The following is a 72,089-nucleotide window of genomic DNA, read 5'->3' as shown; positions in this document are numbered from 1 at the left end:
TTAGCACTGCTTTGGCTGGCTATCCCTGGGATTTTTATGTCTAGTGACTCATTTGCTTACATCAAAAAACATTTTTCATATTGCCTTCCACTTTAAATTTTCTCACCATTATTAAAATACTTTTATAGATAACTAGTTATTGGTGAAATTATTAAGGCCACTCCACTTAGTTAAAAGGGAGGTTTATTTTGTGGGGTAGCTTACAAATGAAGGGATAGGTAACAGGGTCTGGGGAAGGGATGGCGCAGTCCGGCAGTGTTCTCTGGAGCGTCCAGAGTCCTGAAACCAAGAGAAGCTTCTCCTCTTGATCCTGGGTCTTCAGCTTCCTCCCTCAGCCCCGCCTTGTGGGCATGACCATTACCGAAGCCTCAATGGGGGTTGGAACTTCCAGTCCAAGGCTACCCACTACAATTAGTGAAATGATTTAAATCAAAATAATTTGTGAAATGTTTCAGGATTTAAAATTCATTTTTAAGAATTTCACATATGTCTATAATGTATTTGGATCAAATCCAACCAGCAATCCATTCTGCTCTAATCCCCCATATTTTCCTGTCACTTTTCCTTGCTAACTTCCTATGCTTTGTTTTTAATCCCAATGAATCTACTTAGTGCACCTATATGGACACAAGGGTAGGGCCATTTACTGGAGTTTGTGTATCTTTTCTGGCATCACTTCCTTGAAGAACATATATTCTCATTCTGCCAACAGTCAGTTGCTAATAGCTCCCCAGCTACAGATTAAACTTCATGAGCTCTTCTTCCCTTCATGTTGGGGCTTGATTTGATCTTGTGAAATGCTTGAGTATATATTCACATCTGCTCTGGGTTCATGTATGCAACATTTTCACACTCTTTGCAACAAAGACAGTTTCACTTCAGATATCTACTATCTCTGTTCTGGCAATCTTTCTACTCCCTTTCCGTAATGATCCTTGAAACTGGGGGATGGGGTTTTTGATAAAGCTGTCTCATTTAGAGCTGTGCACTCCACAGTCTCTGATTCTCTGCATGTTAACCACTTATGTTACTGTCACCTACTAGAAAATAAGCTTTCCCTGATAAGAGCTGAAAGATGACCTAATCAGTGAGTATAACAGTAAGAACTTAGAAAGTAGTTTATTACTGTATCTATTTAGCAAAATAATACTAGTGTGTTCTCCCTTCTATGATTTGTACAGCCATGCATTGGGGGCATAGTTGGCAGTACAAGGCATGAGTTTTATCTTTTAGAGTAGGCTTTAATTCCAATCAAAAAGTGTTTGGTTATTCCCATAAAACTCGTGTCATAATTGCACAGATGGGCAGGGCATATCTGACCAAGCCAATCATTATTGTTGCTCACAGTGTTCTCAACAGGATAAGACTGTTGTTGATTTTTATTCCCTGATATCACACTGAGCACCTTTCAGCATTATGAAAGATAACAAGTCGGGATGAAGTTTCAGATCAGAGCTAGCTTGTCTTTCTCATGTCCTGAGACTCCACAGTGTTCTATTTTCAACAATGTCTTCCCTTCAATCTCTACCAGGTACCTAACAGTGTTGGCAATAGTTTGAAGTGTTTGGGGAGGTCTATGAGAAACAACAACTTACAATGATGTATCCTTACAACTTACAATGACATTGAGATTTTAGTTTTTTGGTTTTTTTTTTTTTTCAATTTTGTGTATTTTGGCCACTTGTATGTTGTGGACCATGTACATGGCTTGTGCCTAAGGAGTTAAGAATAGGACATTAAATCTCTTAGAACTGGACTTTCAGATGATTGTGAGCCAGCCTGTGCATTCTGTGGCCTGAACTTGGGTCATCGTTAAGAGCAGCAAGTGCTGATAACTGCAGAGCCATCTCCCCAACCTCTGGCATGGGGCTCTTTCAATTGTCAGCCCTGGTATTTTGGAAATGTATTGTCCCTCTGTTGTAGGCAACTCTGTTTCAACTCCTTTTATACAGGTACAACTCCTTTTATATAGGTATATAGGGAGTTTCTGCAGTAGTAGGTTTCCAGTGTCCTTAGTGTCAGTTATCTCTCCCAAAGGTGCTCTTCTACTAGCTTCCCACCCATGCCCCATTTAACCCATCATGTTTAACTACAACACACATTATAGAAAGCTTACCAACTCAGGAAAATAGAATAATGCTCAGTAGAATCACCACTGAGTCAAGGAAGAAATAAAGAAAGAAATTAAAGACTTCCTAGAATTCAATTAAAATGAATATATGACATACTCAAATTTATGGGACACAAAGAAAGCAGTGTCAAGAGGAAAATTCATAGCACTAAATGCCTACATAAAGGAGTTGGAGAAATTTCACACTAGTGACTTAAAAGCACTCCTGCAAGCTCTAGAACAAAAAGAAGCAAATTCATCAGGAGCATCCCAGAAAGTAATCAAATTGAGGGCTGAAGTCAATAAAATAGAAACCAAGAGAGCAATACAAAGAATCAATTAAACAAAGAGTTGTTTCTTTGAGAAAATCAAAAAGATAGATAAATCCTTATCCAAACTAACAAAAAGGGAGAGAGAAAGAGCATCCAAATTAACAAAATCATAAATGAAAAGGGGGATATAACAACTGACAATGAGGAAATACATAGAATTATTAGATCATACTTCAAAAACCTGTACTCCTCAAAATTCAAAAATCTAAGTATCATATATCAAAGTTAAAGCAAGATCAGATAAGTCATTTAAATAGGCCAATAACCCTTAAGGAAATAGAAACAGTCATTAAAAGTTTCCCAAACCTGAATAAAAGGCCAGGATGGTTATAGCACAGAATTCTACCAGAATTTGAAAGAACAGATAATACCAATACTCTTCAAATTGTTCCACACAATAGAAACAGAAGGAACTTTGATAAACTCTTTCTTTCAGGCTACAATTACCCTGATACCCAAACCACACAAAGGAGTAACAAAGAAAGAATTACAGACCAGTATCCCTCTTGAACATTGATGCAAAAATACTCAGGAAAATTCTGGCAAACAGAATCCAAGAACACATCAAAAAAATCATCCACCATGATCAAATAGGCTTCATCCCAGAGATTCAGGGATGGTTCAACATACAAAAGTCTGTCAGTTTCATACACCATATAAACAAATTGAAAGGAAAAAAAAATCACATGATTATCTCATTAAATGCTGAAAAAACCTCTGACAAAATCCAATGTCCCTTATGATAAATGTCTTGGAGAGATCAAGAATACAAGGAACACACCTTACATGACAAAGGCAATTTACAGCAAGCAGACAGACAACATCAAATTAAATGAAGAGAAACTTAATATGATTCCACTAAAATCAGGAAAAAGTCAAGGCTTCCCACTCTTCCCATATCAATTCAATGTAATACTTGAAGTTCTGGGCAGAGCAATAAGACATGAAAAGGAGATCAAGGGGATAGAAATTAGAAAGGAAGAGGTAAAACTTTGCTATTTGCAGATGGTGTTATAGTATACATAAGTGACCCCAAAAAGTCTACCAGGGAACTCCTACAGCTGAGAAACACCTTCAGTAAGGTAGCAGGAAACAAGATTAACACAAAAAAAATTAGTAGCTCTTCTATATACAAATGATAAACAGGCTGAGATAGAAATCATAGAAACATTACCATTTACAATAACCACAAACAATATAAAATACTTTGGGGTATCTCTAACTAGGCAAGTTAAAGACTGGTATGATAAGAACTTTAAGTCTTTGAAGAAAGAAAACAAAGAAGATATGAGAAAATGGAAATTTTTTCCATGTTCATGGATAGGTAGAACCGACATAATAAAACTGGCAATCTTACCAAAAGCAATCTACAGATTCAATGCGATCTCAATCAAAACCCCAGTTTTCTTTCTATTAGCATTATAAATACAATGACTAAAAGGAAAATTGCGGAGAAAGGGGTTTATTTCACCTTACAATTTACAACCCATCATAAACAGAACTAGATACAGGAATCTGGAAACAGGAATTGAAACAAATGACATGAAGGAATGACCATTACTGGCTTACTATCTAGGAATTGGTCCCTTCTGCCCCTTTACCAATATTACCTTGTCACAGGAACCACTGCTTTTGGTGGCTTGTGCCCTCCATGCTTTTGAGAGCCCGTCCCTCATATTGGATCGCCTTACCAAGTCTTAAAATGAGGGAGGAGCGTAGCCCTACCTCAACTTGATATACCATGCTTTTTTGACATCCATGTGAGGCCTGACCCTTCCTGAAGAAAGACAGATGAGAAGTAAATTACAGGGGCAGAGGTGAGGTGTGTGGAGGAAGTGAAAGAGAAAAGGGAAGAGAAACTGTGGTAAGGATGTAAAACAAATGAATAAATTCAACTAATAAAAAAATAAAACATTGGACTGAATGTTGAATACTGGAAATAACTGAATTAATAGTGGATTCTTAGAGTATATTAAACAGAAACCATGACTATAATATGGAACTCTTAAGTGTTATGAATAAATCATATATCCCACAAAATATTTTGACTTTAAAATAAGTAATAAAAACTTGGAATAAAATATACTGTCACATATTTAATACATGTTCAACGTATGCTTTAGAAAATGAATAATTGGATGAAGTATGGCACTCACTTAAATATATAGAGATTGTAAGACAGAGAGAGAGACAGAGACAGAGACAGAGAGAGACAGAGAGAGAGAGACAGACAGACAGACAGACAGACAGACCAGGAATTGAGTGATGTCAGAAATGAAGTTTCTCAAGTTCAGGATTTCACTGTTATAAACTAAAGAAATATAACATGTATTGTATGTATCACTCCTTTTCTTAGCTAATTTCTGAGCCTCATCAGAATGAAAAAACCTCCCTCTGTTCATGTTCACTGTTGTTATTGTTCATTCCAATTGTCCTCAGGAAGCCTAGTTGGGTTTTTTTAAGGGCTTGTGCCGGAGAATTAAAGATGATGGATGGGATGTGTGAATAGGAGTGGCGTGTTTTAAAGTTTCTTTTGTCTAAAGATTTGAATTCTCAGATGTCCTCATTAAATAAATTGTGGAGTTTAATTCCATACTCTACAGAATTCATCTCCCTTGGGGCATGAAGAACATAAAAGAGTGGGAATGTTTGTATTTATTTTGTGAAATGTACACAGTGCCTAGAAGAGGAAGTACTTCTTCTAGAGAAATACTCTTTTATTTTATTTTGAAGTTTTATTATGAAATTTAAAGAAGAGTTAGTTTCTACAAGCAAAAAATAAATATTAAGAATCATCATATTTAGAATAATTCCAATGAGTACTCTTTGAAGATATTGGAAATCATTATAGAAATGCAGTGCTATAAAGAGAAAGAAATTCTACTTTGTATTCCCTAAGACATTTTTAAGAAGAAAAAGGAATGGAAGGATATCTTGACAATTATATAATAAAAATAAATATATAAGTACAGCCTAAGCATATGAGTACATCCTGCTCAGTCTATATAATGTTACTTGAATATATATGATTCCAGGTCAGGACTGACCATTTGGCATTGGATAACGAATCTGGGTTCTCTTTCCTAGTGGAAATTATTACTCTCATGCTTGACATTCCATATTTGACTACTGTTCTTTGTCTAGGGTTGAGGCTCCATGAGATTTCTCCCTTTTATGTCAGCATATATATTGGTGTCATCTTTGTTCATGTCTTGTTTAGGTAGCCATGCTGATGAGACTTTATGGGTGCAGCTTCTCTGACATTTCTAGGAGATGAACTCTCACAGAAATTTTCTGGCTTTTATAATGTTTTCCCTTCCACAGTGTTCCTCGAGCCTTAGGAGCTAGAATTGTGTTATAAATATATCAGTTGGAACTAGGCGCCAAAAAGTCACCTGTCATTTTCTGTAATGATAATCATTCCTTGCAAATAGTCACTTTTTTGAAGAGTGTAAGACCTACACTTATCTGTGGATATAAGGAAAAATATTTAGAATGCAATTAGGAATTGTGCTGTCTTAGTAAAGTGGCTTTTGGCTTTTCTTCAATATTTATAACCTCACTAGTCCTTGGTACTTGACCAAGTTTCTAGTACCAGGCATGGTTTTCTTCTTGCAAACAATGCTTTAAGTGCAATAACTGGGACTCTAGGTAGAAGGAAAAGAACAATGAACAGAAATGGTATAATATATTAAAAACTGTCCAAGCATGGTGGAGCATACATTTAGAAGGCAGGTGAGTAACTTTGAGTTCAAGCATAGCCTCGTCTACATCGTTAGAACTTGTGTCAAAACAAACAAATAAACAAACAAAACCCCAATTAAACAGGGCTTTAAATGGAAAGAAACACATTCAAAACCTGGACTTTTATTAGATTTGGGGTGCTGGAGGGAAGTGTCATATCATGCTTTTTTTGTTGTTGTTTAAAATAATGTATGTGACAAAAAGCATGGATGAATCAATTAATTGTTAATACCATATATTAGGAGCTGTTCTTGAGCCAGAGCAATGCTAGTATACAAATTTTTTTCATGAAGTATATTTTAAGCAAATTATTTCCCCTCCCTCACCTCCTTCCAGATACACACACACACACACACACACACACACACACACACACACACCTTCATGTTCTTCCCCTATATTTTCTAAACTCTATTTCACAAAGGCATGGCATGATTTCTTCAGGCTTTAGAATCATTTTAGGAGACTCACACAGGTTCTTCTACTCCCCTACATAAAAATGCCTAACCCTATTATGAAAAGCTATAGGGGGTCAGGACAGTTTGGCTCTTCAGACTCCGTAGAAGGAGTCAATTGGATACAAGATTTAGGACAACGACCCTTTAAGACAATCACCCTAGATGGCAAGCGCTTCCAAGGACTCTTGGACACAGGTGCTGACAGAACCTGCATAGCGGGAAAGGATTGGCCGTCCTCTTGGCCAACACACAAAACAGGATCCTCCCTTATGGGATTAGGAATGGCTTCCAGAGTAATACAGAGTTCAAAGCTCTTAAAATGGCAAACAGGCAGTAAAGAAGGGTTTATACAACCTTATGTGCTACCCTCTCTACCATTTACCCTATGGGGAAGAGACTTAATGGAGTCACTTGATGTGCATTCAGTAACAGGAAGTTCTGAGCTTCAGCAGCATTTTACATAGGGGCCACTGCAAAGGATCTCTATGCAGACTCTATACAGTGGAAGTCTGATCAGCCTGTATGGGTTAGTCAATGGCCCCTGACACAAGAAAAAATGCAGGCATTAAAACAGCTGGTATCAAAACAATTTAAAAAAGGACATATAAAAGAATCTAATAGCCCAGGGACTACTTGTAGTTAGAGTTTTCCTGCCTGGCCCACAGTCAGGACAAATCTCTTTTACCCGCCAGTCCCACAGTCGCTCAGACCCAACCAAGATAGCACACAGAAACTTATATTGCTTACAAACTGTATGGCCGTGGCAGGCTGCTTGTTATCTACCTTTTCTATCTTAAATTAACCCATTTCTGCTTATCTATACTTTGCCACATGGCTTGTGGCTTACCAGTGTCTTTACATGTTGCTTCTCATGGCAGCGGCTGGCGGTGTCCCTCCCCAGCCTTCTACTTCCCAGAATTCTCTTCTCTCTTGTCCCACCTATACTTCCTGCCTGGCCACTGGCCAATCAGCATTTTATTTGTACAGAGCTATATCCACAGCACTTCCCCTTTTCTTTTTTGTTAAAAAAGGAAGGTTAACTTTCACATAGTAAAATTACAGATAACAATTATCAAGCAAGAATTACAGTTACAATATTAAAGAAGATATCCTATCTATCTTATATTTATGAGTCTAAGGTTTTATATCTAACTTATCTTGTATCATAACTGAGGAAATTATAACTATCTAGTCTTCAACCACATCAAAGACCTCAGAAGGAAATAATATTACCTGAAAACCGGGAGAAGGATGTAAGCATTTTTCAGGAGTCTTGCAAGAGTAGACAGAGACAGCTGGCAGCCTGGACAGTCACCTAATGTTCCTTTGTAAAGTTGGGGCATTTGTCTTCAGCCCACAGGGCTAGAGTCTCTCGGTCACTTTTCTCAGTGTCCTGTAGAATGTCTGGCAGTTTCCTCTGCGAAGCAGGAACCTGAAGGACCATTTTGTCAAACAAAGTTTAGTGGTCACCTTTCTATGGGTCCTGCATGTCCAGTTGATCAAGCAGTCCAGGCAAGAACAGTTTCTTGCCCAAATGGCTATTTTTGCCAAGGTGAAGATAAATTCCATATGAAGTGTCTTCAATGCCCATCCTTCTCTCTGAAGTAAATCGGTGCTGCCAGGAGCAGACATGTCTCACTGTCCAGAAAGTCTAAATTTTAAAAGTATTTTAAATGCCATATTCTGTAGGTCTTTGAAGTATTTGAAGATTACCTATCTATCTGAAATATGTCTATGTATACCTAGAAGACTTAACTAACATGGCTACGAGTATGATTATCATAGATGACTAATTATCAATCTATTTTTAATTATCCATTACAATTTTAAATGAGCTATATAAACATAATACCTTAAACAAGAGTAGAAATATATACACAATATAACAAAATTAACTAAGTTTGTATCAATAGACTAAAATCTAAACCAATGTAAAACATTTTAAACAAGTTGTTGCTCTTTAGAAGTAAGTTCCTTAATCTATCCTTTCATCCTATTATATCTGTATCAACTACTCCTATATTTGTCATAAAAAAAAATCTAAAAAATGGAGACTACTACAAGATTTAAGAGCAATAAATGGTACAATGGAGGATATGGGGGCCCTACAACCAGGACTCCCATCCCCTGTGGCCATACTGAAGGACTGGCACTTTATAGTCATTGATCTACAAGATTGCTTTTTTACAATAAGATTACAGCCTCAGGATTGCCCTAGATTTGCCTTTATCATACGCTCAGTTAATTTTAAGAGACCCTATAGACAATTTCATTGGAAAATATTACCCCAGGGAATAAAGAACAATCCTTCATTATGTAAAAAATTTGTGGATATGGCCCTTTTACCAATAAGAAAAACTTTTTCCTCTACATATATCATTCATTATATGGATGATATATTATTGGCTCATAAAAATAAAGATACAACAAAAAAAAATTCTCAAAGAAACAATCAATAGTTTAACAGCTTATGGCCTTGTTCATACCTCCAAAAAAATTCAAAAAAATAGGCCACTTAATTATCTGGGACAATGGATAGGGGATAATTATATAACAACCCAAAAGGCATCTATCAAAATAGATAAATTAAAGACCCTCAATGATTTTCAAAAATTGTTAAAAAATATAAATTAGATAAGAAAATATTTAGACATCACAACAGGACAATTAAGCCCCCTGTATCAAATATTACATGGAAAAGCTCACCCAAGGTCAATAAGACACTTAACTCCTAAAGCCTTACAGGCTTTAAAACATATAAAACAGGCTTTAGAAAGAGCTAAAATACATCAAATAGACTATTTGGCTCCATGGTATTTAATTATTTTTGCCACAGATTATACTCCAACAGCTTGCCTATGGCAAGAAGATGTATTGGAATGACTACACCTACCACACACACATAAGAAGGTACTTACATCTTATCCCTCTCTTTATGCACAACTTATATATAAGGGCAAAATTAGGTCTAAAAAATTGTTTGACAAGGAACTGGCCTTTATAATCATACCATATAATAAAAAAACAATTAAAACTCTTATTACAAAAATCAAAAGATTGATGTCTCTCCTTAATGGGATACCTAGGACAAATCACCTTTCATTACCCCAAAGACCCTCTTATTGAATTCATAAAAAAGTTCCTCTTATATTTCCAAAGATATATGTTTCTCAACTCCTAACAGAGAGGGTATTATGGTTTTTACAGATGGGTCAACAAATGAAAGGTCTATGGTATACTCAGAAGGGAAAGAACCTTTAATAAAAATTGTACCACAGACAACAGCTCAACAAATGAAAATACATACAGTTCTGCTTACACTTAGACATTTTCCCCAGACCCTTAACCTTTATACAGACTCAAAATATATGGTTAATTTATTCCCTGCCATAGAAACAACAAATTTAACAGGTTCTTCTACTATTAAGCCTCTGCTTAAGAAACTACAAGCTTTGTTATGACAAAGGACTAAGAAACTTTTCATAAGACATATTCGGGGTCATACAGGGTTACCAGGACCCCTGAGCCATGATAATCGCATGGCTATAGTGATATTTTATTTGTATTGAAATGTGATTTTATTTGTATGTCAATAAAGTTGCCTTGAGGTCAGAGCAAGCCAGAGCAGAAGCCGAGCAGTAGTGGGGCACGCCCTTAATCCCAGCACTTGGGAGGCAGAGCTAGGCGGATCTCTGTGTGTTCAAGGACATAGCCAGCATAGCAGACACACGCCTTTAATTTCAATACCAACCATAGAAGACCTGGAGGTCTGTACAAACAGGCAGTGACGAGGAGGTCATGTGGCTGGGTTTACAACCAATGAGGGAGGAGAACAGAAAGTTTTTAAATAGACAGGACGCAGAGAAGTAGGTCTCTTGCGGAGAGGAGGAACCGCAGAAGCAGTGAAGGGTAAGGTTTTCCGCTTTGGCTCTGACCTCGTAGTTTTCAACTCTGCAACTGGCTCTGTGTTTCTTATTTAACAAGCAGGATACATCTACACATGGCTGACTTATTAACTAAAATTAATCTCCTTACAATACAAGAGACTCAAGAAAGTCGTGCTCTACATCATCAGAATGCTAATGCATTAAAACAAGCTTTTCAGATAACTAAAAACCAAGCTAGACATATAGTTAAGGAATGCGCTCATTGCCCTCCACAAAATCAGAGTCTAAAAATGGGTGTTAATCCTAGGGGATTAAAGCCTCTTACACTCTGACAGATGGACATAACCCATATTCCTTCCTTTGGGAAGATGAAATATGTTCATGTAACAATGAATACGTTTTCTCATTTTGTCCACGTGTCTGCCAGATCAGGAGAAGCAATAAAAGATGTGATTCAACATCTGATACAATGTTTCATGATCATGGGAAAACCCATACATATCAAAACTGACAACGGACCTGCCTACACCTCAAAACCTTTTGAGGTATTTTTAACACAATGGGGAATTAGTCACACAACAGGAATTCCCTATAACCCACAGGGACAGGCCATCATTAAAAAAAAACTCATCAGACATTAAAATTACAAATAAAAAGATTACAAAATGCTAACTCATATATGTCCCCCCATCATGTTTTAAGTCATTCTCTATTTGTATTAAATCATTTAAACATGGACTCAAATAATAACTTTTGCCATTGCTACCACCGCCCTGGTTCAAGAGATTCATACAACTCAATTTATAAATGATTTAAATAAAAATATTTCCTTTACATTATCTAAACAAATAATTATTAACAAAAAATTAGAAACAAAGATTAATATATTTAAAAAATACTGTTAGCCTTAAGACAAGATATGGCCAATATTAAAAAACTTATAAAAACTAGATGTCATCAAAAATACAAGGCTATTTATATGACTCCACTTCCTTACAATTCCTCTAAAAATTAGGATAAAATTAAACATCATTTGTTAGGGGTATAAAAAAATTCTTCCATTACTCATGATTTAAAAGCCATTCAAAAAGATATATCGGCCATGAGCCAAGCTCGTATATAAGCTGGCTCATTAAATGTCTTAACACAAAAAATTACAAAAAGACCTTAAGGCCATGAATCCCTTAGATTGGATTCAATATTTTATTTTCATAGACATTTTTGCCTTAATTGTAATTTATGTTATCGTAATTTTCCCTTGTCTTCTCAGGACAATAACCAGATCTCTAGGCAATGTACATGAGGACCTGTACGCCTTCCGCCTTAAAAACAAACAAACAAACAAAAAACTGACACGCCTATGACGATGTCGCCCGCATGACAAATGCCTTAGATGAGATAATTCTATGCCCCCGGCGACCCCTCATCAATCTGCCCGAGTCAAGGTGCCAGGCTACATGGAACCACACAGATCTGCTTACAGAGACTGGCTGGCACTCTGCCTTCTTCTCTTGGCAACTATGACTATTGCTATTTCCTTATATATTAATTCCAGAAAGTTAACTCTTAATGTTCCTGATATGCCCCATAAAGAAAATAATGATTCCTCAAAAATGGCTTCAATACCCCCACCTATGATTCAAGCTCTTAGACAAACAGTTCAAAAGGGTTCCAAAAAAATTGAGAAAATTCATAAATAATTTAAAACAAAAAAACTTATGATTCAAAAAAACAAAGATTCTAACAAAAAATAAATAAAAATAAAGATACAGACACTCATAAACAATTCACACGCACAGCTGACAGCAGCAGCGAAAAAACAATTACAAAAATTAATCATTCCTACAAAAATTATCCAAAGACAAATAGAATTTCTCATCAAGGGTCGATGGTGGGAACCCCCTAACTTTTAATCCTAGATATAATAATTATTTAAAGTCATTACCTTTTACGGGAGCTTATAACGTACATGAAAACCGATAGATAAATCATAATAATATAAAAACAAAATGACATAAGTTACAATTCATAAAAAGATTAACTAGGTACCGACCCCACTGGTGCCTTCTCACCCACAGGCAAAGGTTAAGATATTTTCACACAAATGAAACCATGATTAAAACAATGATAAAAAGGGTTTAATTTTGATACAAAACAAAAATATAAAAAAAAAAAAACTACAACTAGCGCTGTAATGTTCTCTGTCCAAATAAAAAAACCACAAAAAAATAAAAATAAAAACTATACTCATGAGATCTGTTAATCTTTCTGAGAAAATTATGTGACTACATTGTTAATTCTATGTCTATCACCCTACTGACTGATTGCCATATTTCCTCAAATAACTGTATAAAATTCACTACTTGGTCTAAATAAAATTACAACAGCTTCACAACATACTCTCATGTCTATGGCTGTCTGTCACTTGCCGAATCCTACTTATCCTGAGTACCTTCACCCCGTTCTCCCTTGGTCTGATGGTCCAGCTGAGAGCCAGTCCATGACACCTACTTATATAGTTATATTTACTTTATACATGGAACTATTTGGCGTTGGTATATGTAAATGTATAACCATTACATGTTCTTAAGTAATTGTTCCCTTGATGAATATAGAGTTATATTTTATGTTTCTTCATGTTATTGATGTCTTCAAATTTTTTGTTGTATGTATGGACAACAACTCTCATTTGTATTCAGATGCCACCAATTTGGTTATAATTTGTATAATTTAGTATTACGGTATCTGTAGAAATAGTGGAACAGAGTTTATCAGAGGCTATTGCATTTAAGAAGCTGTGTTGGGAACATGTTTGTAAAAATATACAGAAATCCATTTAGATAGAAGTTAAATGCTCATCAGAGTTATTTTAATATGGTAATAACTATTATTGGTGAGTATTGAATTCCAAATAAAATAAAATGAGGTGATGTGAAAGGAGACAATAAATGTGGTATTTTTGTTTAAAAGTTATATATCCTATAGTATGCAACATGTATGCATAACTTTACATTCCCATTTTAATAAACACTCAAATAAATTTTAAAAGTTAATACAAAGATTATTCAAAGTATTTAAATTATCAATAAAACTTGGACCCAAAATAATTTATATGATCCCCAGAGTTTGTTAAGATATCAAAGAGATGTTTGGTAGAATTGGAGTTTAATACGCATGCTATACTTCCTCTAGAGAACAACTTCTAACATTTAAAGCAATTAATAGAGTCTGTCCTTGGAGGAAATTAAAATATCTACCCTTGCCTCCTTTGGTATAAACATGTACTTGACTAAACATTTCTGCTCTGTTACCTACTTTATACCCTAAGGTCCTGGAACTATTTAGATAATGAAAGAAAATATAACATTTATTTTAATTAGGAGCTTTGACAATTAAAACTTAGAGAGTGATGACACTTACTTGTAATTTTCTCATCTCAATCTTTGTGAAATGCATAAGTTTAAGTTTCGTCATATAGATCATGAAGAAGAGAATGTATTATTGACAACAGTACAAAAGTTGACATTTCTCAATTAGTGCAGTTAGAGTAAGAGAAGAAGATGATGTATGTACTCAGCTTCACCTTTACAAAATAGAGAACAGCAGAATCCTGTATAGCTTAACACCAGGAAGGTGCAGCCTTTTATGTTACAAGAACTATAGTTTCCATAAACTCTGTCTAGCCAACTGTTATAGTGATATTTTATTTGTATTGAAATGTGATTTTTTTTGTATGTTAATAAAGTTGCCTTGAGGTCAGAGCAAGCCAGAGCAGAAGCTAAGTGGTAGTGGTGCACGCCTTTAATCCCAGCAATTGGGAGGCAGAGCTAGGTAGATCTCTGTGTGTTCAAGGACACAGCCAGCATGGCAGACACACGCCTTTAATCTCAACCATAGAAGACCTGGAGGTCTGTACAAACAGGCAGTGATGAGGAGGTCATGTGGCTGGATTTATAACCAATGAGAAAACAGAACAGAAAATCTATAAAAAAGATAGGACACACAGAGGTAGTTCTCTTGCAGAGAGGAAGAACAGCAGAAGCAGTGAAGGGTAAGGTTTTCCGCTCTTGCTCTGACCTCGTGGTTTTTAACTCTGCAATTGGTTCTGTGTTTCTTCTTTGACAAGCCAGTTACATCTACAAACTGTCACTGTTGCATTTTATAAAATCTAGAGTATATTTCCAATAACTATTTTCTGGGAAATCTCCACCTCTCCTCTCCTGATCTTCAATAAAATGTAAGATCTTTTAAAATTATGTTATAAAAATTACATATTTGTTAACTACTCAATAAGTATATCTTATGAAATAGAGTATATATTTTTCAGACACTTTCAGGCTATTATCTCATATTTGTATAACTATACTTAGTGACTAATAATTCTCATTAATGTTCTAATGATGAGATCACTTTAATATCTTTATCTACCATTGACATAATTCTTAATAATGTTAGTCTGCCTCAATTCAAGAGCAATATGCTTCAGTGATTATCTTGCAGAGTAGGCATTGCATATCACAGGAATTATAGTGGAAAATTATTTCATATCCTATTATTTTGCTCTTCAGTCCTAGTATGTATGCATTCTTAATATTTCTGCTGTACAAGACAGGTAATTGTAGTACAGAATATATAAATAATTTCCTCAAGGTCATAAAAATCATTTATTTTTATATGTCAAGTCATAGAAAATAATACTCAAGGGACCCAAATCTAAGCTCTACATTGTACATGGAAAGATATATATCACAAAGCAGAAATTTCTAATGAACTTTCAGAAAAAGTATGGCAGCATTCTTTACTGATAATCCTCTTTTTGCACAGTCATTTTTAGGGAGTACTAGAAATGTTATCAATAATTACATGCTAATTTTACTAGTGCATATAAATTGTAGGGAAGATGGGATTTCACTGTAACATTTGTGTGTATATTTTGGACTTTTTGTAATTAATACTGTCTTTTGTTTTCCTCTCATTCCCTTCACTCTTTCCCATTTCATTTTTTATGTCACACTTCATTAAAAATATTGATTTTATATATAAAAGGAAGAATTCAACACATGTAGAAGAAAAATAAAAGCAAAGACTCAGAGAGACAACAATAGCTGTAATATAATACAATACAATATAATATAATATAGTTATGCATCAAGTAGCAACACACATTTCAGTTTAAAAAGTATATGTCCCTATGATAGCAATATAAAATAAAGACATATATAATATATAAAAGAAAATATATGAATAGCTTCCATAACTTTGGATGAGTTATGTAAAAGCAAGCAAGCAAACAAACAAACCTCTTGTCTTTAGATATATAAAGAAGAATTAAAGCTAAAAAGTTGATAATAAAAGGGAGATTTCTGATAGTTTAATAGATGACTGAAGAATTAAGCATTTTAGGAGAACTGGTTGATCCTTAACTCAGAAAGTCATATTACTCTGTGTAAATCCACACAAAGAATAATGATTCCATCCCAGGGACAAAGTTGATAGAATTTGCAGCTGGACATTTACTGAACATTATTTTACTTCCTCCTTTTTTTTTCAGAAGATAGACAAGCTACATGGAAGCAAAGAACTATACATCCATGCAACAGTTCTTCCTTACTGGCCTTTCAGAAGATCCTGAAATGCAATTTGTTCTCTTTGGACTGTTCATGTCCATGTTTCTGGTTACCGTACTCGGAAACCTTCTCATTATGTTGGTCACCAGCTGTGACTCCCACTGTCACACCCCCATGTACTTTTTCCTCTGCAACCTGTCCTTTGTTGACATTTGTTTAACTTCCACTACCATCACAAAAATGCTAGTGAACATTTACATGCACACTATGGAAATCTCCTACACAGAATGCCTTACTCAAGTGTATTTTTTAAATAATTTTCTTGGAATGGATAATTTTCTCCTGACCATTATGGCCTATGATTACTTTGTGGCCATCTGCCACCCACTTAACTACACAATCATCATGAACCCTCGAATTTGTGGCCTCCTGGTTCTTTTGTCTTGGATCACAATGTTTTGGGTTTCCCTGATTCATATGCTACTGATGAAGCAACCAAAATTCTCTATTAGCACTGAAATCCCACATTTCTTTTGTGAGCTCACTGAGCTTCTCAGGGTGGCCTACTCTGATACCCACATAAATAACATTTTTCTGTATTTGGTTACTGCTCTGCTGGGTGTTTTTCCTGTCATTGGGATAGCTTTCTCTTATTTTCATATTGTCTCTGCCTTATTGAAAATGTCCTCCATTGGGAACAAGTACAAAGCCTTTTCCACTTGTGGATCTCACCTCTGTGTAGTCTCCTTGTTCTATGGCACAGGATTTATGGTTCACCTTAGTTCTGCTGTAGCCCATTCATCCAAGAGAAATGCGATCACCTCAATAATGTACACTGTTGTCACCCCAATGCTGAACCCAATCCAATGCCAATTGGTCAGTCCTGACCTGGAATCATATATATTCAAGTAACATTATATAGACTGAGCAGGATGTACTCATATGCTTAGGCTGTACTTATATATTTATTTTTATTTTATAATTGTCAAGATATCCTTCCATTCCTTTTTCTTCTTAAAAATGTCTTAGGGAATACAAAGTAGAATTTCTTTCTCTTTATAGCACTGCATTTCTGTAATGATTTCTAATATCTTCAAAGAGTACTCATTGGAATTATTCTAAATATGATGATTCTTAATATTTATTTTTTGCTTATAGAAACTAACTCTTCTTTAAATTTCATAATAAAACTTCAAAATAAAATAAAAGAGTATTTCTCTAGAAGAAGTACTTCTTCTTCTAGGCACTGTGTACATTTCACAAAATAAATACAAACATTCCCACTCTTTTATGTTCTTCATGCCCCAAGGGAGATGAATTCTGTAGAGTATGGAATTAAACTCCACAATTTATTTAATGAGGACATCTGAGAATTCAAATCTTTAGACAAAGGAAACTTTAAAACATGCCACTCCTATTCACACATCCCATCCATCATCTTTAATTCTCTGGCACAAGCCCTTAAAAAAACCCAACTAGGCTTCCTGAGGACAATTGGAATGAACAATAACAACAGTGAACATGAACAGAGGGAGGTTTTTTCATTCTGATGAGGCTCAGAAATTAGCTAAGAAAAGGAGTGATACATACAATACATGCTATATTTCTTTAGTTTATAACAGTGAAATCCTGAACTTGAGAAACTTCATTTCTGACATCACTCAATTCCTGGTCTGTCTGTCTGTCTGTCTGTCTCTGTCTCTCTGTCTCTCTCTGTCTCTGTCTCTGTCTCTCTTTCTCTCTTTCTCTCTCTCTCTCTCTCTCTCTCTCTCTCTGTCTTACATTCTCTATATATTTAAGTGAGTGCCATACTTCATCCAATTATTCATTGTCTAAAGCATACGTTGAACATGTATTAAATATGTGACAGTATATTTTATTCCAAGTTTTTATTACTTATTTTAAAGTCAAAATATTTTGTGGGATATATGATTTATTCATAACACTTAAGAGTTCCATATTATAGTCATGGTTTCAATTTGATATACTCCAAGAATCCACTATTAATTCAGTTATTTCCAGTATTCAACATTCAGTCCAATGTTTTATTTTTTTATTAGTTGAATTTATTCATTTGTTTTACATCCTTACCACAGTTTCTCTTCCCTTTTCTCCTTCACTTCCTCCACACACCTCACCTCTGCCCCTGTAATTTACTTCTCATCTGTCTTTCTTCAGGAAGGGTCAGGCCTCACATGGATGTCAAAAAAGCATGGTATATCAAGTTGAGGTAGGGCTAAGCTCCTCCCTCATTTTAAGACTTGGTAAGGCAACCCAATATGAGGGACGGGCTCTCAAAAGCATGGAGGGCACAAGCCACCAAAAGCAGTGGTTCCTGTGACAAGGTAATATTGGTAAAGGGGCAGAAGGGACCAATTCCTAGATAGTAAGCCAGTAATGGTCATTCCTTCATGTCATTTGTTTCAATTCCTGTTTCCAGATTCCTGTATCTAGTTCTGTTTATGATGGGTTGTAAATTGTAAGGTGAAATAAACCCCTTTCTCCACAATTTTCCTTTTAGTCATTGTATTTATAATGCTAATAGAAAGAAAACTGGGGTTTTGATTGAGATCGCATTGAATCTGTAGATTGCTTTTGGTAAGATTGCCAATTTTATTATGTCGGTTCTACCTATCCATGAACATGGAAAAAAATTCCATTTTCTCGTATCTTCCTTGTTTTCTTTCTTCAAAGACTTAAAGTTCTTATCATACAGGTCTTTAACTTGCCTAGTTAGAGATACCCCAACGTATTTTATATTGTTTGTGGTTATTGTAAATGGTAATGTTTCTATGATTTCTATCTCAGCCTGTTTATCATTTGTATATAGAAGAGCTACTAATTTTTTTTTGTGTTAATCTTGCTTCCTGCTACCTTACTGAAGGTGTTTATCAGCTGTAGGTGCTCCCTGGTAGACTTTTTGGGGTCACTTATGTATACGATAACATCATCTGCAAATAGCAAAGTTTTACCTCTTCCTTTCTAATTTCTGTGCCCTTGATCTCCTTTTCATGTCTTATTGCTCTGCCCAGAACTTCAAGTATTACATTGAATTGATATGGAAAGAGTGGGAAGCCTTGACTTTTTCCTGATTTTAGTGGAATCATATTGAGTTTCTCTTCATTTAATTTGATGTTGTCTGTCTGCTTGCTGTAAATTGCCTTTGTTATGTAAGGTGTGTTCCTTGTATTCTTGATCTCTCCAAGACATTTATCATAAGGGACGTTGGATTTTGTCAAAGGTTTTTTTAGCATTTAATGAGATGTTCATGTGATTTTTTTTCCTTTCAATTTGTTTATATGGTGTATGAAACTGACAGACTTTTGTATGTTGAACCATCCCTGAATCTCTGGGATGAAGCCTATTTGATCATGGTGGATGATTTTTTTGATGTGTTCTTGGATTCTGTTTGCCAGAATTTTCCTGAGTATTTTTGCATCAATGTTCAAGAGGGATACTGGTCTGTAATTCTTTCTTTGTTACTCCTTTGTGTGGTTTGGGTATCAGGGTAATTGTAGCCTGAAAGAAAGAGTTTATCAAAGTTCCTTCTGTTTCTATTGTGTGGAACAATTTGAAGAGTATTGGTATTATCTGTTCTTTCAAATTCTGGTAAAATTCTGTGCTATAACCATCCTGGCTTTTTTTTCAGGTTTGGGAGACTTTTAATGACTGTTTCTATTTCCGTAAGGGTTATTGGCCTATTTAAACGATTTATCTGATCTTGCTTTAACTTTGATATATGATACTTAGATTTTTGAATTTTGAGGAGTACAGGTTTTTGAAGTATGATCTAATAATTCTATGTATTTCCTCATTGTCAGTTGTTATATCCCCGTTTTCATTTATGATTTTGTTAATTTGGATGCTCTCTCTCTCTCTCCCTTTTTGTTAGTTTGGATAAGGATTTATCTATCTTTTTGATTTTCTCAAAGAAACAACTCTTTGTTTAATTGATTCTTTGTATTCTTGGTTTCTATTTTATTGACTTCAGCCCTCAATTTGATTACTTTCTGGGATGCTCCTGATGAATTTGCTTCTTTTTGTTCTAGAGCTTGCAGGAGTGCTTTTAAGTCACTAGTGTGAAATTTCTCCAACTCCTTTACGTAGGCATTTAGTGCTATGAATTTTCCTCTTGACACTGCTTTCTTTGTGTCCCATACATTTGAGTATGTCATATATTCATTTTAATTGAATTCTAGGAAGTCTTTAATTTCTTTCTTTATTTCTTCCTTGACTCAGTGGTGATTCTACTGAGCATTATCCTATTTTCCTGAGTTGCTAAGCTTTCTATAATGTGTGTTGTAGCTGAACATGATGGGTTAAATGGGGCATGGGTGGGAAGCTAGTAGAAGAGCACCTTTAGGAGAGATAACTGACACTAAGGACATTGGAAATCTACTACTGCAGAAACTCCCTATATACCTATATAAAAGGAGTTGTACCTGTATAAAAGGAGTTGAAACAGAGTTGCCTACAACAGGGGGACAATACATTTCCAAAATACCAGGGCTGACAACTGAAAAAGCCCCATGCCAGAGGTTGGGAAGATGGCTCTGCAGTTATCAGCACTTGCTGCTCTTAAAGATGACCCAAGTTCAGGCCACAGAATGCACAGACTGGCTCACAATCATCTGAAAGTCCAGTTCTAAGAGATTTAATGTCCTATTCTTAAGTCCTTAGGCACAAGCCATGTACATGGTCCACAACATACAAGTGGCCAAAATGCACAAAATTGAAAAAAAAAAAAAACCAAAAACAAAAATCTCAATGTCATTGTAAGTTGTAAGGATACATCATTGTAAGTTGTTGTTTCTCATAGACCTCCCCAAACACTTCAAACTATTGCCAACACTGTTAGGTACCTGGTAGAGCTTGAAGGGAAGACATTGTTGAAAATAGAACACTGTTGAGTCTCAGGACATGAGAAAGACAAGCTGGCTCTGATCTGAAACTTCATCCCGACTTGTTATCTTTCATAGTGCTGAAAGGTTCTCAGTGTGATATCAGGGAATAAAAGTCAACAACAGTCTTATCCTGTTGAGAACACTGTGAGCAACAATAATGATTGGCTTGGTCAGATATGCCCATCTGTGCAATGATGACACGAGTTTTATGGGAATAACCAAACACTTTTTGATTGGAATTAAAGCCTACTCTAAAAGATAAAACTCATGCCTTGTACTGCCAACTATGCCCCCAATGCATGGCTGCACAAATCATAGAAGGGAGAACACACTAGTAATATTTTGCTAAATAGATACAGTAATAAACTACTTTCTAAGTTCTTACTGTTATACTCACTGATTAGGTCATCTTTCAGCTCTTATCAGGGAAAGCTTATTTTCTAGTAGTAACATAAGTGGTTAACATGCAGAGAATCAGAGACTGTGGAGTGCACAGCTCTAAATGAGACAGCTTTATCAAAAACCCCATCCCCCAGTTTCAAGGATCATTACGGAAAGGGAGTAGAAAGATTGCCAGAACAGAGATAGTAGATATCTGAAGTGAAACTGTCTTTGTTGCAAAGAGTGTGAAAATGTTGCATACATGAACCCAGAGCATATGTGAATATATACTCAAGCATTTCACAAGATCAAATCAAGCCCCAACATGAAGGGAAGAAGAGCTCATGAAGTTTAATCTGTAGCTGGGGAGCTATTAGCAACTGACTGTTGGCAGAATGAGAATATATGTTCTTCAAGGAAGTGATGCCAGAAAAGATACACAAACTCCAGTAAATGGCTCTACCCTCATGTCCATTTAGGTGCACTAAGTAGATTCATTGGGATTAAAAACAAAGCATAGGAAGTCAGCAAGGAAAAGTGACAGGAAAATATGGGGGATTAGAGCAGAAGGATTGCTGGATGGATTTGATCCAAATACATTATAGACATATGTGAAATTCTTAAAAATGAATTTTAAATCCTGAAACATTTCACAAATTATTTTGATTTAAATCATTTCACTAATTGTAGTGGGTAGCCTTGGACTGGAAGTTCCAACCCCCATTGAGGCTTCGGTAATGGTCATGCCCACAAGGCGGGGCTGAGGGAGGAAGCTGAAGACCCAGGATCAAGAGGAGAAGCTTCTCTTGGTTTCAGGACTCTGGACGCTCCAGAGAACACTGCCGGACTGCGCCATCCCTTCCCCAGACCCTGTTACCTATCCCTTCATTTGTAAGCTACCCCACAAAATAAACCTCCCTTTTAACTAAGTGGAGTGGCCTTAATAATTTCACCAATAACTAGTTATCTATAAAAGTATTTTAATAATGGTGAGAAAATTTAAAGTGGAAGGAAATATGAAAAATGTTTTTTGATGTAAGCAAATGAGTCACTAGTCATAAAAATCCCAGGGATAGCCAGCCAAAGCAGTGCTAAGAAAGTAAATCTGATGGAAAGTATTGTCAATGCTTAAATTTCAAATCTTACTTCAGAGTCATAATAATAAGCACAGAACCAACCACACAGAGACAAAATAGAAACACAGATTCATGGGACAGAGTAGAGGATAGAACTAAAACCATCTGGTTTTCCTTCAAGATGCCAGAGAATACACACAGGAAATTAAACAGCATTTCAAGTAGTTGTTGCTGGGAAAACTGGATTTCAACATGATGAAGAAAAAACAAAATGAAACAACCCCCTTTACCCCCATCCCTTATTCTGCACAAAGTACAACTCCAAATGTATTAAGGAACTAACATAAGACCTAAAACAATGAAACTGCTGCAAGTGGGGATTAAGCTTCAATTTACAGGCAGAGTCTACACTTTCTGGACTCCAGTAGTGTAGGAAATAAGATGAACAATTGACAAATAGCATATGTGTACAGAAAAAAACAGTTCAGTTAGATGAGTCAGCCCACATAACAGGAGAAATCTTTATCAGCTTTTCATCCATCTACCCAAAAATTAGTGTTGATAATTCATAAAGAGAGCTCAAAACAGAACAAAACAAAAATAACATAAAGAAAATAAACATCTTAGTCAAAATGTGTCATTGATGTTTGTGGGGCAGCTAGAGAGATAACTCTGCAGTTAAGAGCACTTTCTGCTTTTTCAGATGACCCAAGCCTCATAACCACTCATAACTCCAGGTCAAGGAGGATCTGATGCCATCCTTTCCTCTATGAACACCAGTATACATATGGCATATGCACATACACATATACAGATGCAGACACAGGCACACACACAGACACAGACATATACATACAAACAAAACATTCACACATATAAAATAAAATGTGGCCCGAGACCCCAGCCATTTCCTGAGACTCAGAGACCAGCCACCAGCTCCCATCTGCTCTGGAACTCCCATCTGGACCAGAGTTGAGTGCCTGGGGTTATAGTCAGAGAGGCAACCGCCCCTGGGTCCCAACCCGGGCACCATCCTGGGAGGATCTGCCCAACTTGGCCCCAGTTTCCAGCCAATTGGCAGGCCCTGTGGGAAGGCTCCCCTTTTCCAAGACTGCAGGCAGACCCTGCAGTCTCCACACCCTGCCCCCACACCTATTTGCCCAATACCACAGCCACTTCCTGAGACTCAGAGACCAGCCCCCAGCTCCCATCTGCCCTGGAACTCCCATCTGGACCAGAGACCAGAGATACGTTCTAGTGGACACTGCAACCTCAATGCCTTGCCCCCACACCCATCTGCTGGAGACACCAGCCACTTCCGGAGACTTAGAGACCAGTGTCCAGTATCCCATCCTGTCCTGATCTCCCATCTGGACCAGAGCTTCCATCCTGTCCCGGAACTCACATCTGGACAAGAGAAGCTCCATCTGGACAAGATAAGGAGATTCTAGGGACTTCCTGAGACTCAGCGTCCAGCCCCCCAGCTCCTATCCAGCCAGCACTCCCATCTGGACCAGAGCTCCCATCTGGCCCAGAGCTTCCATCTGGACCACAGAGAGGCTCCCTAAATCTGTCAGCTCTGTCTGGACCAAGTACACTGATAAGACCAAGAACAAACCCACTAGGAGATGGGCAGACATCAACACAGAAGTACATACAACAAAATAAAGAGCAATACAGCATCACCAGAACCTAGCCCTTCTCCAGCAGCTAGACCTGAACATTATGGAATGGAAGAAGAAGAAGAAAACAACCTTATAAGTAACATCATGAAGAGGCTAGAGCCTTATGTAGAAGAAATCAAAAATAAAGTGGAGGATCAGACAAACGAAAAATGGAAGAACACTATAAAAAACTAGAGGGAAGGACAATTAAGGCAGAAGAAAACAATAAGTCCCTGAAAGAAAATCATGAAAAAGCCAGGGAAACAGTACAAGACATGAAGAGGGAAATGGAAAAAATGAAGAAGACACTAGAAGAAGAAATACTGGAAATAGAAAATCTGAGTAAAAAACAGAAACTTCAGAGGCAAGTATAACCAACAGAATGCAAGAGATGGAAGAGAGGATCTCTGGTGTTGAAGATAAGGTAGAAGAAATAGATTCATCAGTCAAAGAAAACACTAAAACCAACAAAGTCATAACCCAAAATGTCCAAGAAATTTGGGACACCATGAAAAGACCAAACCTACAAATAATAGGGATAGAGGAAGGAGAAGAATACCAACTCAAAGGCACAGAAAATATATTTAACAAGATCATAGAAGAAAATTTTCCCAGATTAAAGAACAAAATGCCTATGAAGATACAAGAACCCTATAGAACACCAAACTGGACCCCCAAAAAAAGTCCCCTTGCCACATAATAATTAAAAAACTAAATGTACAGAATAAAGAAAGAATATTAAGGGCAGCAAAGGAAAAAGGCCAAGTGACTTATAAAGGCAAGCCCATCAGAATGACACCCGATTTCTCAATGGAGACTTTGAAAGCCAGAAGGATCTGGACAGATATAATGCAGACACTAAGAGACCATGGATGCCAGCCTAGAATAATATACCCAGCAAAATTTCAATCATCATAGACGGAATGAACAAGACCTTCCAAGACAAAACCAGATTTAAACAATATTTATCCACAAACCCAACCCTACAGAAAGCACTACAAGGAAAATTCCAACTTAATGAAGGCAGATACACCCATGAAAACACAGGCAATAGATAACACCACAGCAGTAAACCCCAAAGAAGAGAAGTACACACACAATACCACCAAATAATAAAAATAATGACAGGAATGAACAATCACTGGTCATTAATATCCCTTAATATCAATGGATTTAACTCACCTATAAAAAGGCACAGACTAACAGAATGGATATGAAAACAGGATCCGTCTTTCTGCTACATACAAGAAACACACCTCAAATTCAAAGACAGACACCTCCTAAGAATAAAAGGCTGGGATAAGACTTTCCAATCAAATGGTCTTAAAAAACAAGCTGGTGTAGCAATCCTAATATCCAGCAAAATCGACTTCAAACTAAAATCAATCAAAAGAGATGATGAAGGACATTACATACTCATCACAGGAAAGATCTACCAAGATGAAGTCTCAATGCTGAACATTTATGCCCCAAACACAAGGGTACCCACATAAGTAAAAGAAACATTTCTAAAGCTTAAATCACATATAAAACCCCACACATTAATAGTGGGAGACTTCAACACCCCACTTTCACCTCTGGACAGATCGGCCAAATTGAAACTTAACAGAGACATAATGGTCTTTACTGATGTTATGGCTCAAATGGACTTAATCGATATCTACAGATCATTCCACCCGAACAAAAAAGAATATACCTTCTTCTCAGCACCCCATGGAAGGAACCTTCTCTAAAATCGACCACATACTTGGCCACAAAGCAAATCTCAACAGATATAAAACAACTGGAATAACCTCCTGTGTGCTGTTGGACCACCATAGTTGAAAGTTAGATTTCAACAACAGAAAAAAACTACAGAAATCCTACAATCTCATGGAAACTGAATAATGCTCAACTGAATCACCAATGACAGCACACCTGAAAGCACTTGAACAAGAAAAAGGAAAGTCTCCCAGGAGGAACAGATGCCAGGAAATTATCAAATTGAGAGCTGAAATCAATAAAATAGAAATAAAGAGAACAATACAAAGGATTAATGAAACAAAGAGTTGGTTCTTTGAGAAGATCAACAAGATAGACAAGCCCTTATCCAAACTAACCAAAAGACAGAGAGAGAACATCCAAATTAACAAAATCAGAAATGAAAAGGGGGACATAACAACAGACAAGGAGGAAATCCAGAGAATCATCAGGTCATACTTCAAAACCATCTACTCCACAAAACTGGAAAATCTAAAAGAAATGGATAATTTTCTGGATAGGTACCACATACCTAAGTTAAATCAAGACCAGATAAAACATTTAAATAGTCCAATAACCCCTAAGGAAATAGAATCAGTCATTTAAAGTCCCCTCTCCCCATACTTACTCAATATAGTACTTGAAGTTCTAGCCATAGCGATAAGACAACACAAAGAGATAAAGGGGATACAAATTGAAAAGGAAGAAGTCAAGCTCTCCCTATTTGTAGATGACATGATAGTATACATGAGTGACCCCCAAAATTCAACCAAGGAACTCATACAGCTTATAAACACCTTCAGCAACATCTCAGGATACAAGATCAACTCAAAAAATCAGTAGCCCTCCTATATACAATAGACAAAGAAGCTGAGAAGGAAATCAGAGATACATCACCCTTTAAAATAGCCACAAATTATATAAAATACCTTGGGGTTACTCTAACTAAGCATGTGAAGGACCTATATGACAAGAACTTTTAAGTCCCTGAAAAAAGAAATTGAAGAAGATGTCAGAAAATGGAAAGACCTCCCATGCTCATGGACAGGCAGGATTAACATAGTAAAAATGGCGATCTTACCAAAAGCAATCTACAGATTCAACGCAATTCCCATCAAATTACCAACACAATTCTTCACAGATCTGGAAAGAATAATACTCAAATTCATAAGGAAAAAAAAAAAACAAAACAAAACAGGAGAGCCAAAAGAATCGTGTACAATAAAACAACCTCTGGAGCCATCACGATCCCCGACCTCAAGCTCTACTATAGAGCTTCAGTAATAAAAACACCTTGGTACTGGCATAAAAATCGACATGTGGCTCAATGGAATCAAATTGAAGACCCTGACATTAACCCACACACCAATGAACATATAATTTTTGACAAAGAAGTCAAAAATGTACAATAGAAAAAAGAAAGCATCTTCAACAAATGGTGCTGGCATAACTGAATGTCCATGTGTAGAAGGCTGCAAATAGATCCATATCTGTCACCCTGCACAAAATGTAAGTCCAAGTGGATCAAAGACCTCAACATAAATCCAGTTAATCTGAACCTGATAGAAGAGAAAGTAGGAAGTACTCCTGAACGCATTGGCACCAGAGATCACTTTCTAAATATAATAGCAGTAGCACAGACAATGAGAGAAACAATCAATCAATGGGACCTATTGAAACTGAGAAGCTTTTGTAGAGCAAAGAACATGCTCAACAAGACAAAGTGACAGCCTACAGAATGGGAAAAGGTCTTCACCAACCCCACATCTGACAGAGGGCTGATATCCAGAATATATAAAGAACTCAAGAAATTAGACATCAAAATGCCCAACAGTCCAATTCAGAAATGGGCTATAGAACTAAACATAGAATTCTCCACAGAGGAAGTTCAAATGACTGAAAGACATTTAAGGAATTGCTCAACATCCCTAATTATCTGGGAAATGCAAATCAAAACGACTCTGACATACCACCTTACACCTGTCAGAGTGGCTAAGATCAAAAACACAGAAGACAGCTTATGCTGGAGAGGATGTGGAACAAGGGAACTCTCCTCCACTGCTGGTGGGATGCAAGCTTGTACAGCCATTTTGGAAATCAATATGGAGCTTCCTTAGAAAATTGGGAATCCATCTCCCCCAAGACCCAGCTGTAGCACTCTTGGGCATATACCCAAGGAATGCTCAATCATACCACAAGGGCATTTGCTCAGCTATGTTCATATGAGCATTTTTTTTAATAGTCAGAACCTGGAAACCACCTAGATGCCCTTCAACTGAAGAATGGATAAAGAAAATATTGTACATATACACAATGGAGTACTTCTCAGCAGAGAAAAACAATGACATCATGAGGTTTGCAGGCAAATGGATGGATCTAGAAAAAATCATCCTGAGTGAGGTAGCCCAGACTCAGAAGGACAAACATGGTATGTACTCACTCATAGGAGGATACTGAATGTAAAACAAAGATGACTAGACCGCTACACAACTCCAGGGAGGCTACCTAGAAAATGGGACCCTAGGAAAGACCCAGGGATCACCCAATGACAGAGAAATGGATGAGAGCTACATGAACAACCTGATGATACTAGGAGAAATGAAGGGCAAGGTTTGAGGGAAGGGAGGCTTGGGGGAGCAGAATATCCCAGCTGGATCAGGAACAAGGAATGGTAGACCATGATGGATGAGGACCACAAGAGAATATGAGTAGGCAGAGTGCTGGAGAGGTCCCCTGAGGTCCACAGTGATGTATCCTCTGTAGACTGCTGGCAGTGTTCAAGAGAATGCCTGATGTGACCTAGTCAGGTGATCAGATGGCCAAACACCCTGACGGTCATGCTGGAACTCTCATCCAGTGACTGATGGAAGTGGATGCAGAGATCCTCAGCCAGGCCCCAGGTGAAGCTCTGTGTGTCCAGTTGTCGAGAAGGGACTGTGGGAGCGTGAATTGTTGAGCCCAGGATTGGAAAAAGCACTGGAACGAAAGGCCAGACAAATGGAAGCACATGAATTGTGAACCAAAGGCTATGGAGCCCCCAGCTGGATCAGGCACTCTGGATAAGTGAGACAATTGAATAGCTTGAACTGCTTGGGAGGCACCCAAGCAGTGGGACCTGGACCTGTTCTTAGTGCATGAGCTGGCTGTTTGGATCCTGGGGCTTATACAGGGACACTTTGCTCAGCCTGGAATGAGGGGACTGGACCTGCCTGTACTGAATCCACCAAGTTTAAATGAATCCCCAGGGGAGTCTTGGCCCTGGAGGAGATGGGAATGGAGGGGAGTGGATAGGGGAAGGTGGGAGTGGGGGCAGGAGGGGGGAGGACAGGGGAACCCATGGCTGATGTGTAAAATTAAAACTCAAATATAATTTTTTAAAAAGGGGAAAAAAAGAAAAATAAATAAATAATAGAATAAAATAAAATAAAAAATAGAAAAAGTTTAAAAATGGGCCCTGGACTAAACAGAAAATTCTTCCAAGAAGAAATACAAATGGCTAGTGAACAGTTAAGAAGTGCTTGTCACCAGGAAAATGTGGATTAATACTTTAAGATTTGTCTCACCCTAGTCAGAATTATCTTCCTTGGGAATACAAGTAACAATTGCTTCTGTTTAGGGGGCTGTAAGAGAAGCCTTAGTCACTGTTGGTGGGAGTGTAAACTACTGTTATCATTTTAGAAATTGGCCTAGAGGTTTCTAAAACAAAAATAGAAAGAGAAGTAGTATGTGGCCCAGCCACAGAACTCCTGAGCATACATACACCTGTACCTTATCCTACTACAAAAATGCTTATACAACTATGTTCATTGCTTCTCTACTCACAATAGCTAGGACACAGAATGGATGTAGAAGCCCACCAGTATATGAATGGACTAAAAGGTGGTATATATACACAATGGAATAGTAATCAGTTGCAAATAATAAAATATTAAAAAATATAGATAGATGAATGGAACTGGAGAAAAACTGACTCAAGCAGCTAGGGTCCAGAAAGACAAATACTGCATGTTTCCTCTCCTGTGTAACTATTAGCTTCCTATCTTTTGTTTTAGTGTGTTTTACTTGGAGCGTAAGTGGTATGGAAAGTAAAAATGAGCCATTGGTGAGAAAATGCATTATAGGAGTCTGGATAGTCAATCATAGTTAAGACAGAAGTAAAAAGAAGGCATATTGAATATGAACTAACGTATCCAGGAAGGGTCATGGAAAGCTTTGGGAAGTCAGGAGGTAGAGGCGACGTAACCTAAGGGAAGGGCGCAAGAAAAACCTATATGGAATTTACTTTCCTGCAATCAAATAATAATAAAATTATTATTGATAGGCATAGCAAGAAACATGTGATGCAAGACAGAGGTATTTTAGTGCTTAGAGGTGTAAGCATGGAAGATGGCAGAAGGATGTGGGAGTTGAGAGGTGCTGGGTAGGGATGAGTTAACAAAGACTAAGGAGATATGGAATTGCCTGTAGAAACATTGGTTAATAAATTAGTTTCAAAATGCAATTAAAGAAAATAAAAACAAAGGTACACTTTGTGGGTACACAATACTGCTCTCAGAAGTCATGGGATATTAAATAAAAATCGAAGTAGGATGTGGGATAAATCTCTCTATGTGTTATTAGTCAGGGAGTTTCCAGGGGTCCACCAAACAACACAGGGCTTTTGCCATTGCTCTCAGTTATCCACCAAAACTAAAAGGTCAGATGCTATTCCTGAAGACACCACACTCTTTAGCTTCAGAACATAGAGAAATCAATTTCAAACCACCTTGGAACCTCCCTCATTACTCAGTAATTTTCAAAATGCCAGAAGGTGCTATTCAGCTTTCTGGGGAGAAAAGGTATTAGTGGTTTTACCCAGTGCTGGGCCTTCCATGCTCTAATACCAACTTGCAAGGATGACGTGTTCACTGGTATAAGAGTGGCCTACCTCTTATGGGGTGACTGGATTTCAGGCCTCTTCAGCAAATGGAATTTCATGTAAAATACAATAAAACTGCTCAGAAGTCCATAGTTTGGGAGATCATGGCCTCTCAGGTGGAACCTACTTGCTAGACTCTAATTTTTATGTTTATACCCATAAGTCTTGAATCCTCTCAAACTTGGTCAGAGAAGAGTCTTCTTAAAGTGGGCAGCGGTCAATTTAGAGACACGTAACTGGTGAAAATATTTAGATAAGTGACCGTAAGTGTTCAGCCCTATTTGGGATATTTTATTAACACCAACCCCCTCCCAAAGCTGAGAGACCATTTGCAGAAGAGGGTACAGAAACAATGAAAAAGATGTAGGATGGGAAAAGTGATATGAAATGATGTCTTCTGAAATGGCAGGGCATATCTACTTGACAGACAAACTCATAGTAGCTGTTGTTACCTGCATAAGATCTACAGAATACTACTAGGGCAGCCAAAATCCCACCATGTGTGCTGGAGGTGTTCACAAATCCCCACCACAACTGTGAAGCGATTGGCATTTCTTAGCCACCCAGTGCAGGAGAATCATTATTCTCTGGGGATGCGGCTGCTGGTAGATTTCCCCTGTTCCAGTAGGTGGATTACACTCTACATTATGTGAGCAGCACTAATGGGACTAAGAGCTATTTAAATAAAAAAAGGGTTTGAACTTGGTATGTTTATGTTTGTGGTTGAATTGGAGGTACTAAATGAAGGGTGGATAGGGTGGAAATGACCATAGTATAAAGATCCATCTAAATAAGAGTCTTTGTTTATGAGATGCAGTCAGAAATATTTTCAAAATTAATTTATTTTAAATTTTCATTCAAGTTTACATTATTTTATGAGTATAGTTCCATAATACATCTACTTTCTCCCTAGTCCATCTTATTAGTCTTTATTGTTCCCCCAGAGACTTCATGTTGTTCATACATACATGATTTTATGTATCTGTATACATCCTAGGAACCATGAATGACAGAAAACAATTATTTTTCTTTCTGAAACTGGCATAACTTACTCAATATGATAATCTCTAGATGGATCCACTTTTTCTAAAAATGATACTATTTTAGTAATCATGGTTTAAGAACATTCTGTTGTGTACAAAAAAATTCTCATATTTTCTTCACTCATTCTATTTTTTACAATGCAGGTTCCTCTAAACATAAATATTGTGAGTGAAGTTGCAATAAACATTGACTGAAAATTATTTCTATGATATGTTGAGTTGGAGTTTTTTGCATACATACCCAGGAATGGTAGAGCTGGGTCATAAAGAAGATCCATGTTGAATTGCCTTAGGAAGTTCCATATGACTTAAATAGTTACTGGTGTAGTTTATATTCCCATTGGTGATTTATAAATGTTCTCTTTTCTCCATATGCTTGCTGTAAGTCACTGTTATTTATTTTCTTAATCATTGTCGTTGTGACTGGGATGAGATGGAATATCAGTTTAGTTTTGATTTGCATTTATCTGCTGGATAGTGAAGTTGAACTTATTTCTTAATTCATCAGTATTTTAAAACTGCAATATGTTCCCTGGATATGTTAACTTAAACATATATCTTAAAATAAAGTATACATGGGCTTTGAAAAGGGGTATTAGTTTTGAAAATATAAAAGGAACATAACTATTTAACTATATTTAACTATAAAGCTAGGGTCTTTACTCAGAAATTGTGGGCTTTCCTAGATATATTGATTTATTTATGTTTAAGAGAAGACAAGATCTAGGTATTCTTATTCAATTCAATTAAAAACAAGTGGAAGAAATATGCATGTAGGTACTAGTGAAGTGAGATGTAAGCCATAACACCAAAGAGGTTGTGTTTTTATGTATAGCTAGTTGGGCTAGCAACTCAACCTTCCGAAATGATGGAAGATGTTGTGTAATTACTTTGTTCTTTTCTGCAACTTCCAGAGGGCACTTTGAATGTCCTTGTTCCTCAGGCTGTAGATGAAAGGATTCAGCATAGGTGTGACCACTGTGTACATTAGTGAAGCCACTGCACAGTTTTCAGGAGAATTTGATACAGTTGAACCAACATATACTCCAATGGCTGTTCCATAAAATAAGCAAACAACTGAAAGGTGAGACCCACAGGTGGAGAAGGCTTTATATTTTCCACTTGTTGATGGAACTCTCTGGATGGAAGAAATAATTTTATAGTAAGAGAAAAGGATCCCTGAGGTTGAAAATAAGCCAAAAAAGACGCCAATAAAATGTGTGACTATGTTTCTGGTGAATATTTCAGAACAGTCAAGATTTAGAAGTTGTGAAGGGTCACAAAAGAAGTTAAAGATTTGCATATCCTTGAAGTATGTAAATTGTAGCACAATCAAATTGTGCACCTGTGAGTCCAAAAGACTGACCAAAAAGGATACCAAAACTAAGAAGGTACAGAAGTGAGGATTCATAATGATTGTGTAATGCAGGGGGTGACAGATGGCCACAAACCTGTCATAGGCCATTGCAGTCAGAAGCATACTATCCATACACCCAAAAATTATCAACATAGACATCTGTGTTAGGCAGCCCGCATAGGAGATGACTCTGCTTTGAGTTTGAATATCCCAAATCATTTTTGGGACTGTAGTGGAGATGAAACAAATGTCAGACCAGGAAAGGTTGGAGAGAAAGAAATACATGGGGGTACGGAGGTGGGAGTCAGAGGTGACAGCCAGGATGATGAGCAGGTTCCCAAGCACTGTGACCACATACATGGATAAAAACAGTCCAAAGAGAATGGTCTGCATTTCTGGGTCATCTGAGAAGCTCATGAGATGGAATTGTGAGACAACTGGTAAATTTTGTGCTTCTGTATTGTTTGGACACCTTTGGATGAACAAAATTAGTTAGAAAAACATATAAGATAAACTATGATTATATTATAATCTCAAAAGTAAAAGAAATAATTAAAAAAGGAGAAAATCCATATGTTTTAAGTATAACTTATTACAAGTAAAATTATCTAACTTGAGGTTCATTGCTTACAGCATCACAACATGCCCAATAATCTACAACTTTCTGTATGGATTTCCAAGTCACACATCTCCTTTCATGCAAATCTTTTTTTGAGGAAGTAAATTCAACAAGGTTTTAAAACCAAGAAGATTAGAAATCACAAGCTTAGGATCATTGTAAAAATAGTTATCCTTTTTGATGACATAGAGAAGAAAATTATTCCTATTACAGCAAAAACAACAGAATATATCATATTTTTCTGAAGGCACAGGTAAAATTTTTATTGGATTAGATTCTTTATGAAGAAACCATTTACTAAAACTGTATTTTTTGTACATTAACTTAACGTGGTCCTTTTAGACAAATTTGTTATAAGGTAATATTTAAAAATCCTGTACTACATTAAGGAAGAAAACCTAAAAGAAATTAATGAATTTCTAGATCCTTCAAACCATCAAAATGATGCCCAGAATTGAACATACTAAACATACCCATGATGAAGTTAAAAGAATAATAAAAAATATTTCCAAGTAAAAATGTTCAGGGCTAGAAGATTTACAGATGAATTCTACCAGACTTTTACAGGAGAGAGAACTTTCTGAAATTATTTTTTTTTTAAATCAGAGAAAGGAGAAGTATCTCTTAACTCCTTTCATGATCCAACATTACAAAACCAAAACAAGGTAAAGACACACCAAAAATGAAAACTACAAGCCAACATCCCTGGTGTACCCAGACTCAAAAATGCTCAACAAAATACCTTCAATCAGAATACAGACACACATCAAAAGATATTATTCAGCATGATCTACTTGGCTTTATCCATAAGATGCAGAAATTTTCAACATATGTGTGCAATAAACTACAAAAACAAACTTAAAAACAAAAATCACACAATCATCTCAAAAAATGCAGAAAAAACCTGTGACAAAATCCATCATGCCTTATTAATAAAAGTCTAGAGAATGTAGGTCTAGAGAGAATATATGGCAACATAATAAACAGCTATGTATGATAAACATGCAGTCAACATCATCCCAATTGTATGAAAACATGAAGCAATCCCATTGAAGTCACAGATGAGAAAGGGCTGTCAACTATCCCCATTTCCTTTGATACTGTGTTTTAAGTTCTGGCTGATGCAAAGGGACAGACACTAAAGGGATACACATAGGAAAAGAAGTCCATCTATTCCTATTTGCAGATAACTTGATGTTATATATTAGATATTTGAAAACTGCTAACAGAAAACTTCTAGAAATAAACAAATTCAGCAATGTGACAGAATATAAATCATACAAATTCATGAATCAATAGCTATTCTATATACCACCAACAAACATACAGACAAATGGACTACCTCCCATTCACAATAGCCTCAAAGGAAATACAGTATCTAGGAAGAAGACTAACCAAGAAAGTGAAGAATCTCTAAAATGGAAAATTTAAACCTTTGAAGATGAGAGAGACACTAGAAAATGGAAATATATACATACTCTTGGATTAGTAGAATTAATATTGTTGAAATATCCACTTTACCAAAAGCTATTTACAGATCCAATGAAATCCCAATCAAACCTCTCCATTTAAGATTCATATTGTACAATAAAATCCCCAGGTAGCTAAAACGATCCTGAGGAAAAAATGCTGGAGAGAGTACAATTCCATGTTTTAAAATATACTATAGACCCATAGTAATAGCAATAAAAAAAATATAGAATTGGTATAAAAACAGACACATAGACCAATAGAATTAAATAAATGATCCAAACATGAGCATATGTAACTTCAGACATGTAATGTTTAACAAAAGCACTCAAATTATATGCTGGAGATAAAATACCTTCAACAATTGGTACTGCAAAAACTGGATGTCTACACACAGAAAAATGAAAATAGACCTGTATATACCACCTTCCACAACAACTAATTCTAAAAGGATAGAAGATCTAAATGTGATAACTGAAATTGCTAAAAGAATACATATCCACAATTAATGAAAAAGAAGGCATGAATTTAAAAAAAAGCCAGAGGGGTACATTGGAGAGATTGGAGGGAAGTAAGGGGCAAGTTATGTAATTTTAATATTAAAATATGATAGAAATAAAAGTTTTTCCGTTTGATTTTAGCATGTTTGATCTGTTAATACTGCTACATTGCCTTTCCTGATCATAATTCTTCTCATAGCTAAAAACTTGAGTTCCCGAGGCAACCCTAGGCTTAATTCTTAGTAACCCTATACCAAATTTATATATAAATACACATATATATATATGTACATATATATGTGTTTGTCACTGATATTTTATATTATATGGACAACAATTCTCTTATTTCAGCTATGTAAAGTAAACTTTGGTAATTGTTCCCCACTATGATTCAATTGGGAAAATGCAAATGAGAAAAGTACAGGAAGTTACAATGTTAACATTTCTGCACATTTTTCTCATTTTTAATTTTTGTGTTCATTAATTTTATATGTGAGCCTTTTGCTTGCATATATGTACATGGGTGCTGCAAACCAAAACCGTGTCCTCAGCAATGGACAACTGCCCTTAACTGCTAAGTCATCCCTCCAGCCTCTTCCCTCACTTTTAAAGTGGGCATAATGAATCACCTGCCTAAATAACTTTTCACCCTTTTAATCTATTTATTTTGTAAAATTTTAAAAAAAATGTATTTTGGCCACATTCTTTCTTCTCCAACAATGGTTCTTAGATCCTCCTTACTCACCCTACTCCTTGGAAAATAATAAACAAGCAAACAAAAGAACACAAAAAGAAGGATAAAATCTAAAACTAAACCAAATCAACTAAAAGATATGAAGTCATTTTTGTGTTGGCAAATTGTTTTTGAACATATGGGTGTAGTTGATATACTCAGTGTTACTCCTTTAAAGAAAACAGTTTTCCCTCCTAGAAGCTATCACCTACACGTCGTTTCTTGGTCAGAAGTGAGAATTTGTATCTACTTCTCTTTCTCTGTGATGGTAGTTTGTCTGGTTTGAATATGGTCAAGGTTTTGTGCATGCTGAACTTTCAGAAGAATAAAAATTTGACTTTTAAGTTGCAGAGAAGATTGTTTATCACTGGCATTTATTCATGTATTCATCTGTGAATACTTTTAAAATGTATAGATGATTGTGAATTCCTTAAAATCTATATAACTTGGAATGAGTATGTGAAGTTCTTGATGTTCCTTCTTTAAACCCAGAAATGCAAACTTTGTTTAGGATAATTTCTGACATCTAGAAAATACATGTTAATATTTACTCTTTACTGCTATCAGTAGCATTCACTGCCCCAAAATATAGCATGATGACTTAACAATGTCTGTTTCAGAAATACTATTTCATAGATTTAGAATTATTCATACAAAATTTGAATTCTTAGCAATTTGTGATATGATCCATTCACTTGCCTTGCCATGAAAAAATATCTTTGGAATTTGATGCTATGATTTCCTGTCAATATCTTCAAGGTTATATATCTATATCTGTACACCCACAGATAGTTTATGTTTAAAAAAAAAAAAAAAAAAAAAACTTCTGTAGTGGCTAGCCATCCCAGCCTTGGCCTGGAAGTTCCAACCCCCATTGAGGCTTCTGTAATGGCCACGCCCACAAGGCGGGGCTGAGGAAGGAAGCTGAAGACCCAGGATTGAGAGGAGAGGTCTCTCTTCGTTCTGGGACCCTGGATACTGGAGATAGACCAAGCAGAATTCTCCAGAGAACACTGTCAGACTGTGCCATACCTTTGTCAGACCCTACAACATACCCCTTCATTTGTAAGCTACCCTACAAAATAAACCTCCCTTTTAACTATGTGGAGTACCTTAATAATTTCACCAATAAACTTCCACAGCAAGCACCTGAAAATTTCCTCTTTCCACCCCTCTCCCCAGTACTGGAGTTACAGAGACACACTACCATTCTTGTCATTTTATATTGGTGTTGGGTATTCAAACTCAGGTTCTCAAGCTGTACACTTACCCACTGAACAGTCTCCTTACCTCCCTTTCAAATTTCTTTTTTATTAAGAAAATTTTTCAATCATTTTACACACCAATCAAACATCTTCCTCTTCCCTCCTTCCACCCCCAGCATCCCCTCCCAACCCATTCCCTACTCCCTCCCACAAGAAGGATAGGCTTCCCATGTGGAGGCACATTCAGTAGAGGGAAGTCCAAGCCCTTCCTCCTGCTTCAAAGCTGCACCAGCTGTCCTATCATAAGTAGTGGGTTCCACAAAGCCCATTCATGCACCAGAGATGGATTCTGACCCTACCACCAGGGGGCCTCCTAAGCAGATCAAGCTATACAACTGTCTCAACATGCAAAGGGCTTAGTCCAGTCCCATGTAGGTTCCACAGCCATTGATCCAACTTTCATGAGTCCCTTCCAGTTTGGTTTGGTCATCCTGCATGTTTTCCCATCATGATCCTGATGCACTTGCTCATAGAATCCCTCTTCTCTCTCTTTGAATTGACTCCTGGAGCTCTGTCTAGTGATTGGCTGTGGATCTCTGCATTTGCTTCCATCAGTCATTGGAGAAAAGTTTTGTGATGACAGTTAGGGTATTCACTGGTCTGATCTCTGGAGCAAGCCAGTTCAGTTCAGGCACCCTCTCCACTATTGCTAGTAGCCCAGGCTAGGGTCATCCTTGGGGATTCCTGGCAACTTCTCTAGCATGGTGTTTTTCTCTATCCCCATGATGTCTCCCTCTATCATGGTTATCTTTTTCATTGCATTCCCCCTTCCTCCCTGTTCCAGTTCCACTGTAGATATCTGTATGCTGTGAAAATGTGATGCTATGATTGATTGATAAATAAAACACTGACTGGCCAGTACCAGGCAGGAAGTACAGTATAGGTGGAATAAGCAGAGAGGAGAATTCTAGGAAGTGGGAGACTGAGTCAGGAGACGTCACTAGCTGCCACCATGAGAAGTAAGATGTAAAGTACAAGTATGCCACAAACCACCTGGCAGCTTATAGATGAATAAAATGGGTTAATTTAAGATATAAGAACTATATATCAAGAAGCCTGAGCCATTAGGCCAAACAGTTTAAATAATATAAGCTAATATAAACCTCCGTGTGTTTACTTGGGTCTGAGCAGCTGCAGATCAGGTGGGAGCAGGAAAACTTTCAGTTACACAGTTCAACCATCCCATTCCCTTATGCTCTCATCCCCTACTCGCTATCCCCTACCCTCCTTTGCCCACCCCTCATCACCATTTTATTCATGGAGATCTTGTCTATTTCCCCTTCCCAGGGTAGTCCATATGTCCCTCTTTGGATCTTCCCTGTTAGTTAGCTTCTGCAGAGTTGTGGGTTGTTGTCTGATTACCCTTTGCTTTATATCTAGTATCCACCATGTTTGTCTTTCTGAGTCTGGGTTAAGGAATATTCAATCATAGCACAAGGTCACATGATCAACTATGTTTATAGCAGCATTATTTGTAATAACCAGAACGTGGAAACAATCTAGATGCCCCTCAACTGAAGAACGGATTAAGAAAATGTGATACATATACACAATGAAGTGCTACTCAGCAGAGAAAAACAATGACATGAAACTTGCAGGCAAATAGATGGAACTAGAAAATATCATCCTGAGTGAGGTAACCTTTCAAAATTCTTGAGTCTCTTTGCTTTGTTTGGGCATTTCTTTCCTCTTATTGGTGTTTTGCCTGTATATTATAATTTCTGGTCTTCCATTTTTAGGGGTTGTGTTTGTGTGTGTTTCTTGTGTTCTTTCTTTGTATTTTGTGTTCTTTTCCTGTTTGTTTACATTCTAAAGAGAGAGAAGGGGCATGGATCTGGGTGGTTAGGGGAAGTTAGAGGACCTGGAAGGAGATTAGGGAGGGAAACTATGATCAGAATATATTTTATGATAATAAATTTTTTTCAATAAAAATTTCTTAAGTCTCTTTCTTAAGATAATATAATGAATGATTGTTGTTGAATTCCCAAATTGGGACATGTTCAGTTTTATCAGTAATTACAAGTGTTTGTTACCCATTCCCCCCTAGTCTCAATAATTGTCACATTTTCTTATTCTAAACAGTATCCCTAAAGCCAATTTATTGATATTCCTTCCTTGATAACTCACTAAGAAATTCCATTTTGTGTAAGGAATGATATTTCTTCATTGCTTCAGAAAACTAGATTGTGATGAGGGGTAGAAGTCAGGATGTAAGTGGTTTAACCCCATGTCATTGACCTTGTACTATAAGGGAATCAATGTATAATATATGAACCTGTCTACCTCTCTGTGTTTGGACTAGAGAATATTGCCTATCTGCACAATATCCATGGCCTTTAAAGAGGGCAATATCTCACCAGTGTGTGTTTTTCACTTTGAGAGTTCTATAAGCTTGGAAATACCAATTTTAAAAAGTATTGCCTATATTCACTGTACAGAGTTTTGTGCCACCTAAGATATTTTGGATGAGTATATTCTGCATATTAAACACATTCCCCAGTTTCCCCTTAAATGCCCACCCCATTAGTCTTTTCTTTTTACAGTTTCACTTCTGATTTCATATTGTATGTATGTACTTAATTTTAAACATCTATATAAAATGCAAATGCCACAAATGAAAGTAATTATAAATGTTTGTAATTAATGATTAAGCTGAACATGCCATATTTTTTTATTGAAAAAATATGTTTTTCTGGGACTGGCATGATTTCCTTAATATGATCTCTGATTGCCTTCATTTTTTGCAAATAACACAATTTTGTTGTGTTAGGGCTGAAAAATTCATCATATTGTTATCATATGTTCTTTATCTGTTCCTATGTTGGATATTTAGGATGATTTCCATAACCTATTGTAAATAGTGCTGCAGTCAAAACTGATGTGTGTCTATGTGGTGTATTGATTTGGAGTCCTTTGAGTAAATATCTGTGAGTGCTATAGTTTAATTATATGATAAATGTAGTGTTAGTTCTTTGAGGAACCTTTATTCTTATTTTCATTTTGGCTGCACTAGTGTGCCCCCACCAGTATTTTGATGTACACAGCTTTTAAAGGTGTTGGTTCTCAGGCTGATATAAATGTGCCTTAGACCTAGTTACAAAGTTTACATACCTTTCTTTTTCTGCCTTGTAAAATTTCTTATGTTTGTCAAAATTTATCTTGTGATCTTTGAGTAAATGAGTATTATTATGCCTTAAAAAATAAGGCTAAAATTATCTTGCTTATATTCTCCTGAGACATTTTTTAAGGAGGCAAAAGTACAGGAAAGAAATACCTAATACTTTGAAGTCACATTGATTATGACCAAAAATGTGAGCCAAGACAGGGTCTACTTAATGTTGACATATATTTTTTGAAACATCTTTTGTGATAACTATAGTATAGGCTGTGGGGAGTTAGACATGAAATAGGTATAATTATTACCTTCAATTTATCACAGAATACTCATATAGAGGGGCAAAATGAAAAATTCATTATATAAATATAAATTTACAGTTACTATAGAAAATAGTAACTGTAGGTTCAGGATATTTTATGAAAATTGACATCATTTGTGGTGGTATTGTGTTCCCCAAAATATTGTGCACCCTAATAAACTTACCTGGGTTCAGAGACAGAACAGCCACAATATTAAACATAGAGGATAGAGAGTGTTAGCACATGCCTTTAATCCTAGCATTCCAGAGGCAGAAATCCCTCTGGATCTCTGTGAGTTCAAGGCCACATTGGAAACAGCCAGGCATGGTGACACACACCTTTAATCCCAAGAAGTAAGCCTTTAATCCCAGGGAGTGATGGCAAAAACAGAAAGATACATAAGGCGTGAGGACCAGAAACTAGAAGCATTTGGCTGGTTAAGATTTTAGACTTTGGAGCAGCAGTTCAGCTGAGATTCATTTGGATAAAGACTCACAGGCTACCAGTCTGAGGAAACAGGATCAGCTGAGGAACTGGCAAGGTGAGGTAGCCGTGGTTTGTTCTGCTTCTCTGATCTTCCAGCATTCACCCCAATACCTGGCTCAGTTTTGATCTTATTAATAAGAACTTTTAAGATTCCTCATTATTGCTCATAATATTTAACATTTCCTTTACAAATTTGCTTTATAAATACATATTAGTCACACATTGAGCTTCCCATTTATCTGTTACTATTCAATACAGCTGTATCTACTAGGAATCATCACAGATGAATATACCAAGCCTCAGAGATACTAACAGCTTTTTAAGCATTCTAGAAATAATAAACAAAGCTAAATGAATTCAAAGTTAAATTATTTCTTGATATGATAGTATAAACCTTATTTTTCTCAACCATCAAAATTGTTTTTGTTCAGTTTTCTTCTCTTAGAATAATATGATATAGAATTTATCAGCATTACTGTTTGCATGATGTGAGCAAGGCAAAAGTACATGCAATGTATCTTCAAATTCATATGCTAAACATAGAAAAACACTGTACATTTTAGATAAATATTTTTTTCATTATCTTTAGGTTTTGAGATTATAATATAATTACAACATTTCACCATCCATCTTTCTCCCTACAAACCCTCCCATATAATCCTTCTTGCTCTTTTTGAAATTCTTGGTAATTGTTTTCATTAATTCTTGTTAAACGCGCGTGCACACAGACACACACACACACACACACACACACACACACACACACACACTCCTAAATATGTAAGTGCAACCTACTCAGTCTGAACAATGTTACTTATATGTATGTGTTTAGGGGGTAACCATTTGGTATCATTCCTTAGCCTATCTGAAAAATATGATGATGTTTTTTAGTAGTCATGAGTTATAGTCACATTCTTTCTAGTCTTCTAGGTGGTATTCCATTTTATTAAATGGAAATCGGATTTTATGTCGTGTTCCAGTGAGATGTTTTAAGTATCAAGGAGGATATGGACAGTTTCAAGGTTATCTTGGAGGCCAGGGCAGATCTGTCTTGAATTACTACATGTCTATTTTTTTGTACCCTTTCCCTGTGATCTATACTTCTGTTTATGGAACTAGGTAATGCCTCCCTCTTTAATGGAATCACAAAAGGAAAAACATGGCATCTCCTGGATTTACAGGAATTGAAGCACATGTGAGTTTATTGTGGGGAGTAACCAAGTGAAACCTTTTGAAAAACATGTCTCATGTCCACAATCAGGTGATCCACTTCAAGCATGGCTTACTACACTTGTTTTAGCTTAATACTCTGGTGCACAACTGACATAGAGGCTGCACTTTTTGTTTTCCAGGAAATGAGCTCCTAATTTATGAAGTGGAGGTGATTAGGTAAACGAAGAGAAATCAGATGCACAAAATGCACATCTCAGAACTCAGAGCTCAAAATCCTTCAGTTATAGTTCGAGATGCTACTGCTGTCCTCCTTTACTTGATGTTCTTCATCTTCTTTGTAACAACAGGATTTCATAGGAAAAAATTTGAAGGGCTCATCTGATGACCATGGGAAATACATATGATACTGTGGTTATTCACCTCCTTCTTCACCTTCCTTTTTTTTAATGTTTCTTTTTTTTTTTTTTTTTGCCAGAGCTGAGGACCGAACCCAGGGCCTTGTGCTTGCTAGGCAAGCACTCTACCACTGAGCTAAATCCCCAACACCACCCCCCCGCCGTTTCTTATTTTTAATGAAACATTGAGCCAACATGAATTATAACATAAGCATTTCAGCTTTGGAAAGATTGGCTTGCACATATCAATTGTGTAAAATCTCAGATATAACTCCACTTAAAATGAAATCATAGATAACCATAAGTAAGCATGTCATGGAACTGTGTGATGGGACAAAGCTACTCACCTCATCAAACCAACCCATCAGCAAAGTGACAGAGAAGACTTCATCAAGGATCCATCTCCAGTCACCTTAATGACTTCAGTGTCCTAATGGCCCCTCCCTGTGAACTAAGCCTAACACATAGGCTCTGAAGAACATGCAACACAAATCACAGGGGCACCCTAGAGTAAGGCAAACCTGGAACTGTGTCCAACTAATATTCTGCTATAGTGACTGGACTGCAGAAAGACAGATATTGTGGGGTTAGACTTAGGTACCCCACAGGTGTGCCCCAACAAAACATAGTCTAAGTAGGTATTTCATAATCAAATTGTCTAGTTAAAAAAACAAACAAACAAACAAACAATTTTTGCTGAACCAGCAGGTAAAGACTCTCACTGGCGGTGGAAGTCTCATAGCCTCTTTGGTCCCTGGAAGCCACAGTTGGTTGCTCTATGACCTCCACATTCTTGCCATGGCACAAAAGCACCTGCACTCTCTGACAGTCTCTGTCTCTGTCTTTCTGTTTCTTTCACACACACATACACATCGCCTTCCTCTTTTTAAATCACATTCATAATATTGTAAGAATGCTTAGAAAAAAAGATTTTGTTTTTACCTTTGATGTGTGAGATATCTGTGACAATACAGTCCATGGGAAAGGGAATCAAGTTGAGTTATATGTTAGCCCCACTTTATGCAATGCAGAACATAAATTCCCCACTCATCAAAGAAGAAAATTTATGGTCAGCATCCTTTCACGAAGTTTTCTCTTATGATAAGAAACCAATGCTTCCAAGGGCTCTTTCTCCATCAGCCTCCCAACTCAGCACTTACTTGTTAAAGCTGATTCTTTGCTGGGTCATGACCAAAATACAAAGTAACTTCTTTGTCTTATTCTCATGTAGGGCTCTGGCTCATTTCTTAGGCTTGATAAAAATATATAATGAAATAACCACCTGATTTAGTCAGCCACCAGAGGAGAATACACGTCAGTGTCCCACTGTACTCAAGCCTTCAAATCACAAGGTTGACAGCCTGGGATAATTATTGACTCTTTTATGACCTTAGAGATAGAATGCCCAGAGCTCATAATTATACAAATTGTTTCACATTATCACAGTCTCTCAGTGGTTCTTAATATTAGAAGTGAAAAAAGGAAGAAAAGAAAAATAGTTCACTAAAATCTTATGACTTTTTCTACTCAAGGGAAATTCTAGTTACCATTCAATGTATTTATATGTTTTATGCATTCTTTTAAAATAGCTATATGCTAGATGCCATTGATTTGAATGAAATCAAATCATTCAACAAGTGGTATATGGGAGGGTTTGGAGAACAGAAAGAGAAATGATATAATTATAATTATAATCTTCAAAAATGAACCCCAGCTCTCATTGGGCCTAAAGGTGAGTGACTCTGTTCATACACAGTAAGTCCTGCCCCTAGGACCCGTCCTGGGGCCCCAGCCAGAGTGGCTTTCTGAGAAGTAGAATCTGCCACCTCTCATTGGACCAAGAGAAGCTTCCTGAAACACAGAATCTTTCAGCTCTGACTGGACCAAGAGCCCTGATAAGACCAAGAGCAGATCAGTGAGTCACAGAATCAACCAGCTTGGGACACATTCTGAGACACAGAATCTGCCTGTTCCAATTAAACCAAGAGCTAAGATAGGACCCAGATGGGCTCCCTGAGACACAGACACAACACGCACAGAATGGACCAACAGCAACTCGCTCAGACACAAGCACCTCTTATACCCTTACAGGAGGAGATGGGCAGACATCAAGGCAGAAGCACATAAAACAACATAAAGAGTAATACAGCATCACCAGAACCTAGCCCTTCTCCAACAGCTAGACCTGAACATCACAAGGTAGAAGAAGCAGAAGAAATCAACCTTAAGAATAGCAACATGAAGATGCTAGAGGCCTTCCAAGAAAAAAAATGAAAATTGAAATTGAGGAAAAGACAAACAAAAAAGTGGAAGAAATAAATAAAGAAACTGAGAAAAAGAAAACATACAAAAATGAAGTGGAGGAACAAACAAAAAAATGGGAAGAATGATATAAAAAAACTAGAGGAAAGAACAAATAAAGCAGAAGAAAACAATAAATCCCCGAAAGAAAATCATGAAATGTCCAAGAAATTTTGGACACCATGTTAAGTCCAACCCTATGAATAATAGGGATAGAGGAAAGAGAAGAATACCAACTCAAAGGCACAGAAAATATATTAACAAGATCATAGAAGAAAACTTTCCCAACTTAAAGAAGGAAATGCCTATGAAGATACAAGAAGCCTATAAAACACCAAACAGACTAGACCCCCCAAAAAGTCCCATCGTCACATAATAATTAAACAACTAAATGTAAAGAATAAAGAAAGAATATTAAGAGCAGCAAAGGAAAAAGGACAAGTGACTTATAAAGGCAAGCCCATGAGAATAACACCCGATTTCTCAATGGAGACTTTGAAAGCCAGAAGGACCTGGACAGATGTAATGCAGACACTAAGAGACATGGATGCCAGCCTAGACTAATATACCCAGCAAAATTTTCAATCATCATAGACGGAGTGAACAAGACCTTTCAAGACAAAGCCAGATTTAAACAATACTTATCCACAAACCCAGCCCTACAGAAAGCACTACAAGGAAAATTCCAACCTAAGGAAGGCAGATACACCCTCAAAAACACAGGCAATAGATAACACCACAGCAGTAAACACCAAAGAAGAGAAGTACACACACACTACCACCAAAAAATAAAAATAATAACAAGAATGAACAATCACTGGTCATTAATATCCCTTAATATCAATGGACCTAATTCACCTATAAAAAGACACAGACTAACAGCATGGATATGAAAACAGGACTCATCTTTCTGCTGCATACAAGAAACACACCTCAAATTCAAAGATAGACATTACCTAAGAATAAAAGGCTGGGAAAAGACTTTCCAATCAAATGGTCTTAAGAAGCAAGCTAGTGTAGCCATCCTAATATCCAGCAAAATAGACTTCAAACTAAAATCAATCAAAAGAGATGATGAAGGACATTACATACTCATCACAGGAAAGATCCACCAAGATGAAGTCTCAATGCTGAACATTTATGCCCCAAACACAAGGGCACCCATATATGTAAAAGAAATGTTACTAAAGCTTAAATCACATATAAAACCCCACACATTAATAGTGGGAGACTTCAACACCCCAATTTCACCTCTGAACAGATCAGCCAAATTGAAACTTAACAGAGACATAATGGTCTTTACTGATGTTATGGCTCAAATGGACTTAATCGGTATCTACAGAACATTCCACCCGAACAAAAAAGAATATACCTTCTTCTCAGCACCCCATGGAAGGAACTTTCTCTAAAAATCGACCACATACTTGGCCACAAAGCAAATGTCAACAGATACAAAACAATTGGAATAACCTCCTGTGTTCTATCACACCACCAAGGTTTAAAGATAGATTTCAACAACAGAAAAATAACTACAGAAATCCTACAAACTCATGGAAAATGAATAATGCTCAACTGAATCACCAGTGGGTTAAGGACGAAATAAAGAAAGAAATTAAAGACTTCCTAGAGATCAAGGAAAATGAATACACCACATACCCAAACTTATGGGATACTATGAAAGCAGTGCTAAGAGGGAAATTCATAGCACTAAATGCCCACATAAAGAAGTTAGAGAAATCTCACACTAGTGACTTAACAGCACACATGAAAGCTCTAGAACAAGAAGAAACAAAGTCTCCCAGGAAGAATAGACGGCAGGAAATTATCAAATTGAGAGCTAAAATCAATAAAATAGAAACAAAGAGAACAATACAAAAAATTAATGAAACAAAGAGTTGGTTCTTTGAGAAGATCAACAAGATAGACAAGCCCTTATCCAAACTAACCAAAAGACAGAGAGAGAGCATCCAAATTAACAAAATCAGAAATGAAAATGGGGACATAACAACAGACAATGAGGAAATCCAGAGAATCATCAGGTCATACTTCAAAAACCTCTACTCCACAAAACTGTAAAATCTAAAAGAAATGGATAATTTTCTGGATAGGTACCACATACCTAAGTTAAATCAAGACCAGATAAACAATTTAAATAGTTCAATAACCTCCAAGGAAATAAAACCAGTCATTAAAAGTCTCCCACCAAAAAAAGTCCAGGACCAGATGGTTTCAGTGCAGAATTCTACCAGATCTTGAAAGACTTAATACCAATACTCTTTAAATTATTCCACACAATAGAAGCAGAAGGAATATTACCAAACTCATTCTATAAGGCTACAATTACCCTGATTCCTAAATTAAACAAAGATGCAACAAAGAAAGAGAACTACAGGCCAATCTCCCTCATGAACACTGATGCAAAAATACTCAATAAAATACTGGCAAACAGACTCCAAGAACACATCAAAACAATTATCCACCATGATCAAGTAGGCTTCATTCCAGGGATGCAAGGGTGGTTCAACATACGAAAGTCTGTCAATGTAATACATCATATAAACAAACACAAAGAAAAAAACCACATGATCATCTTGCTAGATGCAGAAAAGGCATTTGACAAAATCCAACACCCCTTCATGATAAAGGTCTTGGAGCGATCAGGAATACAGGGAACATACCTAAACATAATAAAGACAATCTACGGCAAGCCAACAGCCAACATCAAATTAAATGGATAGAAACTCAAAGCAATACCACTAAAATCAGGAACAAGGCAAGGCTGTCCCCTCTCCCCATACTTCTTCAATATAGTACTTGAAGTTCTAGCCAGAGCTATAAGACAACATGAGGAGATTAAGGGGATACAAATTGGAAAGGAAGAAGTCAAGCTTTCCCTATTTGCAGATGACATGATAGTCTACGTGAGTGACACCCAAAATTCAACCAAGGAACTGATACAGCTTATAAACACCTTCAGCAACATAGCAGGATACAAGATCAACTCAAAAATATCAGTAGCCCTCCTATAAAAAATAGACAAACAGGCTGAGAAGGAAATCAGAGACACATCACCCTTTATAATAGCCACAAATGATATAAAAATACCTTGGGGCTACTCTAACTAAGAACGTGAAGGACCTAAATGACAAGAACTTTAAGTCCCTGAAAAAAGATATTGAAGAAGATGTCAGAAAATGGAAAGATCTCCCATGCTCATGGATAGGCAGGATTAACATAGTAAAAATGGCAATCTTACCAAAATCAATCTACAGATTCAATGCAATCCCCATCAAAATACCAACACAATCCTTCACAGACCTGGAAAGAACCACACTCAACTTCATATGGAAAAATAAAAAAAACCAAGGCTAGCTAAAACAATCCTGTACAATAAAGGAGTTTTCAGAGGCATCATCATTCCTGATTGCAAGCTCTATTATAGAACTATAGTAATGAAAAATAGCTTGGTATTGGCCCAAAACAGACATGTGAACCAATGGAATCAAATTGAAGACCCTGAAATAAATCCACATGCCTATAAACACCTAATTTTTGACAGAGAAGCCAAAATTGTAAATAAAAAAGAAATAATCTTCAACATATAGTGCTGACATAACTGGATTTCAACATGTAGAAGAATGCAATTAGATTCCTATCTATTACCATGCACAAAACACAAGTCCAAGTTAATCAAAGACATCAACATAAATCCAGTTACACTGAACCTGATGGAAGAGAAAATGGGAAGTAGCCTTGAACACATTGGCACAAGAAACTATTTCCTAAATATAATACTAGTAGCACAGACTCTGAGATTGACAATTAATAAGTGGAACTTCCTGAAACTGAAAAGCTTCTGTAACTCAAAGAACAAAATGGCAGCCTACAGAATGGGAAAATATCTTCACCAACCCATCATCTGACAGAGGGCTGATCTCTAAAATACGTAAAGAACTCAAATAATTAGACATCAAAATATCAAGTTATCCAGTTAAAAATGGGGTACAGATCTAAACAGACAGTCCACAACAGAAGATTCTCGAATGGCTGAAAGTTATTTTAAAAATTTCTCAACACCCTTAGCCATCAGGGAAATGCAAATAAAAACAACTATGAGATACCATCTTACACATGTCAGAATGGCTAAGATCAAAAACACTGATGACAGCTTATGTTGGAAAGGATGTGGAGTAAGGAGAACACTCCTCCACTGCTGGTGGGAGTGCAAACTTGTATAGCCACTTTGGAAATTAATATGGTGGTTTCTCAGTAAAATTGGGAATCAATGTACCTTAAGACCCAGCTATACCAATCTTTGACATATATCCAAAGGATGCTCAATTATACCACAAGGACACTTGTTTAACTATGTTCATAGCAACATTATTCATAATAGTCAGAACCTAGAAACAACCGAGATGCCCCTCAATCAAAGAATGGATAAAGAAAATATTGTACATTTGTACAATGGAATATTACTCAATTGTAAAAAAAAATAACCTCAGGAAAGTTACAGGCAAATATATGGAACTAGACAAAATCATCCTGAGTGAGGTAATTCAGACTCAGATAGACAAACATTGTATGTACTCACTCATAAGTAGATATTAAGAGTAAAGTATAAGATAGCCAACCTACAATCCATAGCCCCAGAGAAGCTAAATAACAAGGAGAGCCCAAAGATGGATGCATGGGTTTCCCTAGGAAGGGGAAAGAAAAGAAATATCCTGGGTATACTGGGATCAGGGGAAGAGGGGATGGAAGGATAGGATCTTGAGGGAGCAGTTTGGATGGGCTGGGTATGCGAGGCTGGTTGGAGGTGGGACCAATGGGGAAAGTAATAGAAGAGACATCTTGATGTGGGCCCATTTTGAGGTTAGGAAGAAACCTGGTGCCAGAGAAATCCCCAGGAATCCACACGGATAACCCAAGCTAAGACTCCTGGCAATAGTGGAAAGAGTGCCTGAACTGGCTATCTACAGTAAACAGATTGGTGACTACTTAATTGTCATCAAAGATACTCTGTCTAGTACCTGATAGAAGCAGATGCAGAGATCCATAGCCAAACACTGAACTGAGCCCCAGAAGTCTTTCAGAGTATTTCTCAAGAAAGGGAGCATGGATTGTTTAAGCCAGGGGGTCATGAAGGGGGAATCCCACAAAGACAGCTGACTTGAGCTCATGGGAGCTCATGGACTCTGGACCAACGGTGAAGGAGCCTCCATAGGATCAACCTAGGCCCTGTTCATGTGTTTGACAGTTGTGTATCTCAGTCTCTTTCTAAGATTCCTAGCAGTGGGATCAGGACCCATCCCTGGCACTTAGCTGGCTTTTGGAAACCTATTCTCATGCTGGATTACCTTGCCCAGACTTGACACAAGGGAACAAGCTCAATCCTGCCTCAACTGGATGTGCCATGCTTTCCTCAAGCCCATGGGAGGCCTGCCCCTTTCTGAATGGAGATGGAGGAGAAGTGTAAGAGGAGGGGGAGTAGATGGGAAGCTGGGGAAGGGATACTAGAAGGAGAGGAGGGAGAGGAAACTGTAGTCGATATGTAAAATAAATTTTAAAATGTTATTTAAATAAATAAACAAGCCAAACTTTCCTTATGAACACATGTACATATGCAAAATTGTGGGTTTGTTTTTCCTTCCTGCAATACTTCTATCTCAAGGGAAACCATGATATGGTGCCTGAGGAAATTAATATCACAGTTTATTTAATGAGGAGCTCTAGTAATTCAACCATTAAGATGCTAGAAACATTAAACATATTCCAATTACCTCTCACCTATAATTATACAAAACCAGCCTCTGGGTAAAACCACATGAAATTCCTGGGGCCACACAGTGAAGACATGATATATGTCTTAAGAGAAGTTGTGTGTCCCAATGAAGACCACGTGGGTTACAGAAATAGGAATAGAAAGTGAGTGCTGGGCTGTCATTCTAGAAGAAAGACAATATGTCACAATCATTTGGTCTGTGAAGGTGAAGAGCCTATACTTTGAAAGTCCTTTCATTTTCATAAATTCCATTCTTTAAATGTGATTCCACTTCTTTCCTTTCCCTGTGGTCTGGAAATTTATTTCATGCATGGTTTCCAACTTTTCTTCACCTCACAAAGATATAGTCTCCCAACAGATTTCTTATATCCCTTTATTCATTAACTGTTCATCAACAATCTATCAAGTCCCAGGAATTGTCTATGTTGTCATATTTTATTGGATTTTTCTGTTATATTATCTAAGTACTTCACTAGCAAATGTGGAATGACAACAGCCCACATTTAACTTCTATGCTGTAGTAATTATTGATTCACTAGTATGTCCTAAGTGGCATTATTGATGTTGATATTGTACATTTTTATGAAGTTCAACAAAGAAATGTCCTTTTGTTTCTGTGATGGTTATTCTTTGTTGTCAAGTTAACTATATCTGAATAAAATATTGTCTAGAAATGGAGGGCACACCTGTGATCCAAATCTTGAGACTAGAAGACAAAGTGATCCAGAGCTTGATGCATGAAGACAATGCACTTTTAACCCATATCTTAAAGATACACCTTTAATCTGGTCCACTCTGCTACAAGCCTATATAAATACAATGGGAAGAAGGAAGGTTTTGTTCTACTTTGCCTGCTTGCCCTCACCTTGCCAGAACATCCATTCCATGATCATCTCCTTAGATGCTGAAAAAGCCTTTAACAAAATCTAACATCCCTTCATGATAAAGGTATTGGAGAGATCAGGCATACAGGGAACATACTTAAACATACTAAAGGCAGTATAGAGGAAGCCAACACCCAATATCAAAGTAAATGGAGAGAAAAATCAAAGTGATTCCACTAAAATCAGGAACAAGTCAAGTCTGCCTACTCTCTCTGTATCTATTAAATATAGCACTCAAAGTTCTAGCTAGAGCAATAAAACAACAAAAGGAGAACAATGGGATACAAATTGGAAAGGAAGAAGTCAAACTTTCACTATTTGCATATGACATGATAATACACATAAGTGACCCCAATAATTCTACCAGGAAACTCCTACAACTGATATACACCAATATGGCAAGATACAAGATTAACTCAAATAAATAAGTATCCCTCCTATATATAAATGATAAATGGGCTGAGAAAGAAATCAGAGAATCATCACCCTTTACGATAGTCAAAACCAACATAAAATATCTTCGGGTAACTCTAATTAAACAAGTGAAAAACCTCTATGTCAAGAACTTTAAATCTTTAAAGAAAGAAATTGGAGATCAGAAAATGGAAAGCTCACCCATGCTCTTGGATAGGTAGGATCAACACAGTAAAAATGTCAGTCTTACAAAAAGCAATCTACAGATTCAACGAAATCCCGATCAAAATCCCAGCATAATTCTTCAAAGACCTGGAAAGAACAATACTCAACTCCATATGGAAAAAAAAAAAAAAAAAACAAAAACAGGATGGCTAAAATAATCCTGTACAATAAAGAAACTCCTGGAGTAACCACCATCCCTGACTTCAAGCTCTGTTATAGAGCTATGGTAATAAAAATAGCTTTGTATTGGCATAAAAACAGACACATGGATCCATGGAATCAAATTGAAACCTGACATAAATCCATACACTTATGAACATCTGACTTTTGACAAAGAAGCCAAAGTTATACAAGGGAAAAAAGAGGCATCTTTTAACAAATGGTGCTGGCATAACTGGATGTCAACATGTAGAAGAATGCAAATCAATCCATATCTATGCCCATGCATAAAACTCAAGTCCAGATGAATTAAAGACCTCAACATAAATCCAGCTTTACTGATCCTGATAAAAGAAAAGATGGGAAGTAGCCTTGAATGCATTGCACAGGGGATCACTTCCTAAATATGACACCAATAGCACAGTCACAGAGAGCAACGATTAATAAATGGGACCTCCTGAACCTGAAAAGCTTCTGTAAGGCAAAAAGTACTGTAAATAAGACAAAATAACAGCCTACAGAATGGGAAAAGATCTTCACCATCACCATATCTAACAGAGGGCTGATCTCCAAAATATATAAATAATTTTAAAAACTAGACATCAAAGTAACAAACAATCCAATTATAAAATGGGCTACAGAACTAAACAGGGAATTTCCAATGGAAGACTCTCAAATGGCTGAAAAACATCTGAGGAAATGCTCAACATCCTTAGTCAGGAGGGATTCATGGATCACCCAGGGAAGGAGAAACATATGAGATCTACATGAGCAAAGTAGGGATGAGGGGGGGGGTAATGGAGGGCAAGGGATGGGGGGTGAGAATATAGGAGAATAGGAGGGTCAAGCTAGAACAGGGACAGAGTGGGAGAGCAAGGAATAAGAGACCATGATAAATGGAGACATCATGGGAACATGGAAAAACAAGGTGCTAGGGAAGTTCCCAGAAATCCACAAGGATGACTCCACTTTAGATTACTGGCAATAGTTGAGAGGGTACCTGAACTGATCTATTCTGGTAATGAGATAGGTGAATACCCTAACTGTCATCAGAGAGCCTTCATCCAGTGACTGATGGAAGCAGATGCAGAGATCCATGGCTGGGCACCAGGCCAAGCTCCAGGAGTCAAATCATTGAGAAAGAGGAGGGATTCTATGAGCAAGGGACATCAAGATCATGATGGAAAAACATACAGAGACAACTAGCCAAACTAATGGAAATGCATGAATGTGGACCAATAGCTGAGGAACCCCCATGATACTGGATTAGGCCCTCTGGATAGGTGAGACAGTTGTTTAGCTTGAACTGTTTAGGAGGCCCCAGGCAATGGGACCAGGATCCATTCCTGGTGCATGAGCCAGTTTTTTTGGAGCCCAGTACCTATGGTGGGACATCTTGCACAGCCTTGATGCAGGGAGGAGGGGCTTGAACCTGCCCCAACTGAATGTACCAGGCTCTGTTGACTCTCCATGGGAGACCTTGCCTTGGAGGAGGTGGGAATGGAGAGTGGGTTGTGGGGAGAAGGCTGTGGTGCAGGAGGAGAGAGGAGAGGGGGATCTGTGGTTGGTATGTAAAGTAAATAGAAAATTTCTTAATGATAAAAGAAAGAAAAAAAGAGAAAGAGACTCATTCCTTTACATATTCAGGAGTACCATAAAAGTGTTAACTGACTGTGGGGCTCTGTGTCCCCATCTACTGCAGGAGGAAGCTTCTCTGATGATATCTGAATGAGGTACCTATCTATGAGAGTAACAGAATATCATTAGAAGTCATTTTGTTTCCTTTGTTTAGACCAGTAGTAGTTGGGTTTACCCTAGCTCTCTTGGCTATCTAGGCTCTGGTTCTTGGTCACCCAAACAGTGTCTGTCAGTTATAGGTTCCATCTATTGGAACGGGCCTGAAGTCAAGTCAGACATTTGTTATTTACTCCCACAAGGCTTGTGCCATAGCATATTTTGTAGGCAGGACAGATTGTAGATCAAAGGTTTTGAGATTGCGTTGGCGTTTGCATTTCTCTTTTGGTAGTGGGTAGAGTGCCAGCTTGTCATGGAACTAGAACATGGGGATGCAGGTTTTATGTAGGTGTCAGCTGCGTCATCTGCATGTTCAATGAGTTGTGTAGGTGTTGACTTCAGCAATGGGGCCTTGCTGTCAGTGTGGGGAGAGCAACCTATTGTCTTGGAAACATCCTGGGTTACTTGGGGATTTCCATGGGATTCCATTGGCCAACACTCAAATGGATGAAACCCAGTCCCAGCATGGGAAGCTTCATTTGATAACTAAAGATGGCCAGTAGGGATTCCATCTCCCTCATTATTTGGAAATTTCATTATGATTTCCTTCATATATTATAGTAAGTTTCCACTGCACTAGTTTTCCATACCACCACTAAAACACTCTTAAATTCTAGCTGTCTCTCCCCTTATTATCTCCCTCAATCCCATCTCTCCTCTCTCTTCCCACCTGATCCTCCTATTCTCTTCCATCCCACCCCTCCTCCCTGCTCCAATCCACCCATAAAATCTATTCAACTTTCCCTTCCCAGCGAGATCCATGTGTCCCTCTAATCCTTCCCACTGTGCCTAATCTCTCTGAGTCTATGGATAGTAGCTTGGTTATCAGCTATTTAATGGCTATATCCATATATATGCAAATATATACCATATTTATATTCCTATGTCTGGGTTATCTCACTTACAATGATTTTTTTTCTAGTTCCATCCATTTGTCTGTAAATTTCATGATGACATTTTAGGAACTGTGTAATACTCTATTGTGTAAATGTACCAAATTTTCATTAGCCATTCTTCTATCAAGGGAAATTTAGGTTGCTTCCAATTTCTGGCTATTATGAATAGAGCAGCAATGAACATGATTGAACAAGTGTTCCCGTGGTAAGGTGAAGTGTTCTTTGGGTATATGTCCAAGAATGGTACAGCCAGATCTTAAATTAGATCAACACTCATCTTCCAGAAGAACTGACATACTGATTTCTGTAGTGGATACACAAGTTAGCACTCCCACCAGCAATGGATGACTGTTCCCCCTTGCTCCATATCCTTGCCAGCATGAGTGTCACTTGTATTATTGACCTTAGCCATTCTGACAGATATAAGGCAGGATCATAGTGTAGTTTTGATTTGCATTTCCCTGATGGCTAATGATGTTGAACATTTCTTTTATGTGTTTCTTGTCCATTTGAATTCCTTCTATTAATAATTCTCTTTAGAACTGTACCCAATTTTTAAATTGGGTTATTTAGTGTTTTGATATTAAGTTTATGTATTCTTTATATGCTTTTTATATTAGCCCACTATTGGATGTGGACTTGTCATTTTTTTCCTTTTCTGTAGGCTGCCACTTTGTCCAAGACATTCTTTACTGTGCAATTTTTTTAGGATCCTGAGGTCCCATTTATTAATTGTTGTTATTAGTGCCTGCATTAATGGTATTGTGTTCAGAAAGCATTCTCCTGTGCCAATGAGATCAAGGCTATTCCCCACTTTCTCTTCTATCAGATTTATTGTACCAGGTTTTACGTTGAAGTCTTTGATCAACTTGGATTTGAGTTTTGTGCAAGATGATAAGTATGGAGCTATTTACATTCTTCTATATGCAGTCATCCAGTTAGACCAGTACCATTTGCTGAAGATGCTTTCTTTTTTCCAGTGTATATTTCTGGCTTATCAAAAATCATGTGTCCATAGGTGTATGGGTTTATGTCTGGGTCTTCAATTTGATTCCATTGATCAGCCTGTATGTTTTTATACCAATACCATGCTGTTTTATTAATGCCTCAGAAAATAAAGTAGAATTAAAAGCAATGGAGAAAGAAACACAATGTCAACTTGTGCCCTCCATAAGCATGCACATACATGTAAAATGTGTACATGGCAACACACATGAATAAACACATACCAATGTACAACACAAACTCATACACACAAAAATAAAACACATTTTTCCTGGGCTGTCGATCACACCTAGATTCTGATAAATGCTAACAGCCAACTCCTCCACTAAACCACACTCCAAACCCCTAAAAAAAGGTTTAAGAAGCCCAAAGGTCTTGAATATTGAAACAGAGGAAGAAAAATTTTAACTCTCCCTTGTGTCTTAAGAGGAATAAAATTTAATCCTTATTTCAGGCCTCCTCTTGAGACTAAGTGGAGAAGATTAAAAGAGGAGTAAAGATGTAGACAGCTGCAATCATATCCCAGATGGGGATCAAGAAGATATCTATGCTGAGTTATCATGTGTCTGTCTGTGAACTTGGCTTGTAGTCTATCACCATTTATCTTATAGCTGATGCAGCAGGTGCCACCCACTGATGTCTGAAGTACATACCAGACTCCTACTTGAGAAGAGCACAGTGATCAAGCTAACTCTTCCTGGAGTATCAGGTAACTGAAGTGGCTGGTTTGTTAAAACCATCTGTGGGTTAGGGGAGACCAGTAAAGATTGCAACTGAGTATGACAACCTAAGTTCAATCCATGGAACCCACAAGACTAGAGAAGAATACTGATTCCTTCAAGTTGTTCTCTGACCTCCACATATACCCTGTGGCATGTGTGTTATTCACAAACACACAGTAAATAAATAAATAAATAGATAGATAAATAGATCGATAGATAGATAGATAGATCATAGAAAATAAACAAATAAACAAACAAACAAACAAACAAACTGCCAGAATCCTCTTGCAAGGTATTCTGTGTTGTTGTTATTGATGTTGTTATGGTTTTAGTTTGGGATTGGTTTGTTTTGGTTTGGATTTTGAGATGGAGTCTGACCATATAGCCTTGGCTGGCCTAGCACTCACAGAGATTCACTGGCCTCTGCCTCTAAGTATTAGGATGAAAAGTTTGCACAACCACACCTGCCTATATTATGAAATGATTTCATTCATTCCTACTGAAACATCTAGAGTAGGTTACAATAAAAAAAAAGGATGTGTAAAATAACAAAAATGGGGTATTATAGCTTTGAGCAGACTGTACATGCAAAATAAACACATAGAACATGTGGCCCAGAGTAGAGGGAGCCTTTTATCTAGAGTGCTTTCAGATTTGGGATTTAGCTAGTTTCAGAGTGCTTGCCCAGGTTCAGTCTCCAGAGCTAAAACCAAAATAATCGATCTTTCATGATGTTGCAATTACAAACATGCCTTTTATAGCTTTATCATTGCTTCCATGGTCCTTTGAAGTTCCTAGGAAACACTTTAAAGGGACACATTTTTCTGCTAGCATGTGGAGAGCATCTGTGGTAAGTAGAACTAGTGTGAGAGGACTGAATGAAATTTCCAGGATTCCCACCTTAATGGACAGAGAATATAATTATGCTCTTCCTAGTTGAAATTGTGCAAGTCAATATCCTGTCATCTAGCTATACAAATGATCATATTTGTCCCATTGATCATAAAACATGTTTTCCTGGAAGTCCCTCCTCTATGTACCATCCCTTCAACACCCATGAGTTGAACTGCTTCTGTGCTGAATTATGACCAAGGAGACCAGGTATAATGTTCTTTACTTACCAGGAGCTCAGGCTCCATCCTCAGGAGTGACAGTGATGCAGTGTCTCAAAAGTGCTCCAATTCAGACAACCATGGAAGGAAGAGAAATATGGTGCCTTACAGGTGGGAACTAGTAAACTGAAAGCTGGAAGGAAAGGCTTGTTGTTCAAAACTATATGACCTTGGAGGATTGATCTTGTAATTACTCAGTTTAACCCAAGTTTTCTCAATTTCTCGTGAATTCCTGGTAATAATGGAAGAAGAAGAAAAATAGAAAATGAATGTTTATGAAAATTTAGGGCTCCACTCATGAGTAACTCATGTGTAGTATTCATTTCTTCCATGCTTTTTCTGATGCCTCAGTGGTTTCTATTGTCATTGTTTGTAATGGCAAAACATTAGTGAGACAGAAAAATAAGCATTTTAAGTATTGCTACACGTCTACTTCATAGGTAATAGTTACATTCACATTGTTATGTAGCATTACCATCCCCAGTACATTTTTGTCTTCACTAATTGAAAACTTTATATACAGTTTTAAACTTTCCTTTCTCCCTCTCCACAACTTTGCTAGCTGCTATTCTATTATGAAATGAAAGAAGGGATTAAAGTCATCAAAATCCAAAATCAATATAACTCAGAATTCGGATGCATGAGTCTAGAAGTTTTGCTCTGCTGCATTTACCAACCCACATTCTAAATGGGAGCCACAGGCCCTGAAACCACAGTGGTCTGCTGTGGAGTCTTTTCACTGCTCTTTTAATGTCCCTGTTCCTCAGGCTGTAGATAAAGGGACTCAGCATAGGTGTGACCACAGCGTACATCAGTGAGGCCACCGCAATATTTCTTGGAGAATGTGATACAGCTGAACCAAGGTATACTCCGATGCCTGATCCATAAAATAAACAAATGACTGACAGGTGAGAACCACAAGTGGAGAAGGCTTTAAACCTCCCACCTGGTGATGGTATTCTCAGAATGGAGAAAACAAGTTTATAGTAAGAAAAGAAAACTCCAGAGATAGGAAGTAAACCAGATGTGGCACCAACAAAATACATGACTGTTATTAATTAATGTGTCAAAGCAGGCAAGATTAAGGAGTTGTGCAGGGTCACAGAAGAAATTGGAAATGGCTACATCTTAGAAGTGGATGACTTGTCAGGCAATGAGGTTGTGTGCCTGAGAATCCACAAGACTGACAAAAAGACACAGGAAAACTAAAAAGCCACAGAGGCAAGGACTCATGATGAGTGAGTAATGCAGAGGGTGACAGACAGCCACAAACCTATCATAGGCCATCACGGTCAGAAGCATACCATCCATACATCCAAAAAGGATCAAAAACGACATCTGTGTAAGGCAGCCCACATAAACAATTACTTTGCTGTTAGTTTGGATGTTCACAATCATCTTTAGGACTGTAGTGGAGATAAAAACAGATGTCAGCTAAGGACAGATTGCAGAGGAAGAAGTACATGAGGGTGTGGAGGTGGGAGTCACAGCTGACAGCCAGGATGATGAGCACTGTGACCAGGTACATGGACAGGAACAATCCAAAGAGGATGGGCTGCAGTCCTGGATCATTAGAGAATCTCATGAGATGGAATTCTGAGACACGTGTTAGGTTTTGTAGTTCTATATTGTTGGGACAGCTTTTAAAAATTAAAAGATGGCTAGAAAAAAATCATAGAAGTTTATCATCGCTCAACACTGTGTCTGTATTTAGGATTAAAACAACTCTCTTGTGAAATGATCAGGTGATTATACATCTTTGGCCATATTTATGATTTTCTACAGTCTCACTATTCTTTAACTTACTTTTGTTGACAATTTTATACATGTATACAGTATATTATGATTATATTCTCCCATTACCCTTACCAATCCATCTCTGGCCCTGATGATATCCTTGATATCCTTCTTAAATCAACTAGTCCTTCTACTTTCATTCCTTTTGTGTTGGCCTTGTGCAGGTGGTCACAGTTGCTACACATTCATGCATGCAATGACCACGCCATGTCCAGAAGACAGCATTTCCTCACCATCCTCCAGGTTTATGTTCTTTCTGCCTGCTCTTATGTGATAATCCCTGAGTCACAGAGAATGTGGCATAGATGTCATGCTTGGGACTGAGCACTCAACAGTCTTTTCAGCACTTGAACCAGTTGTGACTCTGAATTAACTGTCACCAACTGAAAAAAGAAGTTTCTCTGACCAAGGTTGCAAGCAGCACTGGGATAAGGGCATAAATAAACACAGGCTTATTTCACATCAGCCTCGTGTTATTCATCTCTTTCTACATTCATTTATGTCAGAGACATTCTAAGGAAGAGTGTGCAAGGCCAAAAACATTATATACCATACTCTGATCACAATACAATACAAACAAAAAATATAATAAAAAATCCTTCCCATGCTGAGAAAATACAATTCTAACTAAAGTAAATTAAGACACTACCAAAAATACCTGTGGTATTCTAAGATGATACATGGATTGTGTTGATATGATAGTCTGTAAGACTAAAGATTTTAATATGGACTATTAACAAAATTTCTGTATGATTCAAAATAGCATTGAAAGTTCATAATAACAGAGAAATTTTTATGTTCCGGTTTAACTCATGGAGTTGCCTAATTCTTTGATTTTCTATTTCATTAATCCATGAAAATAAGGGCTTTCTCAAATTTATAGATTGTCTTCAAACAGGTTCAATCCCTGACATTAACTCTGCTGGACTTCCTCTTTGACAAATGTGCATATAACCCTAAAATGCCCTGGCCACATAAGGCACTGATGAGCAGCACACCTGAAATAATTAAATAATAATGAGCTTTTAAGAAATATTTCGGAAATATTTTATTTTATAGAATTTTGTGTTAACCTGTCCTATGAAAATATCCTTTGTATAAATCACCTTTGCTATTTTTTCTATATGGTATCCACTCTTTTTTTCTGATCATAAATTCTTATGTACACAAATGAGAAACACAACACCTGGAGTCTCCAAGAAGGAGGTTTTTCATCTAGTTAAAAGAACTCCATGCCAGTTCTCCCTGTCCAAACAAAATCCCTTGCCTGGTAATGTGGAGGAGATGCCTACAGAACTGAGAACCACTGTAGAAGGAGAGCAGACTGTGAGAGTTCCTAGAGCCCAACCCAGTCCCAAAAGTTAGCTCAGTCATCAGAGCAGAATATTTTCATTCTGTTATCCTGCCCTCCATCCCAACAGCCATCTCTTGATGACAAAGAAACAGTGTTCCTGACAGTCCCTCAACCCTCCCACCAATTCCATTAGCACTTACTGGACTACAATGTGTCTCTACAGGAGCATTACCAACTGATCCTTTCCACATAATATTCACCAAAGCCACAGGCTACATGCTTGAAAACAAGATGGGCTCAAGTTAATGAAGGTGTCCAAAGGAGGTAAGAGACATTGATTGAAGCTTGCAAAGTACAAGTCTGAAGGTACTGGGTAATTACTTCAATTGTGTGACCTTAGGGGCTCAATGCACACAGCTCTTAATCAGCCTATTGGCCCACATTATCTCTTGCTTTGGGGACTTGTTGTTATTAACAGTAAAGCGAAAAGAGAAAAATGTGCTTGGAAATTTCAGGAAAGGCTTACCCACAGACCTTCCTAGCTTTTGTTAATAGAATATTTGTGTAAAACTAAGATTATAGTTTTTTAGTTTACTTTTCAAGACAGGCTTACATTGTATAGCCCTGGCTGTCCTGGAACTCTCTATGTGTAACAGGCTGGCCTCAAACTCATAGAGATCTGCCTGCCTCTGCCTCCCAAATAATGGTATTAAAGGTGTGCACCATTACACCCCACAAGACTACTGTTGTTAATTCAGTTTGAGGGTTTGGGCATCTGCCAATGCATTCTATTGCCTAGGAAATCAGAGTAGAAGCATATCATCCATACTAATAACCACATACTATTTCCATTTCTCACTTTTTGTCTCTAAAGAGAAAGTCTTACTTCCATTACCTTTCCCTTTATTCATGCTAGTATTTTTTCCAACATATTTTCACTGATTATTTGGGAACTTCATATCATGGACCCCAATAACACTCACTTCCCAGTCTGACCCTCCACCCCTGTGACTACCCCCTCCAAAAAAAGAAGAAAGTCCAGTTTGTGTTGTCCATATACTCACTGGAGCATGGGCAAACTTCCCAGTGGCCAGACAGTTAAAGACAATCGCTTCCTTCCCCAACTGCACTCTTGCCAGAAGCCATCAATTGTGAAGAGCTGCACTGCAACATCCTTATCACAATTTTTAAGTTCTCTTTGATGGCTTTCTGTCTAGGCTGTTACTTTTGGGGTGGAAGCAGTTGCCACAGAAGCCTTCTATGTCCCTCTCTTCCAACTATGTGTCTGCAATCATCGATACCATGGCAAAAGTAGCCTCCTTACCATTTACAATCAGGGGAAGCATGGATCATGGACTTCCACAGATCCTAATATGGCAGTTGGTGGCAGCATGGACCACAGACCATGGCCACAGTGTGACCACGGATTAAGACCTTCATGTTAGTATTTTATGTATGAGAGAAATATGCATTTTTACTAATTGGATTGAGTCTTCAGTTTAGCATTCCCTCTCAATGTAATTATATAGGACAAAACTTTTGATGTTTGTCTTTTTATTTTATAACATTAAAAAGGCAACAGGAAGCAAGCCATTTTCCCTTTTTCAGATGAATCACAATAATTAAATATATGACATACTATGTTTAATATAGGTTATACTATATAATGTTCAAATTGGGATTAGTATGTCCATTTGCTTAATTTGATCACCAAAATCCATTCTTCTGGCTTTTAAATAAACACACACATTATATACACACACATTTGAATCAACATTTCTAACATCTCCCTCTCCCTCCTGCCTACTTTTCAAGGCCTTTTTAATCATAACTTCTATGAGATCAACTTCTTACCTCCCCTGCATGAATTGTACCATAGTATAAATGTCTTCTGTTTTGGTTTCTTGTACTTCCAGTTTCATATATGCTCTCTCAAACAGCAAAATGGTGGTAAGCACCCCATCCTCTGTATGCCCCATATTTCCCATTTCCCAATGTATGTCCTTCCCCATTCATCAACAGGATCATGTGGTGTTTCCATTTCCTAACTCTTCTAAATAGTTTTACAATAAAAATGAAAATGTTGAAAATGTAAGGCCATCGAGGAGACTCAGTGGATAAAGGAACCTGATGCCAAGACTGAAAACAGGAGTTTGAGCCCTGGAATTAGTAGGGTAGAAGGAGAGAACTGCCTTGTAAGAACTATCTGTTGACCTACACACATGCAGTGTGGAACAAGTGGGCACAAAACACATATTCCTACATGTGCACATATATGCACTAAATAAATAAAATGCAGTTAAATTTTAAAAACAATAATGCAGATGTCTCTTCCACAAACACATTTCATTTCCTTTGAATATATGTCTAGTTATAGAACTGTGGGATCATTTAATAGTTTTGTTTTCAGGAACTCTAGAACTAAAACATTATTTTCCAGTCTTCTGGATAGTTTTATTCTACTTCCAGAAATGGTTTCCCATTACTTTTCAACCATCTTGTAATTGGAAGCAAATCACTAGGTTCTATTCACACTAAATAAGAGGAGTGAACAAGGCCATGAGAACCATGAGGTAGGTTCTTCAGAGGATCTACTGCTGTCCACTTAATCTTCTATCAGGGATCCAAACACATTAATATCCAGGTCTCAAAACATGCCTTTCCATTGCAATTCTCATCATTACCATATCAACAAAACGTTCCTGAGGACAAACTGGAAAATGGATATAATTTTCACAATGCTGGTTATTTCTACAGACACCCAACCAGCTTCTCAGAGCATTGCTTCTGGCTTACAGTTGTGGAAGTGCTCTGCTTTCTCTTCTACTAGAAGAGTTTACACTGACACTATGATAAATCACAGTCACTCCATAATCAAATGTCGTCAGTGTCTCCTGTGATTCTGATCTCTTCTCATAAGTTGGAATCACCTTCCTCTAGAATATATTTTATTTAGGTCTCTTTTCATTCTGAGAACTTCATCACTTTCAAAAACTATGTTTGCTGCTTATTGGGTTATTTCTCGTGGATAAGTTTTAGTGTATGTAAATAGTGATATGTTGCACTGTTCAACAATAATATTATAATATATATATTATATAATATTATATATTATATAATATGTCTTGAATATCATAAAATTTAGGTTGTTTTTCTTGATACAAAGATAGTTGATACATACAAATAGATATGATAGAAGGCATTCATGGTAGCTATACATGGAGCAAGAATTTGAGGGCTAGAGATATGTCTCAACAGTTAAGAGCACTTGCTGTTCTTCCAACTGGGCTCAGGAACAAAGTTAGATATGTACCTCCTGATTAAATGCCTCTAGGAGGAGGAGATAAACATTATGAAAGACTTAAGACATGGGATGAAGTTAACTTTTGTATGACCTAAAGAATTTTGCATGATCATGAGCACCCATGATGTTCTGTAAGTGCCAGGGGATTATCATTATACACCTTTTCTGCCTAGCACATTACACAACCCATCAAACCACAATGTTCTCATCTGAGCTTTCCCAAAAGATTGTCGTAAGTGCAGCAGATCTCTTCATGCAGATCCTGTCCATTTACTCATAAATGTAAAAAGATCTTGATTTTTCTCCCAGCAGCAAAATATCACAATGTGCTAAAGAAATTCTATGTCCACAATCAAGAGATGTTCCCAATGTATTCTTACATTTCTCATCAAGTTCATTTCCCTCCACAATGTGTTTTCTTTAGACTTTTTATGGATGTTTTCAGCTAATTAACTCTGTTCAATGAAACAGACTTTTGGCCATAGTCACAGCAGCAAAATGACAGAAAGCCCTAGACTTCCGTCCTCCACAGAGACACTGACAATAACATACATGTAGCAAAATTCCTTGTGGGAACTCCATGAACTGGTTAAGAAAGATCAGCATTTCAGGGAAGTGCAAAACCAATAGCAGTATCACAGTGAATAAGAAAGTCTATTTCATTTGCTCACCAGAGAAGCTCCCACTCCCAAAAAACAGATGGTAAAATTGGGAGAAAGATTCCAACTCCAAGGTTCTATCTTGGAATAAATAATTAAGGCAAAATACTTGTCTAAATTTGTATCTTTATCTTTTCATTGTGTTCCTAAAGAACTGGTTTTAGTGCTGCATGACTTGAAGCACTGAAATTAATAACAATACCTTTGAAATGATAGTACCAACCCCATAGACAAAACGTCTAAGACATTTTATAAAGCACCAGAGAAAATTCAGTACCAGGGACAGACAATGGTTGAAACAAAAGACAATGGACTCTTGAGAAGAGAGAGAAGACTCCTTGATTAAAAAGCACATATACACATTCCTAGAGAAGATAATCACTGGGAAATGTTTGGGAATCACCCAGAGTTTTTAGCCTGTCCATTAATAAAAGCCTTTCCCTATATGAACCCAACCTGTAAAACTTGTGAGAATTGGCATTTTTTAACCTCAACAACAAAATACAAGACATACAAAGGGACAAAGAAACATGGCCCAACCAAAGAAATAAATTAAATTATAGGAAAGCAACTCTTCAAATTTCCTTTAAAAAATAGTGATCTATGATTTATTCAACAACAAATTCAAACAGACAAAGGGTGGTCAATAAATAGGGATGCTACACAGACAAAAATTAGGAAAATGATGTATGAACAAAATGGTACAATCACATATAGATTATTAGAATATAATAATTTTAAAGCTGAGGAACACAATAACCCAATTGAAATGATCAGTAAGGTATCTATAATATAGTCTACTAAGCAGAAAGAAGAATCAAAGTCCTTAAGCACAGATTATTTGAAACTGTTGAATCAGTGAAGCAAATGAGAAAGAATGAAGAAAAGCAGAGATATATTAATGGAATTATGTGATATAATAAAGCTGAAATGTTTACATTAGGGAAATTCTACAAGGGTCATAGAGAAGGACAAACATTTTTAAAAACTGAGATGTATAATTTCCCAATTTAAAAAAAAATGAACTAGCCATATGTATTTTAAAACTCTATAAAGTCTAACAATGTTACCACCCAAGCTCACAATTAATGTCAATATCATAGAGAATCCTGAAACCAGCAATGCCTTTTTCATTTCATTCAAAGAAGTGACTATAAATACATCAGTATATTTTTCAGGATAAACCTTAGGTGCCTTTAAAATTTTGAGTTCAGTCACACACCTTTTCAGGAAATCAAAAGCACTGAATAGGAAACACAGGCATCAGTACTTTTAAAGGGTTTTTTTGTTGTTGTTTTGTTTTGTTTTTTATAAGATTTATTTATTTATACATACAATGTTCTGTCTGTATGTGTCCTTTCAGGCCAGAAGAGGGCACCAGATCTTATTACAGATGGTTGTGAGTCACCATGTGGTTGCTGGGATTTGAACTCAGGACCTCTGGAAGAGCAGTCCGTGCTCTTTCCCACTGAGCCATCTGTCCAGTCCCTTTTAAAGGTTTTTATTTATATCTTTTTATTTTATGCATATGAGTGTTGCTTCCATGTAAATTTGTATACTAAATGCATGTAGTACCTATAAAGGCCAGAAGACTGCTCAGGATCTGTTAGAACTCGAGTTAACAGATGTTATAAGCCACAGTGTGGGTGTTATGAATCAGGTCCTTTGAAAGATCCCCATAAGCATCAGTAATTTACATAAATGCCTTGGGCAATTTCATAAATACATGCTTGGCTACCAATAACCTACATCCTCAAAGACAACATGTATAAATATATTGAATAAAAATCAAATCCTTAATATATAATGTTTTTATTTTGTTCTCTGAGAATTTCATAAATGCATACAGTGTATTTTGGTAACATTTATCCTGTGTGCCCCATTCAACTCCTCCTAGATCAACCTCCACTCCCTCCCAATTTCTTGTTCTCCTTTTTAACATATTGAGACCAATAGCATTGCCTATTCAAGTCTGGAAGTGAAGTCATCCCAACTTTCCAGAGAAGGAAAAGCAAACACTTGTAGAGCATTTCTGAAGAGACAAATAAAGAAGGGTAGAAAAGTAGCATTTTTCTTTCTATAAGAGAAAAATGTATATCACACATATTTCACCCAGCAAGATGATACCTTTTAATAAGCACATAATCCCTAGTGCTCAGTGTATGCCTCTACCCCTTAAGAATGGCAGGAATCTAGTTAGAGCATTTTCTTATAATATGGAAGGGAGGAAGAATTTACTTCCTTCCTGCTTTCTAAATATATGAGAAAGAGGGTTGACTTCAATTGTGTGGTTATTAAAGCAATATTAAACAAATGAAGATTGCCATGGGTACTGTAAGAATTGGGAATTCTGTGAGACAGATTTACAAAAGATACAAAATGAATGGCACAGGTCCTGAGATTAGACTGTTTTTCTGAGGAGCTGCCACATGGCCCTCTTGATGTCCCTGTTTCTTAAGCTGTAGATAAAAGGGTTGAGCATGGGAGTAACCACAGTGTACAGTACTGATGCTACTGCACCCTTCCGGGGAGACAATGAGACAGCTGAACTGAGGTACACTCCAAGGCCAGTCCCATAAAATAAGCAAACAACTGACAGATGAGAGCCACAGGTGGAGAAGGCTTTGGACTTCCCACCAGGAGATGGCATTCTAAGAATAGAGGAAACAATTTTATAATAAGAGAAAAAAATTCCAGAGATAGGAAGAAAGCCAGAGATGGCACCAACAAAATACATGACCATGTTGTTAGTAAAGGTATCAGAACAGGCAAGGTTGAGAAGTTGAGAAGGATCACAGAAGAAATGAGAAATGTCTACACTCTTGAAGTAGGTAAGTTGTAATACTATTGAATTATGCAGCTGAGAGACCAAAAGGCTGATGAGAACAGACACAAAAACCAACAAGCCACAAAGACGAGGGTTCATAATGACCTGGTAGTGCAAAGGATGGCAGATAGCCACAAACCTATCATAAGCCATCACAGCTAGAAGCAAACTGTCCAAACACCCAAAGAGCATGAAAAAGGACATTTGAGTCAGGCATCCTGAATAGGAGATGGCTCTGGTGTGAGTCTGGATGTCCACTATCATCTTTGGCAGTGTGGTGGAGGTGAAACTGATGTCAGCCAATGATAAGTTAGAGAGGAAAAAGTACATCGGACTGTGGAGGTGTGAATCAGAGCTGACCGTCAGGATGATGAGCAGGTTCCCAAGCATTGTGACCAAGTACATGAACAGGAACAGTCCAAAGAGTATAGGCTGAAGCCGAGGATCATCTGAGAGTCCCATGAGATGGAATTCTGAGACACGTGTTATATTTTTCTCTTTTATATTACTTGGACACCTTTTGAAAACAAACAAGAGGATTGGAGAAAAATAAATTATTAAACCAATACCCAACAATGCCTCTAAATATTCAATGGAAGCAGTTTACCAATAAATTCCACACAGTTAATTTCAGGCTCATAAACAGCTCTCAATATTTCTCAGTTTTTATATATTCAATACTAGAATAATTTCATTATTGATCATTTTCTGTTATTTGTCTCATTCTATGTATATCTACTTTAGAAAACCCCAAATGAAGTACTTTTGCAAAGCAAAATCATTACCTACAAAACTCTTACCACAAGAAAATCTTCTTTTAAGATAAAATATACAATAAGAAATATCCTTTCCTGATGAAAGTAATATTATTTATATTGAAAGTAATTAATGGAGAGATTGGAGTTATAGGACTTTAATCCCAGCACTTGGGAGGCAGAGGTAGGCAGATCTCTATGAGTTTGAGGCCAGCCTGGGCTACAGAGTGAGTTTTAAGACACCCAAGGCAATAGTGAGAGCTTATCCCAAAACAAAAAGAGTAAGAAGCAGAACTATTTTATGCCCATGTGTGCAAGAATTTCCCAGGTGGAACTTGAGAAGAAAAGATCTAGTGGGAGAGAGAAGGGACTAAGAGAAAAAATGGGAGGGAAGTAAAATAAATAAAATCCATTGAACAAATAAATGTATGACACTGACAAGCACTTTTAAAATTTTAAAGAACTTATTTTAAGGCAAAAATAAAACTTTAGTTAGACATTATCAAATAATGTCAAATTCATTAAGGTATGAAAGATGAAAGTTTCATAAGTTGCATTGAAGTTAAGCAGGACTAATAAGATGGTAAAGGCCACATTGCTCATAAGAGTTCATTCTCTAAACATGAAACAAAAGTAATATTCGCAAAACATCTGATATTCTTTAATAGAACATGTTATTTAAGAACCAAAATTGGGTCCTGACTCAGTCCATGTTCTTTATGGAATATGGCATGTTTATAGTTTTAAAATTAAAACAGTTATATATACATACCCATTTTAGGATATGGGAACCTTAAGTACAAACCTTGACACATTATTCATTTAAAGCCCAAGAGTGAAATATAATAGGAATGAGCCTGGATGTCACACAGAAAATTAGATGTCAGAGTTTTTCCCATATAACAAATTCTACTCATCTACCTATGTTCAGATTTGCACCAATAAAAGCTTTATGAAATAAGGCCATTCTTGCAACTCATTATAATAATGTGTCTGATCTCAATATAAAAGTGAAAGTAAATTATAACTAACAGCACTGTGATAATGTATATTTTTTAAATTTTCTGTAGCTATTTCCACATGCATTATCTACTTCATACCTAGAAGCAAACAATTATTTTTTAAAAAAGAATTCTCTCCAACATAGAATGCTAAACAGTATAATTGCTGAACTATGTTATGTAGATTCTAAATTAAAGTTAAAGGTTCATAATCAGAAAACATTTTATGTGTCAGTTATCTTTACAGATTTTCATCATTTTTGTGTCTTGACTCTAATCCTTAATGGAAAAACATTCACTAAATGTATGGCCATCCTGTTGCTGAAAGTACTATGCAATCTGGTCTCAGGACATGGAGAAATCAAGTTGGTACTGGCCAAGAAGATTGCTCCCTAATGGCTAGCTTGCATAGTCCAGGACGGTGTTATGCAGGCTGCTGCAGTGGAAGAGGGGGGGGATCATCAACAGTCTTAACCAGCTATGAATTCTATGAGCTACAATAATCACCGTATGACTAGATTTGCCTATGGGTGTTGTTGTGGCACAAATGCTTTGGGAGTAAATTAATGGCTTTCTGATTAGATTTAAGGTCTCCTCTACAGCAGAGAAAACATATGCCTGGTACTAGAAATCTGGCCAAAAACCCATTATTGCAGAGCTCACAGGCTCCAGAGGTGAACCTGCTAGTAGTATTTTATAAAATGGACATGGTGTCAAAGTATCCTCTAAATTTGTATCTCTGTGTCCATAGATTAGTGAAGATCTCAGACCTCATTAAAGAGCTTTCTGTGCAGAGGATGGTGATTAAGACAAAAATTCACAACTGGTCGAAGTGCAGAAAATGAGTCTCTTCAGGGTGCTCAGCCACAAATGAGACATCTGTGTTACACTCCCTCCCCAAGGTTCAGGGACCATCGCAGAAGAGGGAGCAAAATGAGGGTAATGTCTTCTAAACATGACAGAACCACTGCACTCATGGACTCACAACAACTGTTGTCTGCGCAAAATCAAGAGTCAAATTTCCAGCATAGAGGAAAAAGGACTCACAGACCTTTTCCCCAACCCAAACTGAGGAGCTATTGACAATCACTGGCTTCTGGAGGAGAAAACGTCAATATTCTTTCTTTCTTATTAAAAATAGATTCTCCTCTCACACAGTACATCCCAACCACAGTTTTCCCTCCTCACTCCTCCTCGCTCCTCCACACCTCCCCTCTCCCCCAGTTCACTCCCTGTATGTTTCCTTTTCAGAACAGATCAGGCCTCCGAAAGCTGACAGCCAAACAGGACAGAAAAAGCTGCAATGAGACAAGGAAGAGCCTGCTACTGAGGCCGAGCAAAACTTCTTAAGGGTGTGTATTGACTAGTTTGTCTGTCAACTTGGCACAAATTCAGTCATCTGGGGAAAAGGAACATCGACAGAGAAAATGCCTGCCACATTGGCCTGTAGACAAGTCTATGGGGCATTTTCTTGATTAATGATTGATGTGGGAAAGCCCAGCCCACAGTGGGGGTAGTGTTAACCCCAGAACAGTTATTCTGTGTTGTATAAGAAAGCAGTGTGAGCAAGCCATGAGAAGTAAACCAGTAAGCAACATCCCTCCATAACATCTGCTTCAGTTCCTGGCTTCAAGCTCCTTCCCTGACTTTCCTTAGTGATGTCCTGTAAGCTATAAAATAGAATAAATATTTCCCTTCCCAAGTTGCTTTTAGCTATGGTCATTACCCCAACAATAGAAACCCTAACTAAGACAAGTTTAGTTCCTGGTCAGCTAATCATGCTCCAATAAATGTCCCAATACCCACATATTAGACATGTTGGGTTATTAAAAAGAAAACAAGGACACCAAGTTAAGGTAGGAGGGTAGAGAGGTAGGGTTAGATCTGAAAGGAATTAGTGGAAGCAGTAATGGTAG

At 37.1% G+C, this 72,089-nt stretch overlaps 3 protein-coding genes and 1 pseudogene across 6 annotated transcripts; 1 reads left to right on the top strand and 3 right to left on the bottom strand.

The window, feature by feature from the left end:
• The first annotated feature begins 16,077 nt into the window (after positions 1-16,077).
• On the top strand, positions 16,078-17,010 carry LOC118586951 (olfactory receptor 867-like). The gene has a single exon (XM_036192421.1). The coding sequence runs from the start codon at positions 16,099-16,101 to the stop codon at positions 17,008-17,010; it is 912 nt and encodes a 303-aa protein (XP_036048314.1). The 5' UTR covers positions 16,078-16,098.
• Positions 17,011-32,611: 15,601 nt separating this feature from the next.
• LOC118587807 (olfactory receptor 18-like) lies at positions 32,612-44,475 on the bottom strand. Of its 3 annotated transcripts, none has more exons than XM_036193896.1 (2): positions 44,400-44,475; positions 32,612-33,653 (listed from the first exon to the last, which is right to left on the bottom strand). In XM_036193896.1, the coding sequence occupies exons 1-2, from the start codon at positions 44,426-44,428 to the stop codon at positions 32,711-32,713; spliced, it is 972 nt and encodes a 323-aa protein (XP_036049789.1). In that variant the 5' UTR covers positions 44,429-44,475; the 3' UTR covers positions 32,612-32,710. The 3 variants fall into 3 exon arrangements, with proteins under 3 accessions (XP_036049789.1, XP_036049790.1, XP_036049792.1); XM_036193897.1 differs by lacking the exon at positions 44,400-44,475 and adding an exon at positions 38,232-38,248 and having other exon boundaries at positions 32,711-33,653; XM_036193899.1 differs by lacking the exon at positions 44,400-44,475 and adding an exon at positions 33,778-33,793 and having other exon boundaries at positions 32,711-33,618.
• Positions 44,476-59,138: 14,663 nt separating this feature from the next.
• LOC118586947 lies at positions 59,139-60,518 on the bottom strand (annotated as a pseudogene).
• Positions 60,519-67,967: 7,449 nt separating this feature from the next.
• LOC118587535 (olfactory receptor 18) lies at positions 67,968-69,122 on the bottom strand. Of its 2 annotated transcripts, XM_036193568.1 has the most exons (2): positions 69,099-69,122; positions 67,992-68,912 (listed from the first exon to the last, which is right to left on the bottom strand). In XM_036193568.1, the coding sequence occupies exons 1-2, from the start codon at positions 69,120-69,122 to the stop codon at positions 67,992-67,994; spliced, it is 945 nt and encodes a 314-aa protein (XP_036049461.1). The 2 variants fall into 2 exon arrangements, with proteins under 2 accessions (XP_036049462.1, XP_036049461.1); XM_036193569.1 differs by lacking the exon at positions 69,099-69,122 and having other exon boundaries at positions 67,968-68,969.
• Between the last annotated feature and the right edge of the window lie 2,967 nt (positions 69,123-72,089).

Source organism: Onychomys torridus, chromosome 7, assembly GCF_903995425.1.
Source record: "Onychomys torridus chromosome 7, mOncTor1.1, whole genome shotgun sequence".
Taxonomy (NCBI): Eukaryota; Metazoa; Chordata; class Mammalia; order Rodentia; family Cricetidae; genus Onychomys; species Onychomys torridus.
This window is presented reverse-complemented; position numbering and strand designations above follow the sequence as displayed.

Coding starts and splice junctions, on each gene's coding strand:
- LOC118586951 (XM_036192421.1), top strand. CDS start 16,099: ATGGAAGCAAAGAACTATACATCCATGCAACAGTTCTTCCTTACTGGC.
- LOC118587807 (XM_036193896.1), bottom strand. CDS start 44,428: ATGACCCAGCAAAGAATCAGCTTTAACAA. Junction 33,654..44,399: donor CAAAGAATCAGCTTTAACAA/GTAAGTGCTGAG, acceptor GTTCATCCAAAG/GTGTCCAAACAATACAGAAG.
- LOC118587535 (XM_036193568.1), bottom strand. CDS start 69,122: ATGATCAATAATGAAATTATTCTA. Junction 68,913..69,098: donor TCAATAATGAAATTATTCTA/GTATTGAATATA, acceptor AATATAAAAGAG/AAAAATATAACACGTGTCTC.